Raw genomic sequence first — 60948 nt, 5'->3', positions numbered from 1 at the left:
TTCCATTCTTTGTACATATTTGTTAATTTAGTTAAGTGTTATGTGACTTGAGTATCTTGAGAAGGGTGGATAGACATCTGAAGAGTGCCTCAACTTTTATGAGAGTGTGTTGGGTGGATTAGGAAAGGGAAAAGTTCTTCAAATGCACAAACAACATCTCCCCCCCCCCCTGTGAATTATCAGAATACAAATCCCATTACTGTGGAAGCCAAAAAAATATACTATTTGCAGCAGTGTATGTCTGCAGGTTTATGTTCTAGGAAACAGATATTTTCCATAGTTATTTTCCTTATGAGTAAAATTGTCAACAAACTGTTTACAGTAGCTTGAATCAACTTTGGTAGGATTAGCAAAGACCAGATATAATTTATTTGCCGTCCAGACTGGGCCCCAGGTTGCCAGTTATCCACCTCCATCCTAAACTAACTCCTTCCTCTTTCCTGTACTTCGTCAGTTTAGGAAATCAGGCAGAACTATATTTACATTTCTTAGACATGAATGTGATGCCACTCAGTGGGTAAAAAGCAGTATTGCAAAGAGCACAGTGATGTGCTTTCACGCTTCCCATATGAGTATGTCAGATATTGTTATATATCTGACCTCGGTAAGCATTCTTCATATTAATTATGAATATTTTGGCACCATAAAGAGTAAAACAAATTATTGGAGCATAATAATGGGCATTTTCCCTAAATTTTAGAATTCAGTTTCTATAGCTATTAACTATTGTAAAGGTAAAGGACCCCTGACAGTTAAGTCCAGTCATGAACGACTGTGGGGTTGTGGCACTCATCTCACTTTCAGGCCGAGGAAGCCGGCGTTTGTCCACAGACAGCTTTCCGGGTCCTGTGGCCAGCATGACTAAACCACTTCCGGCACAACGGGACACTGTGACGGAAACCAGAGCGCACGGAAATGCCATTTACCTTCCTGCCACAGCAGTACCTATTTATCTACTTACACTGGTGTGCTTTCGAGCTGCTAGGTTGGCAGGAGCTGTACTCACACTGGACAAGTAGATGCCGCTGTAGGAAGCTCCCAAGCAGGAACTAAGCATAAGAGCACCTCTCCCCAGTTGCGATTCCCAGCAACTGGCACTCATAAAGCATCACTGGTGGCCATCATGGCAAGCAGCCTTATCCTCCATGAACTTGTCCAATCCTCTTTTAAAGTCACCCAAGCAGGGCTAGCCCAAGACAGGTGAACCGAGGTGAATCACAACATGGTGCCGCCACAGCTCCCCTCTGTGGAAGAGGGTGGCCGCCTGTCCTGTACAATATAGTCGTACCTCGAAAGTCAAACAGAATCCGTTCCGGAAGTCCATTTGACTTCTAAAGCGCAGCTTCTGATTGGCTACAGGAAGCTCCTGCAGCCAATGGAAAGCCGTGGAAGCCCCGCTGGACGTTTGGCTTCCAAAAGAATGTTCAAAAACCAGAACAATCACTTCTGGCTTTTGATCGTTTGGGAGCAGGCGGTTTGACTCCCAAGGCATTCAGGAGTCGAGGTACGCCTGTACAGGATTGTCCCGTATTTCAATGTAAAATGCTACATCCTGTATTGTGGTGTGTTTTTTTATGTTTATTAAAGTTTTCTTGGTTTACAAAGGTATGCGCAATCTCTCTTTTTTCAAGTTACATTTTCCATAGGTCAGTTTCATTTGTTGAGACAGGAAGAAAAGGGGGGGGAGAGGTGGAGGGGGGGTAAGGTGAGCGGGGGTGGGGTCGGGAGGTGATGTTTCTAATTTGCTTAATGTATGTATGGGGTTTTGCTATTCGCTTGTGTTCCTTTGGTGGTGAGAGAAATTGGGGTGGGCCTAGGGTGCGGCTGTTTGTTTGTGATTGGCTGTGGTGAACTTTGTTTTTTGTGTGTGAGTGGTTGATAAGAGTTTGTCCTGTATTTCAGGTCCCTCTCTCTCCCAAGTTAGGGATCTTTTCCAAATGCATGTGTTTGAAACAGTGTGTGAAACGTCATGTATTTAAGCTCTGGGTAGCCAAGCACAGACAGATTTACAAATTCTTGTGTATGGACAAATTCCAAAGGGGCCATCCTGTAAGGCTACAATAGATTGCAATGGATTGTTTGGAAGTCACTTCATATATATACAGTGGTACCTCTGGATGCGAATGGGATCCGTTCCTGAAGTGAATGCAACCCGTGTCTGTGTGTCGTGATTCGCCACTTCTGCGCATGACATCATTTTGAGCGTCTGCACATGCGCGAGCGACGAAACCCGGAAGCAATGTGTTCTGTTACTTTCGGGTTGCCACGGAGTGCAACCCGAAAACGCTCAACCTGAATCAACTTCAACCCGAGGTATGACTGTGGGTGTGTATATATCTCGCTTCTCTCTCATACATGTGTGTTGAATATATATATAAAATTAAATTTTCTCTTTTACAGTTTAACGTACTCATTTTACATCCTCAAAATCTCAATGACTTCTTCTCTTTCCAGACATATAATAAATCCCAGCATATTTTACAAAAACTATACCGTTCGGTATTCCATCCATCAGAACTTATTTACATTGTTGAATTTATCTTAATGCTGCCAGTGTTTTCAGCTGTACACAGCTGTCACTTCAGCACCAGATGAAAAAAAATATATTTGCACCCAACCTGTGCATAACTTGTCAGAACAAAGGTGGCAACCCTAGACTGAAGATCTACATCAGGTACAGAGGGGGGGGGGCAGAAATCAATAATTATCTGCATTAGGATTTGCCACCCCTGTTTCTTCTGCTGCCTGAGGCAGTTGCCTCACCTTCCCCAACGGGAGGACCGGCCACCCTTCTGTCCCCGCCCACCGCGCGGCAGCCCGGCCAATCGCCTTTCATTCCAGCGCAACGTTGGGGAGGGGAAAAAAAAGAGATAGAGGGGGCGGGGCCAAGCTCTGCCCCGCCCCCGCGGCGCGAGCGCTGTTCCCGCCCGACGGCGGTTTGTACGGGACAAAAAACTATGCGCGGGATTCGACTGGGACCGTTCGCGCCCCTTTTTGGCCTGAGGCGATGAAGAGAGAGCGGGCGGAGGGGCCCTTCTAAGCCCCGCCCCTCGCTCGTTTGGCTCTTCTCGCCCTCCCCCGCCCCCCCTCAGGTTCCCTCTTTAAATCCGTCGCCGGCGCATGCGCGGCGGAGTCCGCCGCGATGGAGGAGCTCCTGGGGCCGGTGGCGCTTCGCTTCTCCCGCCTGCCCATGTTCCCTTTCTTCGACCTGGCGCATTACGCGGCCTCCGTCCTGTCGCTGAAGGAGCAGCCGGGTGAGTGAGGGGGAAGGCGGGCGGGCGGGCAGCGGGGATGGCGGCGCCGGAGGAGCGAGCCCGCCCTCGCGTCTGGCCGTGCCTCTTGGGCATGTGCAGAGTGCCTTCCCTTCGCACTTGTGGACGAGCGCGGCTAGGTGCGAGGCGAGGGCTCGCTCAGCTCCACGCCGCCTTTCTCTTTCCATGGTTCATTTTGCATACCATAAATCCACGCATATTTTACATGAACTAAACTATTCCATTATTACGTCCATCAAAACTTGTTACTTTTGCCTGCTGCGTAGCTGCCTAGAGTGGCTGGGGAAACCCAGCCACATGGGTGAGGGATAAATAATTAAAAAAAATTATTATTATTAATTTATGAAATTTGAATCCATAGGATTTGGTGACAGACGCATGCATGGTTCGTTTGACGGCTTTGACAGGTAGCCGGATTAGGTAAATTCATGGAGGATATAAGTCTTATCATTGTATCCTGGAGAACTGCATCCAGTTCTGGGCACCACAGTTTAATAAGGGATGTTATGCAGAGGAAGGCAACTAAAGACATAGGAGCCGACTCCTAGGGGCAAAGGAGTCTTCAGTCCCCACATAAAATATTTGAGTTAATGGGCATTGCCATTCAAATGGTGTATGTTTGCAACACCATGAGATCAATTATGTGGGGTGGGGCTTACCTGGCTCACCCAATATTTCAATATTGGCACCCCTGGACCAAGATGATAGAGGGTCTGGAAACCAAGCCTTATGAGGAACGGTTCAGGTAGCTGGGCATGTTTAGCCTGGTAAAAAGGAGACATGATAGCCACCTCCAGATAGCTAAAGGGCTGTCACATGGAGGATAGTGTGGGCTTGTATTCTCCAGCTCTGGAGGGTAGGACCGGAACCAATAGATTTAAGTGACAAGGAAGAAGATTCCGACTAAATATTAGGAAGAACTTTCTGACAGTAAGAGTTGTTCGACAGTGGAATAGTCTCCCTTGGAAGTTGATGGACTTTCCTTCATTTGAGGTTTTTAAGCAGAGGTTGGTTTGGCCATCTGTCTTGGATGCTTTAGCTTCCAGCACTATAGGGGGTTGGGCTAGATGACCCTTGGGTCCCTTCCAGCTCTACAGTTCTATGATTCTGCCAGTGACCGTTAGCTGTGTTTGCTGTATGGAAGTCCATACTCAAAGCTAATACACAACAATGGCTGTTTCTGAAGAGCAACTGTTGCCTTCATCTCCTGCCTGTGTGCTTCCCATAGACGTCTGGTTGGTCACTGTGAGAAAGAGGATGCTGGACCTGATAGGCCTTTGGTGTGACCCAGCAGGACTTTTGTTCTAACTGGAAGTAACAACAGTGCCTCTGATCATGTGCAGAGTTACTTTTTCCCCTTGCACCAAGGGTGGGGAACCTGTGACCCTCCAGGTGTTGGAAGTTGGGGCTCCCAGCTTCCATCATCTGCAACTGTTGGTCATACCGGCTGCGGCTGGTGGGAGTTGTAGTCAAAGACCTAGAGGGCACCAGTTTGAGGAATGGTACCCTGCACTTTGAGACCAAAATCAGCTCATGTATCAAGAACAGCTGTTGCCAGAGGTTAAATTTGTAGCTAGGTTCAGACTGTCCTAAAAGCTTTTATTTATTTAGCATCAGCAGGTTCCCAGGGTGGCTTACAAAAGTTAAAAATAAAACCAATGGGAACAAGAACATTGAAATACCACAATTTAAAAGCAGCTGGCAGAATTAAAGCAAATGCCAAGCTGCACACACACAAAAAAACATTCAGGGTTTTTTAAAAGGCTGGCAAAAGCGTGTTGCTGAAATGACACAAATACGACTGGCTTAGTGCTTTGGCATAAAAGCAGTATGCAGAGTGGATTTGGAGTGTGTATGGAGAGATTTGACTAACATCACATATCAATGAATGGATTCAAGTGATGACTCTTATTTTGTTATGCTGTGCTTTCTTTAATGGAATTCCAGGTAGCACTTGTTGGGTGTCTGGTAATCTGTTCAGGTACTGACCAGTCCAGACCTGCTTGGCTTCAGCCAGGTTGTTGATGCATCATGTGGCTTTAGGGTCTGAACTGCTTCAGGGCACAAGTTGTGAAACTCTGTAGTGCAAGGATGGGGAATCTGTAGCTCTCCAGGTGCTGGGCTACAACTCCCACCATTTCTGGTTGGGGCTGATGGGAACTGGAGTCCCACAAGAGCTGGAAGCCTGCAGGTTCTCCAGCCATGCACTGTAGAGTCTCACGATGTCTGCCATGGACCATTTCAGAACCTTTAAGAGTGTTTGAAATCTCTCTTCAGAAATTAAAAACTGGGTCTATACTGGGGATAGCTGAGCATGTCACACACACCCCAGTCTTCTCCTTGGCCCATAGCCCTCACGATTATATACAATCATGGTTGTGTACTTGTATACAAAAATATCCCTTTCCACGACACTCTGTTCACCATGGTCTTGACTCTCAACAAGTACTATTGAGGCACCTCAGCCTCAAACAGGTGTGTTTAGGCAGACAAAAGGAAGTACTATGTGACTTTGCTTTGGTAGTGTTGAAAATGCACCTCATTTGCCTGCATTTTGCAGGAGTGGAACTGCTATAGGCAAATTCTGAATGGGGGAAACAGTGAAAGCGATATGCTTCTATGGTATAGGCACACTTACGTGCGGCTTCTCTGCTCAGAATCCTTCAGCTGCTTTCTCTCATTTTGAAGAAGACAGAGCTGTGTGCTGACATGAAGTTGGCCCCTTAGCAACCTTATCTTCACCACTTGGCCGGAGCACACACTGCATGCCTTCATGGTGTCTCATCATTAGTGGGGTAAACCCAACTGACAAGACCATGTTCAGATTGATGATACAAAACACTAAATTTAGTTCATCATTCTACCCACAATATAGCTATAAATGGCAACTTTAAATGGTAAGCCATTGAATTAGCATAACATTATAGTAACAACATGCCCATGCTATAATCATTAACTTGAATTTTTGGACCCACAAATAATGTGCAGTGTTCCTTTCCTCCAAAGAAAAACAAATTGATTCCTTTGACTCCAGGGACGTATTTGCAGCACAGTCTTACACTGGCTTTTACACGTTGCGGCTTCCTCATAGAATCCTGGGAATCAAAGCTGGAGTGTAAGGCTGGGAATCAAAGCTGGAGTGTAGCTCCAGAGTTCAGAGAGACCTGGGAATGGTGCTAATGACACCCCCCCCAAAACAACAACAACAACAACAACACACACACCAGGTCATGGCCCAGTCCTGATTGTGGTGAAAATGGCATAGTGGCTGTTGCACCACCGCTGCTTTGGTGGCAGTGCTGCTCTCCACCATGTGCCTGGACATGCTGCAGTGATGAATGGTGGTGGTGCTTTTGAATGGGAGCCAAGCTCAGTTCTCATCCATGGTGAACATCTGCCATCTTAAGTTACTCCAATGCAATGCTTGGCTCATAGATCTAGTTGGGCAAGGCTGGTATAAAGAAGGGACGTACCATAAGAGGAGGGATGCGGGTGGCGCTGTGTGTTAAACCACAGAGCCTAGGACTTGCCGATCAGAAGGTCGGCGGTTTGAATCCCCTCGACGGGGTGAGCTCCCATTACTTGGTCCCTGCTCCTGCCAACCTAGCAGTTCAAAAGCTCATCAAAGTGCAAGTAGATAAATAGGTACCGCTCCAGCGGGAAGATAAGCGGTGTTTGCGTGCGCTGCTCTGGTTCGCCAGAAGCGGCTTAGTCATGCTGGCCACATGACCCAGAAGCTGTATGCTGGCTCCCTCGGCCAATAAAGCGAGATGAGCGCCGCAACCCCAGAGTCGGCCACGACTGGACCTAACGGTCAGGGGTTTCTTTACCTTTACTTACCATAAGAGGCATAGGGGGCCAGGGAGGAACACCAAAAGCTGAAGGGGACTGGAGACTCAGGCCAGCTCGGCAAGACCTCCCAGCTGAAAGTGGCAGACCAGAGGACCAGATGCAGAAGGAGCTGGAAGCACAGGTGGTGGTGGTGCTCGCTTGACCCCTTTGGAACAGGATTGCCTATGGCTTAATGATGCAGCAGCATCACGACCATGAAGTGAGCATAGGAGTAGCAGGGAGAAGTTATCATTGCTTGCACCTGTATAATTTTGGACATTAAGGCATCATTCTGGAAGTCTGAGTTTCCTGGTCTCTCTGGGAAGGTGAAGTCTTCACTTGTTGCTGTTCTTGCTTGGAGAGAAAACCTGCAACTAATCCACTAGCCCCTGTTCCTCTGAATCTGGAGCATCTTTCTGATATATATAAAAACATCTTTCTCAATGCCAGATTTTATTTTATTTTTTGGGGGTAGTGGAAATTAGACTTAAGGAATATGTGCCTGTCTTCTGACCTCACAAATCCTTGTAAATATATACTTGTGAATAGGGCATTTGGACTTAATATCTTGTGCTCCAGACTTGTAATTAGGTAAATCTGATAGTTCATCCAGATAATTATCTCCCTTGTCAAGCACAATTAAGCTTAATTAACTGCAGCTTTAATGCTAGAAGGAATATTGATGGCTTCTCAGCACTAATATTCATTGTGACATGTAGTGCAGATATTAAAGCATGACAATTTATATTTGGATATTGCTGATACAAACTATGTTTAATTTGGCTTAACAAAAGTAATTCCAAAGAATTAAGTTGCATGTGCACCTACTAACTGGATCCTCATTTTTTGGTATGAATTAAAGGCAGTTTAAAGGAAAGGTAATTAGTGGCTACATCTAATTACTTGTGGATTACTGAAAGCAAATCACTTGATCATTTCTGTTTTCTCCCATTAAAATTGGCTTTTCTACATAATCGCAGTTTCTTAACTTGCCTGCTTTCTTGTGCTCATACTATTGTAAAGAAAGCAAGTTTTTTAAAAAAATTGAAATAGAATTGCATTTGCAGTAGTAGAATGTTTTGTAGAGAGTTGGAGCTGGGTTGGTCCTTTTGAATGAAGCCTTGCACCTGTTCTGGTGCTATGATGGTTGCATTCAGTGCTGTTATTACTTGGACCATTGTAAACCATCTTCTTTTTTGACATTCACGAAGTAGCTGATTGTTGAGGGGTCTGTATGCTTTGCACAGTATTTCATCATGCTCGATAAGTACATATTGAATAGTTACAGGTAGGTAGCCGTGTTGGTCTGCCGTAGTCAAAACAAAATAAAACAATTCTTTAATATAAAAGAAGTGTGCATGCACACGAAAGCTCATACCAATAACAAACTTAGTTGATCTCTAAGATGCTACTGGAAGGATTTTTTTTTTATTTTACATATTGAATGTGGACCAATCTTGGAACAACCTTGCAAACAAAGTTCATAACAGCAAAGACCCCCTGCACCGGCCATTTGTGGCCTAAAAGAAGGCAGGGGGTGGAAAACCTTTTTTGCCTTGTGGCCTGGAGTTGGTCCTTGCCGCAAACAAATCAAACAAAAGTCTTCCTATAAGGTTGGCTTAGAACCCAACAGAGGGCCAGTTAAGGAGAAATCTTAAATGACATCAATGGGGTTGACAATGTGATTTTAAGTATGTTTACTCAGAAGTAAGCTCTATGTTCAGTGGGATTTGCTCTCTTAAAGTGTTCTTGGGATTTTGACCATAGACAGTTTATTCTGTATGCTTTAGCTCTGGGTGGGCAATGAGTTTATTGGCTTGGATCCAAAGGTGAATGGTCAGGCCCTTTTGCTTTTGCAAGGCATCCCCAACCAAATTCTTCTCATTTCCTTATCCTGCCCCAGAGACCCCTGTGCTCCAACTCTTGTTCTTTCAAAGAGTCACTTGATCCTTAGGGTCATCTTTAGGAAGTTTTCAGGGTGTTATATCAGGAAAGACACAATGACGGGTCACACTCGTGATGCCATTTCAAATACTTTGGGCAGCACCCAACTTTATTCACTTTATTCAGTAATAAGAAACACACTGAACTAAATAAAAGTCCATTTATTTCAATGGGTTTGCTCAGAGTACGGCTAACGTTGGAGTTCACGCTTTATATACTGTTTTCATAAATAATGCTTAAACCCATTTTGGTATTTCTTGGGCGTGTGAAGCAAATTAATGAATTACATTGATAGGAACAGTGGTCCCCAAACTTGCACCCCACTGGATGACCTGAAAATTATTGAGGGTGGTGGTTGGTGCTGACCTGTGATCAGGTTTTTGCTCTTTCTGTAGGTGAGACGTTTGAACTACTTATACTTTGTCTTTTCTACTGTTCCAGGAGCAGTTGACGTATCATACCGCAGCCCAATTGCATGCTGGTTTAGCGCAATGCTTTACTGTTTTGGTGGCTCCATCTTATCTTCTCTGATGCTTGCAGAACCTCCAGTTGGATTTCTTGCCAACACCACAAATGTCTTACTTGCCTCGTCAGTCTGGTAAGCAGCTTTTACGATGAAGGATGCTGCCTAAAACTTAAATCTGTGCTCAAAGTCATGGAATGCAGCTTCAGAGTTTTAGAGCTGCCATCCGAGTCAAAGAATCTAGGTCAGTTGATTGTGTGAGTTTTAATAGATTAAATCTGCATAGTTTTGCATATGAATGAATAAATAAAAATATTCAGGGCCCAAGAGAATTGGGTGTCTGCAATTGGGTGGTTTTAAAATATGCTTTTTGATACAAGTTGTTGTCTGGGCACCTCGTTGAAAAAGGTTTTTATTCAGTTTAATCAATTAGTTAACACAGTGTTGCACCTGTAATTAGAAACTATTCAAATGCTAAAAATTGGGTGTTTATATAGACGTGCATAAAAAGAGCAATTGGTGCACTTGACACAATATGTACATATAGTTATTTTGGTTCATGGTGTAGCTTGGGGAAGGTGAATAATCTGCAGGTTTTCCTATATAGTGTGCTGTTCACAGTCCTGTGAAGTCAGGAACCCTCTTCTCTTGTGTGTCTCCCTGCCCCCATGCTGTTTTACATGGTTTTTATTTTTAACCAAAGAGCACTGGGTGTATGTTAGATTGACTAAAATAAAACGCTGCACTAAAGAAAAAAGAAAAACTTTTAAAGGCAATAATACATCCTGTCTCAATTGTGGGGTTAGACCTGTTACTTCAGAACACTGGCAGGTACGTCTGTCTTTCAAGTGGAAATGGGGCTTGCCCTGCTCAGAGTAAAAGTGAGCAGTTACTGTTTTCATGTTCATTTTCAATGCTGTCATTGACGCCTTTCTCACAAAGGCTGCAGTCTTAGTTACTTACCTGAAACTCGGCTTCTAGTAAGTATAGGTCAGATTGGGCTGCTTACCTTGGTAAATGGAAGTCAGTCATTCAGTTTACCGCATTAAGATTTGCATTTTTGTGCGTATTAGAGCCACCTTTCCTCCAAGGAGCTCAAGGTGACATATATGGTTCTCCTCCTACCCCTTTTATCCTCGCAACAACCCTGTGAAGTAGGTTCAGCTGGGGAATTGACCCCTGGTCTTCCAAGTCCTAGTCCAGTACTCTGAACACTACACTTCTAGTCTTCCAGAACATTGGAGTTAGGAGAAAGGCAGAAAATTGGTACGTGCAAACTAGTAATTACTGTGAGCTAGATTTGTCCTCCATGTGAATTTCCAACTAGCTGTGAGGCCCAGTAATAGGACTTAGCAGTGTTCATAACTGGCACAGAACAGTATCTTTTTATGCGTGCATAAAGTACATGTTGTTCCTTTTCGTACTTTTGCCTAATTAGTGAAGCTCATTAACAGTTTTGAGTTGGGGTTGAATTTATGAATCTTAGCCCTTCTTTAGCTGCTGTGACACTAGCTTTGGAATGGATGCAACTCTCTTCCACTGTCTCTTAACCCACATTTGGGTGGGGTGGGGTGAATGCTTGTGAGGTCTTTTTTTTCTTTTTTGGTTGGGAGTTTTTCCTTCACACTAGTAGTTTCTCAGTTTAAGCAGTACTAACATCATCTTATTAGAAGTTCATCGGTATGAGAATGTGCTTTGATTTAGGTCGCCATTAATCAGAATAATTGGGTCTCCTGGCCTGAAAAACAAAGCATGCATTTTCTGGCTCTGACCCTAACTTTTATTCCGTAAACAGAACAGAGTTGGTGTTCATGGAATGGCCTTTTGCTTCACTCTGCAGCCTGCTGCACCCTGCCGCCCCCAAACCCCTGTCCCTATAAGTTGGGGGGTCCTGTTGACGCATCAGGTAGTTGGGTGACAATGTAACCCCTCCTCAGGATTCAAGTCCATGTGTTTACCGTCGTCCTATACTCGTCCTAGAATCCAAAAATCTCATTATGAGATGCCGTTCTAAGCCGTGTCCATTGCTTGGCATAGGAAGAAGCTATACGGAGGTATAGTCGAAGCTGCTATTCAATAACCACAGACTTAAACGATGCCTTATTAAAATTAACTGATTGATTGATAAAACACTCCAGTTATTCAGGCAAATTAAGGCCAAGGAAAAAATAACTTCATTGCCTTGTTTCTTGCTATCACACTTAAAGGATGCCACCATCCTTAATAGGATAGCTTGAATGTATATTCATTCACCATCATCTCTACTTTAAGGTGCATCTATTAGGATAAGAAGCAGTTTTCCTAAAGCATTTAGGGAAGGTGAGTCCCCCCCCCCCCAGCAAAAAAAACCCAGCCCGCCTTGCTGGTGTATTTGGGATGTACAACATACTGATTTTGTGCTATATACATCATGAGGAACTCCTGTTTTTTCTTACATATAGATTGTGCCCATGCAGAAAAACAGTGGGGTTTTGTGGCTCCCCAGCAGTTGTTTCTGGGGCCCCATCAGGACCCCAAGCTGAGTGCTAGCCACCTCTGCTGCAAGGGATTCTTTATGACCTTGGTTAATGACACTGCTATCATTATTAAAAGTAAGCATGGCAAATGCACTATCAGGGTCCTGTTTTCTGCAGTTGAATCTTTTAATATATCTGAGAAGTAGGTGTTTAAACCTTTCCCCTCTCATCCTCTGAAAATGTTTCACAAGGAATTGGATTGGAGAAGGTGCAGCCCCTTGATGTGTGAAGTGGTGTGTGGATGCTTCCATCAAAACAGAAGGAAAGTTCTGAAGATTGCTGTCAGATGCATCACAGAACAAACCCAAGAACCCAAGTGACAAGTGTGAAATGCTTTGTTTTCACTCAAGCCTTGTTTACATTTACATGTTGAAGTATGAGCCCTATTGACTTCAGCAGCTGACCATTTAGGAATGTTGTTATTGCATATAAAAAATACAGCCGACTTTAGAATTGTGTAGAGTGCTGCCTCCGTATTGCATAAAATCTGAAATGAAACTTTCCCCCTTCACTGGGAGAAAAAAATTCCATCAGTAAGAGAGTGGCAAATTAAATTTTGTGAATATATAGTTCTGGCAAGACTTACGGCAGCGATAAGAGGACAATCAGATAAAAAACTGATAGAAGAGTGGGATTGTGTAAAGGAGTACATGAAAAAACATTGTTCTGGCATAAACATATTGATATGCAATGAATGAAGTTTACAGGGTAAAGACAAGGAGAAGTTGGGTATAAAAGGTATAAAGGCAAAATATTATTGATAACACAACAATTAAAAGAGAAAGAAGGAAGTCATACACAGGTGGAGGGAAGTCAAGATTTGTGTACTTTTGTTTGGTTTTTTTGTATTTCAGGTTGATATCTTTTTTCGTTTGCTGTTTCTCTTATTTTTTTATTTTACTTTGACGTTGTCTATTCTGTTTCGTGTTTTCTGTTATTGTAACTATCAATAAAAAATAAAAATAAAAGAAAATTTTTCCCTTCTCTGAACAAGCCAAGCTAATAGAGATTCTGTTATGGCTGTCAACTAGTGACATCTACTGGCACCTATTGGAAACATCTCTCGCATTCTACAAGAGCCAGTCTTATTTATTATAAATGCCTGATTTGAATACTATATACTATTTCCCCCTTTGACTAGGACATAATGAGGAATCTGCTGTTCTTCCTATACAGCAGAGACAATTATGCACATGCATTGCTATGACTTTGCATGAAAGGAATGTGCCTCTAGAGTTGTGAAGGCCCAGAAGAAAACTGGAAAAACAAAAGCTGGCTGTTCCCCTCCAATTCTTCTTCTTGTGTCCCCTCTCCCTTGAAAAATAAATGGGATTTCACAGGTGTACGGTAATGAGCAAATATTGTGTAATACCACTTCTCTAATGAGATCAAAATCACCACTGAGCAGTCTCCTAATTTATTATAGATCCCTGGCCAGCGACTAGTTTTACAGGCAAAATTGAGAGAGGGTGGAGAGCGGCGGTTCAGACTACCCTGTGTGGTTCGCCAGACTGTGCTGTCAAACAGACCCACAGAGAAACAACTTTTTCCACCTGCTCCTGTCAGAGTTAAACACTCAGATACAGTGGCGTAGCGTGGGGGGGTGCAGGGGGGGCCGGCTGCACCGGGCGCAACATCTGGGGGTTAGGGTTAGGGGGCGCAAATCCACGGGTTAGGGGGCGCAAATTACTTGCCTTGCCCCGGGTGCTGACAACCCACGCTACGCCACTGCTCAGATATGTGAGCCTAGGTGCCAAATGGCTCCTTAAATGTCAAGTTGCCGTTTTTCAATACAACTTTTTGCTTCCTGAAATCCATTCTGATTGTGCAGATAAAATATAATGGACAAAATTCTGCAGGATGTGTTGCTTGTGTGTAGAAACGGGCAAGATCCAAGGATCTTCAGGCAGGTGGTGGAGACATCAGGCGGCAGGCATCCTGGCACCCGGGCATCTTCACCTGGTTGCAAATGGCCAATAGTCAGGTGCAAGGTGCAGAATTTCAAACGCGGGCTCCTATTGCTCCTGGGTGGGCAGCTGGATCCACTGGTGTTTCCTAGGAGGTCAGGTCTGGCATTGCAAATTCCTGTTGAAGACTTTTGCACTAGGGTGCTAGGGAAAGATCTGATTCATAAGCAAAGATAATTTCACCTGTCTGGGGAAAAAAATGATTAGGAGGAAGCGAGTAAAATGCTGCCCACCAGGCCTTTATTTATAATTGTTCAACCTTTGTGCTGGGGTGGAACAGTGAGGGAATATATATCTTTCAATAAGTGAATGGGAGGGAAAGATTGTTCAGAGCTAGACAAAATGCTCATGTAATTGTCCCTGCTCCTATAGGTATATGGAGAGAGTTACTCATGCAATTGCAGCATTGGTGAATGCATGTTTCGGGCTCCTAGCCTATTTTCCCCAAATTTGGGGGCTTTAGGAAAATGCTGCATTTGTACATTAGAAGTGTAATATTAAGGGGATACGTGTGGACTAGACACAATGGATGTGACTTATTTTTAATGCTATATACTTCTTTAAAATGCCAGATCTTGATATACCACAAAGAATGAGGTGTTGGTTTTTTTGGTTTTTTTAAAGGAATTGTGTGTGTTTGTTTTTAACCAAAGAGCAGGGAAGGAGCCACGTGCCCACAATTTCAGCAGCACGCTGCATGTTCACATTTAAACCATAGTTTAGTTTAACTATGGTTTAAAGTGACTGATAGCCATAATACTACAGCGATGACTTCTTAACATCTAGCTTTTTTAAAAAAGGCCTTTATCAGTTTGTTTCATTTTGTCAGCATGCTTCCATTGCAAACATTGCGAAGTAGCTAAGGTTCAAACTTTTTCCCCAATTCTTTAGGTATCTTGTATTTTATTGTCCGCGTGATCTAGCCTACCGCTGTTTCTGTTTTCTACCTATACGACTGCTGCTTGCAGGGATGAAGGAAGTGACTAGAACGTGGAAAATAACTGGCGGGATTGCACATGCACATCAGCACTACAAAAATGTCTGGTTAATCATGATAGTAGTTGGCTGGGCCAGAGGTAATGTATAAAAAATAATATATATATATTAAAAAACATTTCAAATTTTAAGGGGGAATCTCAAGGACAGTGGTTGCTAATCTTTTGAGGGGGCCATGGGCTGCACTGACACATAGTGAACCCTCTGTAAAATAAATCAGTATGGCCAATTATTATTATTTTAAAGGACACTGGGGTGGCTCACAAAAATCATGGGCATTTCGGGTGACATTTTGGGGGGCACAAAAATAGGTGTGCACGGACTGTACATGGCTTGTGTGGATTAGGCACCACTGTTCTATGAAATGGTATTGCATCCGGGGCCACTCTTAGAAGAAAAACCAATTTAAATCCATCCTGTTAATGTGTTCTTCTCCCTCCCTCCCACCCACCACTGCCACCCCCTTCGTGGCTGCTTCTTAGAGCCATGAAGCCCAATCCTGCTCAAGTTTAGTTCCATCCTCCAGAGGAAAAGAACTTGTGTCTAAGGTTTCAGCCTTCGTCACATGTTGCTGTTTATGTGGCCTCTGAATAAAATGTCCCTAGTTTAGCTTTCAGTTTTACTGGCAAATGCTGTTCTTGGATGAGAGCCGCTTATAGGTTCTCTCATTTTATTACGGAATTCCACCTCTGCCAGGTATAACACTAGCAGGGGCATTTATATTTCTACGTCAGCTCTGACAGGTTTGTTTAAAGCTCAAATTATAAGGCAGCAATCCATAGGTAGGAGATCGGGAGGTCAGCACGGTGGACGTGGGGGCAGGGGAGTGTTTTTGTGCTTTTTCATCCTTTTTTAAAAAATGTAAACATTGGAAATGGTGGAAAGGGAATATACTACAGTAGCTCCAGTTTGGTTTAGTTACATATAACTAAACTGCTAGCTTTCACATCCTCTTCCATATGTGTGCTGCAAAAGACTCTTTTGGTGAGAGCTGACAAGTGATGGGTGTTTCAAAAAAGGTTCAAGAGTTGCAGTCATGGTGTTTAAAAACAGAACACTGGTTTGTCCCTCCTCTGCCAGGTCCCAGTAGGCTAGTCAAATGTTTTTTGTAGACTAATAACTTTTGTGAGACTTTTATAGGGCTGGACTACTACTTCCATGAGTTTGGTGTCTTTCTTCTGGAGTAGTCACAGGGAAGAGTGGAAGTCATTCTATGAGCCCTTAATGGGTGCATAATCTCTGTGTTGCTATTGCTTTGTAAGCAAGAAGAGATTTTGTGCTTAACTTCAGTAAGATATAGGAATCTCTCTCTCTTGAAGCTTTTTTTTTACTAAATGGACAATCACAAATTCTAAGCTCCAGCATACCAGGCGATGTTGGCTGCTGCCTCCATTATTATTATTATTAATTATTACTAAGCTTTGACAAAATTTAAGATCCTTGTTGAATTAATTCCCCCCCTGAAATATTAGGTGCTTGCCCCTGACAATAGGATGCTTTCAAATGAGTCTCAAATTGAGGACCCAATTTCAAAAATTGTGAAGTAGGTCATTCCATTTGTGCCTATAACTTGAGGGCCATATCCTGCTCCTTTTAGAAAGGGACGTGAGCAGCTTTGCAGTTGTCGTGACTGGAAGCAGAATTGAGTGTCGTCAGATCTTCTGGAACCAATTTTATGCATGTAATAATTTCTTGTTGAATTGCAGGAGCTGGGGGCAGCCTAATATCTAACTTTGAGCAGTTAGTGAGAGGTGTGTGGAAGCCAGAAACTAATGAACTGCTGAAGATGTCCTAGTAAGTCAATGAAAAGCACGTAACAATTGGCACAGTCCTGGGAATGTTCTTTCTTTGTATTGAAAGTAGCACTGTATGAGTAGCTCTTCAGTAACATGACTCTTCTATAATAAATTGGTGCGCTTCAAACTTTCTGCCTGGAGGGAGAACTGTCCGTGCCAGTTTGCTGCTGAGGAACCCCAAAATATCTGCTACCAAACTGTCACATGTTGTAGTATTGGTTTCTAGAAAACCTATTAGTTTTGCTCTATATGAATTGGGTAAAAAGATAAAGGTAAAGGATCCCTGACAGTTAAGTCCAGTCGCAAACGACTCTGGGGTTGCGGCGCTTATCTTGCTTTACTGGCTGAGGGAACCGATATTTGTCCGCAGACAGTTTTTCCGGGTCATGTGGCCAGCATGACTAAACCACTTTTGGCAAAACCAGGGCAGAGCACGGAAACGCTGTTTACCTTCCCGCCAGAGTGGTACCTATTTATCTACTTGGACTTTGACGTGCTTTCGAGCTACTAGGTTGGCAGGAGCTGGGACCGAACAACGGGAGCTAACCCCGTTGCGGGGATTCAAACCACCGACCTTCCAATCAGCAAGCCGTGGGCTCAGTGGTTTAGACCACAGTGCCATCTGCATCCCTGGGTAGGACTGGGCAAATACAGAGCGCTAGAGTGCTCTGTATTCTTGTGGTTTATCACATGGGAAAGTGAGCAAAGCAGTGCACATATAACCACATAAAGATGATGAAGAGTGTATGGCTGCAAGCCACAGCTCCTCAGAAGTAAGTACTATTGACTTCATATGGAGTTCATCTTAAATTACCTGTCTGCACTACTGCCCACAGGGAAGGGGAGCTGAGGAACAAGGCAGCAGAGAGCTTCATTGAAGAGCCCTATGGGGCCTCTCAAGTAAAGACGCTGGCAGTGACTTCCGCTGGGGATCACCGTGGCTGTTGACTTGTCCTGCGACCTGCTGGGTTTTATGCCCCATTCCTCTTATCATTTAAAATGAAGCTGCTAAAAGCACTCATTCAGAGTTTGACGACACCCAGCTAGGTCATATGATCATAGAATTGTAGAGCTGGAAGGGACCACAAGGGTTATTTTGTCCCATCCCCTGCAGTGCAGGAATTTTTTTCCCCCAACCCATGACCCTAAGATTAAGAATCTCATGCTCTACTGACTGAGCTATCCCAGACTTCTTTCCCCTTCTTCCATTCCCAGCGAGGTGATGAAACCCTTGAACGGTTGCCTGGAAGAGGTGATGGGTTGCATGCTGGCTAATAAATAGAAGCTCAGCCTATTCTCTCTCCCTCTCTCTCTCTCTCTCTCTCCCTCCCCCCCCCCCCCCCGTTTATGGTTTCATATCCTGCTTAGTAAACTGAGATTGACAGCTCTTCCATATACATGCCTACTTGGGGCATAAAGTCAATATAACTTATTCCTTGGCGAGGAAGTATAGAATTGCAGCCTTAAACCACAGTTTCTGAATTCAGATGTACCTGGAAAACCAGGCTTATAACAAACCACGATTGAAACGCTAAAGCTGCCATCTTGAGTGCAGGATTGGACAACAGCATGGGTCTAACTCTCATTCTGTGCTTTGAAAACCAAGATAGATGAAGCAAATATAGCTTCATCGGAAGTGGTCCTTACCAAACTGTAAGAGTATAGTGCAGGGTTTCCCAAACTTAGCTGTTTTTGGACTCTAATTCCCATCATCCCTAGCTAGCAGGACCAGTGGTCAGGCATGATGGGTATTGTAGTCCAAAAACAGCTGGAGATCCCAATTTGGGAAACTCTGGTCTAGTGTTAGGCAGATCAAGTGGGATATAAATCAAAAATAGTCTTTCTTTGACTTTCATTGGCAAGTGTGTTGGCAACAGGAGTCTGGGGAATAGCTACAGTTGCAGTCCAAATTATTCAGCTCCTATTGCAAATCAGGTTTATTATCAAACTTTACAGACATTCAACTGTTCGCAATGCAGGGGGTTGAATAATAGTGAGACTGGAGAAGCGAGCATAAGTTACAATTTCAGCTGAATTGGGGGAACTACTCGAAGCATCCGTTTGTGTTCAGCTATTTCAATTGCTTTTGTTTGATTTGCGCGTTGCAAACAGCTGAAAGTCTGTAAATTTTTATTATAAACCTGATTTGCAAATGGGGGTGGTGGTGGTTTCGATTGCAACTGTAAATCCTTTTCCTGTCCCACCTACTGATGCAAAGGATTACCGGGTTTGTGGGAATAGGGCAGGCAAACTGAACCTTAACAGCAGGGATAACCTCGTGTGATTTGTTAGATAAGGGAAATACTATCAGCCACTCATCTGGTTGAAAAATAAAAGTTAAAACTCTGCTCTTAAGGACTAAACTCTGCCGAGAGCTAAACCTGTTTACCACCCCAATCCTGACACTGACACTGACACTGTACATCACGGGTAGGGAACCTGTGACCCTTGTTGGACTTCAGTCTCCCACCAGCATCACTCAGCGTGGCTAGCGATCAGTGATGATGGGAATAGTAGCTGTAGACCACCCAGATTTGCGCATTCCTTATCCCTAGTCTTGCGCAGGAGGGAAATCTTGTCAGGGGTCCTTGCAATGTGTGCCACCAGCCCTGCCTTTTGCTGAACGCATCCCCAAAGCACCCTGCCAGTCATAGTGATGGGCGCTTCACCAGTGTCTTGACAAAACGTCAGCTTCAAAGCAGTAACTGAAATTAATCGGGAACGAAAAGTTCAGGTTTTGTGGGGATGCGAGAGCCTGCTCAAGAAGGCGAGCCGCATTAGTATGCTGTTCAGAGTGTGCCTCTGGCGCACGGGGGAATACTGCTTGAGTTACAGCTTTCAGCTCAGGTTTGCAGAAGCTAAATTGGGAATGTTAAATCACTCCCAATTTAACTTCTGCCATGGGAAGTACAAAAAGAGCTGGAGCAGGCTGTCAGGCCCCAGCTGCTCCTCCAGAGGGGGAAACGAACTCATGGTGGGCATTTTAAAGCCCCCTTGCCCTTCCTCTCTGACTTCCTGGCAGGGTTTCCTTTGCGGAAGTGGTTATTTTGAAAAGACTGCTGCCACTACTAGTGTGATAAAAGCAGCAGGAGTGCCAAAGCACTTAGGCATCCTGCTTCCAGCCACTATCCTAGGTAATAAAGAATGACAGGAGAGAAACACAGCAACGCAAGCAGAGCTGTTGCCAAAAGTCGGCGTTGTCTTTTCTCCCCCTTGACTCACCCGCTTAGCTTTGTGTGTGTGTGTTTGTGGTATGAGCTGCCTTTTGTTGTTGTTGGGCGTGTGTAGGTGACCTAAATCCTTCAGCTGTGAAGAGAAATGCAATTTTTGTCATTTTAACATGCCGCAGATGTATTTTTTCCTCTCTTAAAGCTATATGCTGGTCAATGCAAGGCAGAGCATTGCATGTTTTTAAGAGAGGAAACTTGAAGCTCATGAAAGGAGAAATGTTTCTCAGGAGCTCCTCTTGCGACAATATCACTGAGTTGAGAACTTCAGGATTTTAAAACGGGCTGTACATGGATTGATATTTTCTATTACTGCACAGTGCAATTTAGTTCTGGATTATACATTGCTCCTAAAGAGAATTTAGGAACTCCTAAGGTACCAGCTGCTGCCCACCTAGCAGTTCAAAACCACGTCAAGTGCAAGTAGATAAATAAGTACTGCTCTGGTGGGAAGGTAAATGGCGTTTCTGTGCGCTGCTCTGGTTCACCAGAAGCAGCTTAGTCATACTGGCCACATGACCCGGAAGCTGTCTGCGGACAAACTCCTGCTCCCTTGGCCTTTAGAGAAAGATCAGTGCGCAACCCCAGAATCGTCTGCGACTGGACCTAATGGTCAGGGGTACCTTTATCTTTAAGGTTCCTAAGGTGGGGAACTTGTTTTTCAGCCAGAGTGTGGCATTCCTTCATGTGAAACCTCCCCGGCGGACTGCCTGCAAATGCTGAGCAGGGGCAGAGGCAAATGTGGCTAGACTAGAGCAACAGATGTGCCTCTTTTGTATGTTTCGGCAACCCAAAAGTCAGAGGTTTTGGCACACATCTCCCACTCCATCCAGGCGAGCAAGAGGCAGTGCCAAAGTTCAGAGACAAATTCCAGCTAGGCAAAGCACTTGAGGACATGGAGGATAGGCAGTGCAGGGTGTGTCCTGGAAAGAAGAGGCCAGGGAGACCGTAGAAAGGACTAGATAAGATGGGTCGGGGGGATTTCTGTCTCACACCCCGGCCGCGCAGAGCATGTGTGCGGCTCTTGCTGGCTTTTCCCCGAGGAGGGAGAAGGGCAGCCCGTCAGTCCCTTCTCTCACCTCGCGGAAAAGCCCCCATGAGCTGCACACATGCTCCACACGGCTCTTTAAAGGGAGCGCTGAGCAGAGCCTCCCACCTGCATTTGCTCCATAAGACGCACACACATTTCCCCTTACTTTTTAGGAGGGAAAAAATGCGCCTTATGGAGCGAAAAATACAGTAGCCCCTTTTATGTTCTGCAGAGGACAGGAGCTTTGTTCTTTTACAATCTCCAGCCATCAATTCACTGGTTGACTTGGGCAAGCTTTTATTCAGTAAGTTTGTCAACATGGCATGCCTGTCTGCAATGTTGCCATGCTACTTTACAGAGATGGTGTAAGGATTAGCGGGACGAATGTTTGTGAAGTGTTTTGAGCAAAGCGCTCTTATAAAATGTCAAGTGGAAGTAGTAGTAAAGATTTGAGAAAGACAGGTGCATCGCGGTAGAAAAGAGAGGAATTCTCATTTCTGTTGTATAAAATCCAGATCTATTTCTTAGCAAGACTAGCAATGTGTTGTTGCAGCGCTTTCAACCCGATTATGGATTTTTTGGCTGGTTAATCATTTGCCCTTTTTCTGCTCAACAAGTCTCATTGAGCTGTGTTACATGTTAAATAAACCTGTGGGTGGAATCCAGCATTGCATTATCTGCTTATAAAGACCTTTGAATTCTGGGTCTTGGGATTCTTATCAAGTGCTTTCTCCCATATGAAGCTCTCTGAGGCTTAAGAGGTGTTTTCAAGCCCTGTTTTCAAATTCTTGCATGCTTTCAAGTCAGGCTTTCATAAAAAGCTGAAGCTGCCTTTCTGTTACAGCTCCAGAGGTTTGGATCACCTGCCTGCAGTCTATTATAGAAACCAGGAAGCTTAGTTGGGTCAGAATTGAATGTACACTTCCAGAGTTAATGATAAATACATGCTACTGGTAAATAAGCCACCATAGCCATTAGAGGGCCATGGTAATTCATGTTCCGGGCTTTTTCGACTCTTCTACCCATGTACAGTACTATCTGAAACCAAAGAGCCACATTGGTTGCCCGATGTGAAATTATTTTCAACTTTCCTATCCCACTAAGACAACTAGGTTTTGTTGTCTTTGGGGGAGTTTGCCTTTATTTTTCTGCTGCTTGGTTTTCCAGTTTTCATTTTAATTGTTATGTTTGATTTTACATACATTACTTGATGAGAGGGATAGAAACCACACCAGTAATGTATATATACTACCTAAACAGGTGATTATAAAAAAGTTACTGAGTTAAAAAGTTAAAACAATGACTTAATAAAGGGAGTCACATGTTCTGAGAAGGGGTGGTCATCTTTAATATTTTCCTTTTGTTCTTTGTTCACCAAAGCCAAATGAGCTTTGGAGATTGACCACCCGTGCCCCTAACTTCCAGCCGGTCAATTGACGTTCCTCTTCGCCTGCCAGCTTGCTAAAGCTTCAGCTGTTTCGTTTACTGATTAGAAGTTTTGCAGCCCTATTGGAGAACCCAAGTGCCTCTGGGCCGCTGATGGTGGGAGATCTTGACAAATTAATGAAAACTAACAGCAGTGTTGAGAGATTTACAAACTCTTCTTTGAGGGTGGAGAGGGGAATTGAGAAATGATGCCTGACATGTTTTGTGTCTTTCCCCCCCAGCCCTGTGAAAATAAGCTTGATAGGGGCCGTACTCTTCACAATGCAGCACATCTCTTTTCTTCCAGTAGCAAAGCCCAATCTCATGCTGTATTACACCTCCTTCTTGGTAATCACAAAGGTAAGAATTTTGGGGCTTCTTGGTGCTTGATGTTGTGCTGACATGAGTCACTTACAGGCACTCTAAATAAACTTGTGCATGTTTTTGTACTGATGGTTCCAGTAATGCATCTAATGCTTCATATATTAGATTTGTTTTATAATTACATAAAATCGGCACCCTGATCTTAGTCTTCTTTTTTAAAAAAGTTCATTCCTGCACCAACTCTTCTTTCTCCAATAACTAGAAGTTTGAATACCAAATTGTGTGGTAGCAGTTAAAACAGGGGTGGTGAACTACTGGCCTGTGAGTCTGGTCCAGCTTCCCCAATGCTTGTTGTGACCTCAAGAACCCACAATTTTTGTCAGCGGCAGTGGCGAAAGGCAGCATGTGATGAATGAATGTAGGAACTACCTTCAGGAAAGAGAGAGAGAAAGCGCTACTGTGAACCAAAGAGGCAGTATCAGCAAAACTGCCAGGACAGATCCAAACAGGAAGGAGCTTTCTGATCTGCTATGGTGTTTCCTGGGTACTCGGGAAACTTTGGAGCAGATCAGAGTGCTCTTTCTGTATCCAGCGTGGTCTGATCCGCTCCGGTTCCTCTTCTCCCAGCAGTTCACTTACTTTCCCTTCCTAGAAAGCAGTTCTCGGATTGAGAGCTGCACTAGCACCAAGAAGACTGTTGGAGCACTGCTTTCCTTCCTAGCTATCTTTGGTACTGGCAGTATTGAGTCCCATGTGGAGGGATTGCAGCAGGGCACCTCGCAGTAGGAGGGAGGGGGGGGGAGGCAGTAAATCAGGAGGGGGGGGGAGCAAACAGGACTGCAATTTGTGGAGGTCCTGGCACACGGTGCTTGCATTGTGGTCTGTGTGGGGTGGCCACATCCACTTTTGCCTTGGCCACGCCCTTTGATGGATGACCAAGAGGAAACGTGTCCCTTGGGCTGTAGAAGGACAACCGTCCCCTCCTGTTTAAAGCATTTTTTTGGGGGGGGGGAATCATTGGTGAAAATTTTGGATGGTGGCGGTAACTAATTAGTCGTACCTTGGTTGCCAAACACTCTTGGAACTCGTACATTTTGGCTCCCAAACGATCGCAAACCGGAAGTGAGTGTTCCAGTTTTTGATTTTCGGAAGCCAAACGTCCGGCACAGCTTCCGCGGAAGCCGTTTCTTGGTTTTCGAACAGTTCTGGAAGTCGAATGGAGTCCCGGAACACATTCTGTTCGAGAACCAAGGTACGACTATAATCTGCACCTGTCTTCTAGAAAGGCCAGAAGAACAGAAAGGAGGCCTCTAGGAATGTTTGGGGGAACTTCCCTTTTGAAAACCCGATGAGATACTTACTTAATTTCAAGGACCAGTTCACATGACTACTGCTACCCTCTGCCAACCCTGACTGTGGTTTCTCATGTTGAGGAACAGTGCAGTGCTCATATCCTGTCGAGGTGTGCTATTTACTAGCCATCTTAGGATTCCAGTGGCAAGGTCTACTGAGGATTCACTTAAGCTCACGATATTTAGAAATATGCTAGTTTTTCCTATGCCTTCAAAAGCTGCTCTTGGGGGTTACAGGACCCCCAGGTAGATTTTGGAAGCACGCAGGAGGCTGGAAGAGGGAGAAGAGAACCTGAAAGTCGCACCACGCAAGCGGGTAGGCATCCCTTAGATGCCACCCTGGGGTTGTATTATTTATCACTCTGCATTTGTTTGCTTGCTTTTAACTAATGCAAACTACCTTGAGCCTGCCAGGTAAAGCAGCAATTTTAAACTTGCAAATGGTCACATTAATTGTTCTGTGTACAGAAGATACCTGCTTAGTTTTAGTTCCATAGAATTGTAGAGTTGGAAGGGACCCCAAGAGGCATCTAGACCAACCCCCCTGCAATTCAGGAATATGCAGGTTGCCCATATGGGGATTGAACCCATGACCTTAGGTCTGTGAAATCGATAGGAACTTTGCCTTCGCTTCAGCCACGTCAGAATTGCATGCTAGGTGATTCTGAGAGAGAGAGAGAGTATTTACTAGTGAAGATATGAATTGAATTACAGTATTAATGTCAGTTTTAAAAAGTATAACTGTGCAATTTTGAGAAGTAGTGTTTGCTTGCATGATCTAGCGAGAAATATGTATTGTGTTTGATACTCTTCCCTTTAACTTGGGTCCTGGTTTGTATCTAAAAATGGGAAAATTATTGGGGAATTAGATTAATTCTTATTTATGGGTCATGACATCGTGATGTAACGTGTATAAATGCAAGGAATAGCACATCAGATAGCCCATAACCATTCCTTCTAATTGCGAGCTTGGGTGATCACATGATGGTCTGTTTGGAAGGAAAACAGGACCGCCCAAAAGTAAGCGAGTGGTTTCTACCTGGGTATTCCCTAGGTATGCAGAAGTACGCACACCTGTAAATCTTGTTGGAGAGCTGATGCCCCTTGCTGTACTTCTTGTTTCAGGTAATCATGATGCTGACGGATAATGCTTTCACTCCCTTGGCTCCGTTTGAGAAGGTGCTAGTTGGCCTCCTCTTTGGTCTTCACCCGCCTTGCCCTGAAGCTTGTAACAGCGAGGCCAAAGTCCCTTACAATGGCGCCTCCTCAGACTACGACCGCACGGCAGCTGGAGAGACGAGCGACAGTGTTAAGAGAAGACAGGCCAAGAAAACAGAATAAAAAGCTTAGAATGTGATGTGGGGTGGCCAAACGTGGCTTCTTTGTACATGCCTATAAAAACACGCCATGTTTTTCTTTTTCCTAATAATGTGAAAGGACAATTGTGTATAAGGAAATTCACGTAGCAAATGGCTTCCAGAAGCATAGTGCAAAGTTTCCTGTGCAAACCCCCATTTCAGTGAAGCTCGCTCAGGCTACATTGCCCACGCACTTTCTGCACTATTGACAACTACTACTGCAACTGCCACATGGCTCTATGTAGCCTCTAAAAATGTATTTTTTTTTTGTAAGCTAGAATTCATACTTGGACAAGATGCATCATGTTGGGTTTCTTTCTATCTAATGTGACTTGATAAAAGAAGAGATTATATTGTGATTTTACTTGTATGAAGAATTTTTATTGTGGTCTTAAAATAGTTTTTCTACTTCAGAAAACAAAATACTAACTTTTAAAAAGCTTGATGAAATATTTTCTGGCACCAGTGAAATGTGATTGTCAGAAATGACTATTTATGTTGATTATAACTTATTCGGGAGATGATCCAGCAGACCTGAGCACCTTGAAATCTGATGGGTGAGCTTTAAGCATGAGCATTTAGGACTTGAAAGTTCTTGATTTTTTGGCTGAATTGTGTCCTGGTGTTTTCATTCTTTAATACCGGGGGTTAGTCTCCCAATATTTTAATACATGATTTTAATCTAGTTGAGAAATGTGAACATATTTGTGAAAATGTAATATATTCAGTGACTGAAAGAAGCAGTGATCAAATTTAAACCAGTTTAATATTCTAACGATTTTATATATATAACAGTGCTTGAGGGCCAATTTTGTAAGTTTTCACACTTGGCTTGAGTCACAAGCAATCTTGTAGCTTTTTTCACAAAATTTCCATACAGGGTTTTCAAATCTTTGTACGTTTACTCACTGGAACCACTTAGATATTAAATTATTTGTAAGCATGAGCTTCCTTCTTCCTTGATGGGTTTATGAGACAAAGAAACTCAAGTGCTGTGGATTTTCGTTTTGGATTTTTCAAACAATTCCACTTAATCAGTCAGAGACTCAGTGTGGTAAGAACAGACCCCTCTTCAGTACACATACACTCTTTTATTTATTGAAACAGATATTGTATACTAGACAGGTTTTCCCTATATAATTTGGTATATCAGCCTATCTAATGCTAGCTAGCTGTAGACACAAACATGCACATTGAACCACGATTCAGATGTTTGCCTGGTACCAAAACACCTGTGTGGTGTTGCCAATCACCTGGCAGGAAATAAAAATAGAAAGGGGCCAACTTCCGGGAGGTCTCCATCCTTTTCCCCAAATCACCTGCCCGGCCAGAATACATGGTTTATGGTCTGTATTTGCTGTCAGAAGCTGTATCGCCCTGTTGTAGGATTTAACCTCTACTGGATGATAGCCAACTAGGGGCAAATCCACAATATACCTTTAAAGCATATTCAGCGGACATTTAAAACACTTTTCCCAAAGGCTCATGGGAACTGTAGTTCCCCCCAATAGAGCTACCATTTCCAGCATCCTTAACAAACTACGGTTCCCGGGATTCTTTGGGGGAAGCCATGTGCTTTACATGTGTATTGGATGTGCTATAAAGTTATCATGTGGATCTGCCTCAGATCATAGAGTAGGCCTACATAAATCAATGGACTTCAGTAACTTTAGGGAAATATTTCATGACATAAACATAGGATTTTACAAGTAACTTTACATTGAAAAATAAATTCAGGAAGGGTTTTTTAAAAGGTTTAATTTCCCCGCCCTTTAAAAATCTAAAGCTAAATTTCTCTCTTAAAGTGGTTTTGTTCTGGGAGAGTGTAATTCATTGCCATATAAAGAACGGGTACTGTTGTCTCAAGTGCCCATCTACCATTATACTGAAATTCATTAGGGGGTAGGGCAGCTGAAAAGTACTTGAGACAAACACCAGCAGGCAAGTGCGCTTCCAACCTTTTTGTGCCAGTAAAATCTCTGAAATGTTTTGTATTACTGGGCTGAGCAAGTCCCTCTTTGCTACTAGATCTTTGTGGTGCTGTTGACGATGACGACGACCTCACGCTAGTAATTTCACTGTAGTTCTTTTACACAAACGAATGTGAAAATGTATTTGAAATTACTGTTAAGATATTTACAGTTGTTAGCCAGAAAATGGTCTGCTTTGTATTTGGGTGCAGTGTGCATTTTCAATCCCTGCTATTAAAACGAAATGGAAAAGGAAACCGTTTGTCTCAGCGCCTTTAGCAGTGTGATGGGCAAATATTGAGCCGCGCAAATATGTTTTCTTGCTCCATGGGGCGTGTTCCTGTCATTAATGTACTTAAAATTGGTCTTTAAAATTGCCTTGTGACGTGATTCTGCTAGTCCTGGCTATGAGGTCTGGGGTGGTCCAGGCCATGACGTTTGCCGCCCCGGGAAGGTGGGATATAAATCGAATGAAGAATAACATAAATAGTGTGATTGAATCCGTTCCGTTCTCTGATGAATGCATTCAACCCTGAGGGAATGGTAGAAATGCCACTGCTACCGTTCCACACACAATTAAGCTTTTTTAAAAAAGAAAACTGGGTCTGGTTATGGGTCATAACATCTGTTTGAGGGGATTTCTAAATATTGAGATTTTAAGCATAGCCCCCTCCTAGTCAAAAGCATTGTAGGAGTAGTCTAATAACAGAGGTCAAACAGACTCCAGGTGCACTTGACTTCCCCTTTAATGTCAGAATATGTGTCGTATTACAAAACAGTAAATTTCATGTTACCTGGAGTCTGCAAGACCTCCATTGAGAATTCTGAGGAAAAATACAATCTTTGAACATTCTACCCAACAATACTATACTAGCCACTATGGATGTGGAATCCTTGTATACCAACATCCCATACAATGATGGTTTACAAGCTATAAGGAACATCATTTCAGATAAAATCACAGTGGACTTTGCTACCAAACTCTGCCATTTTGTCCTCACTCACAACGACTTCCAATTTGGAGATGACCTGTTCCTCCAGATCAGTGGCACAGCTATGGACACCCGCATGGCCCCACAGTATGCCAACATCTTCATGGCAGATTTGGAACAACGCTTCCTAAACTCCTATCCACTCAAACCTCTCTTGTACCTGCAATACATTGACAATATTCTTATTATCTGGACACATGGTCAGCAGACCCTAGACACCTTCCACCAGACATTCAATGACTTTCACCCCGCCATCAACCTAACAATGAACCAATCTATGCAAGAAATACATTTTCTGGACACCACTATAAAAATACAGGATGGGCACATTGACACCACCTTATACTGAAAACCAACTGACCGGCAAACGTAGCTACATGCTTCCAGCTACCATCCCAAATCAATTGTATATGGCCAGGCTCTATGTTACAGCCGCATCTGTTCCAACTCTACAGAAAGGGATTCTCACCTAAGAGATCTACAGCAAACCTTTTTGGAACTAAAATATCCACCTGATGAAGTTAAACAATAGATCAACAATGCCAGACTGATACCCAGTGAGAACCTGCTGCAAGACAGACCCAAAAGAGAAAATAACAGAACACCACTAGTAATCACATATAGCTCCCAAGTTAAAGCAGTTCAACGCATCATCAGACATTTACAACCTCTCCTAGACAATGACAGTTCTCTTTTTCAAGCTCTGGGAGGAAGACCTTTCATCGCCTACAGACAGCCACCCAATCTTAACTCCTCACCCACAATAATACAACAACCAGACTTAACATGGACACTGGTACCAGAGCCTGCAATAAACCCAGATGCCAACTTTGCTGCCATATACACCCAGACAACACCATCACTGGCCCCAACAACATCAAAGGTACCATCTCAGGGCTATTTAATTGCTCATCTTCTAACATGGTGTATGCCATCAAATGCCAGCAGTGCTCTTCAGCAAAGATGTTTGGCTCTTAGCTGGGGTTATATGCTACATTTGGCTCTTAGCTGGGGCTATATGCTCTGACACCATAGCCTGTATTGGGCTTCATCTTTTAGCAGGATCTGTCCTTTCTATGCTACTGCAGGACAGTGTCAGAAACTCAGGTATATAAGCTAGATGCCAAATGGCTCCTTAAACCAGGGTTACAGCCGCCAAAACGGAATGCCTAGTTGCCATTTGGGGGCCAGATGGCTCAAAAGTCGTATTTTCCAATACTTTTTGTTTCCTGACATTGGTTCTGATTGTGCAGACAAAATGTAAAGGACAAAAATGCTACAGGATACGTTGCTAGAGTGCGAAAACAAGTCAAGATCCAAGGATCCCCAGGCGTGGACCTCCAGATGGTGGAGATGTCAGGGGCATCCTGGCACCTGGACATCTTCACTTGGTCGCAAGCAGCCAATGGACAAGTGCAAAATGTGCCTGGCACCTGGCAAATTTTGAATGCTGCTGTAGGATGGATGCTCGTAAGTCAATGTTTTTGATGTATTTTAAATGTTTGCATTATGTCCTGCTTTCATCACTGTAAGCCTCATTGAGACATTTTATATAGTAAGCCCATGTTAGGTGGTCCGTCCCTTTCTTCCGCAGGGCCTGTAAGACAGAGCTATTCTGCCTGGCTTTCGATTTGAACTTAGCCTGATCTTTTATTCCCCTTCCTTCCCTCCCCCCCCCTCCCGCTCTGGGATCCCACAGCTCATTCTCCCCTGGTCTCCTCGCTGGCCCAAATAGGACTAATTTAGCCAGCTAGCCCTGGTGATCATCTAATGTTTGTTGGATGGATTTCCCCCCCTAAATTGATTTTTGAATTCTGAATTTATTGTCATTCACGTTTTAGACTGCATTTTATGCTGTTTTTTTATTGCATCAATTAAGTGTTTTAAATTTGTTGTTAGCCGCCCTGAGCCCGGTTTTCAGAACCGGGAAGGGCGGGGTATAAATAAAAATGTATTATATTTATTTATTTTCTGTCCCCCTGCCCAGGGGCAGGGATGGAGGAAGGGGGGGATGCGGTGGGTGTGGTCCGCCCCGGGTATCACCACTGAAGGGGGTGACAAAATGGCGGGCGACACTCACCGCAGGGCCTGGGAGAGATGCAGTAGCTTGGGCACACGCAGGCTCCATGCTGCCCAAAAGGTCTGCCTCCCCCCCCAGCTATAGGGCGGCTGAGTGGGAAGAGGCAGACAGACTCCAGAGGCGCTGTGGTGTGTCCTGCCCCTATGGGCGGCTTGCCACGCCCCTGGGCATGCTGCACAAGGCGCCCAAGCAACTTCCTCCACTGTTGCCCAGGAGTGGGGTAGCTCTCTCACCAGAGAAATGAGCAAACTGCTTGCAGGCAGCATTTGAAATTGGGGTCAGGGTCCCCCCGTCACTTACCTTTTAAAAACGTTTGTGGGGCAGCTTTGCCATGAGTGTGATGTGCTAAACCCTCTGAGAGAAGACAGCCAGACTGAGGAAGACAGCTCAAGCCATTCATTTCTTGTCTGAAAAGGCCTTGCGTTCGACTTAAAGCCTGGCTGTTTTCGACAGCGTTGCCCCCTCGCCCTTGCAGTGCATTCCTGCTTGGAGGCTATTGCATTTCCCCCCCTCCAGTGAATCGCAGCTGGTACGAGAGACCGTGTTCCTGGGAGTGAGAAGTGGTTGCTTTGATTGGTAGAGCCAATCTCATGGAGAGCTTTGAACATCAGGGCAGAACTTTTGAGCTTGCGCTCTTGTGTTCTGAGCTGAGAGGAAAAGAGAAGAATTCTGAAGGGTTACGTTCGTGCCGGCCTGTCACACGGAGCAGCAGAGTTGCTGTGTTTTTGTACTTGAGCTGTTTCAGGCTGTGTGGCTTCGCTCCTAGTAGCAGTATATTTTACAGCTGCCTTCTTCAGTTCTATCTGGCGATGGCGCAGCCATAACTTGGGAACTGAAGCTCACACGTTCTGCCCTCCTAATGATCCCTTGCTCTTTTTAGACCACCCGCTAGCATTCCACCCCTCTGAAGGTGTTTTCAGCGAGCGACGTGGAAGATGCTTTTTATAGTTTTCCTGCTGAACGTTAACAGGATACAGAAAGCAGAAAAGAGCCATGTTCAAAGATGGGATTGTGCAGTCCAAAAGATCAGCCAGTCTCACTCTTTTCATTGACATGGAGGCCCAAACCATGCCCTGAGGACAGACCCTGCAAAGTGTCCCTATTTTCCAGGGACAGGCCTGGATTTACTCTCAGCTCACCCAAGAAAGTCTCACAACAAGAAGAGTTCCTGGAAATTGTAGACATCACCCTAGTCTCTCACTTGCTTTTATGGGTAGACCCAAGATGGATGGCCCTTCCTCTGGCTGCCCATAGCTGTGTCCTGTTCACCTGCGATCTCCACACCCTGTTCCAGGTGCAGCACGTTTGTTGAGTTTCCCTGAGAGTCCAAAGAATGGGAAAACGTCAAATCTGGGTTTTGATGCCACTTGTGAAAATGCCCGTAGTTTAAGAAGATAGCTAAAGCAGAGATATATCAAAACTAAATGAAACTGTTATGTACTGAGTTGAATAGGACCTGATTGGTCCTAGAACAATAGGATCCAAAATCAGACTAAGTCTGATTAGTCCTAGAACAAGGCAGCAGTATGATTGGTCTGCAAGAGCCACCCAATCCAGCTACAGATGGAAGTGAATCCACAACCTGATTGGCCTACAGGAGAATTCCGGAATTAGCCAATCACGTGCAGCCCATTGTGTAAACAATGTATATAAAGCAGATACTTTGGGGGAACTTTCATTCCTCATCACCACTATGAGCTGAATAAAGAGCATGAAATCCACTCTCGACTCCGAGTATATTTCAGAAATGAATGCACCAGGTCTTAGAAACACTTTGCACGACAAAGGGAAACATCTAATGACTTAAATATATGTACATAACTTGAAACTGACCCTTTTGTTTGAACACTTGTACAGCTGCTGCATGACTAGAAACGCTACCAGTTGTTCAACTGGATAACCTTTCCTCCCTCTGCCTCACCTCATGTATCCCGTGGCTTAGCACTAAGTGGATGAGCAGGCAGGAGATGCCATAAGCCTCAGGCCTGCCTGAGAGATCCTGGCATCAGCAGAGAGTCGCTGATGCAAACCTTGGGCTCACACACTCTCCTGCTCCCCTGCAGCAGAGAGGAAGTCTTCAGCAGCGTTTAGTTTCGCTTTCCATAAAACCTGGCTTGCTGCTAAACGAAGTGAAGGTAGCTGATGGGTCTCAAAACCCCAGTGAATTAGGGACTTCCCCTGCATGCAAAGACAGTCTCCGGAAGATTGAGTGGATGAGACCAATAGTGAGTCCCAGAGACACTGGGTAGCCTCTTTGGGCATGGGTAGTCTACGAGGGCATGGAACAGCCCCCTTGTGCTAAAATTGCTTCAACAGGGGTGGGGTTTAAACTTGGGTGGGTGCTGTTTTATTGGGGGAGTGGGGCTGCTTTAAATTGTTTTTAAATGTTGTATGTCAATTTGGATTTTTGGATTTTATTTTGACATCCAATGCCCTTTAAAAATTTGTTGGGGAGAGGGGTGTTATTGGGCTGTTTTATTTATTTTTCTTATGTATTTTGTGTTTTTATATTGTGATTTTATGTTGTAACCACCCTGAGACTTGCATGCACAGTGGTACCTCAGGTTACATACGCTTCAGGTTACAGACTCCGCTAACCCAGAAATAGTGCTTCAGGTTAAGAACTTTGCTTCAGGATGAGAACAGAAATCGTGCTCCGGCTGCGCGGCAGCAACAGGAGGCCCCCATTAGCTAAAGTGGTGCTTCAGGTTAAGAACAGTTTCAGGTTAAGTATGGACCTCAGGAACGAATTATGTACTTAACCCGAGGTACCACTGTATAGGGCAGTGTACCAACAACAGCAGCAGCAGCAACAACAACAACGGGTTGGAGTGTTCTTTAGAGTCTTTTGTTGGGTAGTGTATTTTTTATTAGTGTGCATACATTACTATTGTTATTTCTTTTACTTATTTTTGTTATGTATTTCGTGCTTTTCTTGTTGCAACTTTGTGTTGTGGGCTGCCCCGTGACCTTACTGGTATAGGGTGGTATGCAAATCCAATAATTTAATAACGACAACAACAACCTTGCCCTGTTTAAACAGATTTGAGGTTTGCCACGATGGTTAATTCCACCTGCGTTCCCTGCCAGGTAGCGAGGAAGTGGCACTGGCACCGAAAAGGAGATGAGTGCAAACACTATTCAGTTTTTCAGCTGAGCTGACACCAGCCTCTTATGTAAGCCCCACTGTGCCCAGACAGAAACAATGGCTGCTTGGGAGGGCGTGAGTGTTCTGGAGCTGCCAGACTGATTTGGAATCTTTTTCTTAGCCGTTCCGACACAAACGAGGACTGGGCACCCAAATCCCTTTGGCAAGACTCGAGCCTCTTGGGCTGGAGGCCAGAGAAGGAAACCTGAGTGTTCCCCACACAACCACCACCACCACTGGCTCCCACCCCAAGTCACGCCTCCGAGGCGCTGAGCCTGGTGCTAATCTGCTGCACCCACCCCCTCGCCGATAACTGCGAGGGCCTGGCAATTCCCAGAGCTGGGCTCTGCCATTTGTCAGCAAGCCTGGCTCTAAAAGGTGAGGGCGGGTGGGGATAGAGGGCAGCCTGAGAATTCCTTTACAGCCCATTGTGTACAAATGCAGGTCTTAAGGCCTTTCATTTCCCCATTCGCCAGGCTGCCTTTGAGCTCTTGTGTTTAGTCTCATAAGCAAACTGTTTAGAGCTTTTTTCCAGCATGTATTTATAAGCCCATATGGGCATGCTGAGGATCCAGCTGGAGGGATGGCCTTGCCTGCTGGAGTGGCTCCTGGCTCGTTCCTGCACTCGATTATCTCACTGGGAAGCCTTTTGGAGCAGCAGAAGAATTTGGGTGGCAGGGATTTTTTTGAGCGAATTCTCCCAGGCTTGAACGCGCTTCCCGAAATAGCAAGCTGCGTGTCGAATTTATACGCTCCCTAATGTCATTTGCTTAGGCTGCTGCTGGATTTAGGGTTTAAGGAAGCAAGCAAACAAATGTCCTGGTTCGTGGGCAAGATTGAGCATCAGTATGTTTTACAGCAGGGACGCGGGTGGCGCTGTGGGTTAAACCACAGAGCCTAGGGCTTGCCGATCAGAAGGTCGGCGGTTCGAATCCCTGCAACAAGAGGTGTGGGATATAGCTATTAATGATAAATTAACATGTGCCGTTAAGGTAAGACAGAGAATATGCAGGAGATATGATTTTGAGGAGATATGGAAGGTGTTTATAGAATTTGTACTGTTAAAACGGAAAGGGGTCAAACCATCGCAAGAGGTGTTGGAATTTTGGGAGTTTGAATAGTTACAATGGAATGGTCTCAGTGGTGGGATGCACATTTTTTATTCTTATATATGATTATTGCTTTGCCAATATATAATAGTTGTAATAATAATAATAATAATAATAATAATAATAATAATAGAACAAAGAATATCCACAGTAAGAAAGGAGGGGAGGAAAGTCATTATATCAGTTTCATAGTTTTTGACAGGGAAATATATCACAAATTAAGATGTTTGTGTGTGTGCTACGCAAAAATCGCAATGTGGGGAAAACCATGAAGCCAGCCAATCCCTAATAATAATAATAATAATAATAATAATAATAATAATAATAATAATTTATTATTTATACCCCACCCATCTGGTTGGGCTGCCCCAGCCACTCTGGGCGGCTTCCAAAAAAAATATTAAAATACTGTAATACATCAAACATTAAAAGCTTCCCTAAACAGAGCTGCCTTCATAGCTCCATCCTTATTTCAGACATTGTGATATATCAGCATATCACGATGTTTAGCTGGGGGTATATCACAAAGCTGAAAACCAGGCAAGCGCCTTGCCCAAACTAGTCACAATGACCAAGAGACATGATTTTGGCCCATAGTAGCTGCAGGGTGGGTGGTTTTACTCCAGATTTCTTTGGGAGGGGGAGAGGAAGGGAGAAGGGAAGCTAACCCTTCCCCTCCCATGCTATTTTCCTGGTGTACGCCCTTTCCCCACCAGCCTACAGTTTGCCATGCCATGGAGAAAACAAAGAAACATACACAGGGACACGTAAATGCCATGTTCTGCCCAACCTTCTCTTGCTATCCACAATGGGGATAAAAAAATATTAAAACACCCTTTGCCTGGTTCATGCAATGGCATATGGGAGGTGGAATAGGCAGCTATGTTAGGGTGGTGGTGGTGGTGATATAGAAAGCCCCAGGACAACAAAAGGAGCTCCAGTTGCGCCGAGTATTAAATGTCGTAAGGGGGCTAGGTAACACAGCACACAGTGCAAAAGTGTTTGGCTTGACTGCAGAAATGGACCAATGGACTCAGGCAGACACATATTAGAGCAGGCATCCCCAAACTCTGCCCTCCAGATGTTTTGGGACTACAACTCCCATCATCCCAAGCTAACAGGACCAGTGGTCAGGGATGATGGGAGTTGTAGTCCCAAAACATCTGGAGGGCCGGGTTTGGGGATGCCTGTATTAGAGCATGGAATGAAGGCTTTGAATGCCTTGATTGCCCTGTCGGAACTTTGTTGCCTAAGCAATACAAACACACATAACACAGACAAACAATTGGTTTGGGGTTTTCTTTTCCCCCCTCTCCCTGACCCTGCCCGTGTTCTAGCAGGGTTTATCTAGAGTATAAAGGGCTCCTGTCAGATGGAAATCTCATTTCAGCGGCAACTTGGCCAGCTCTGTGTGGGCATTAAAACAGCAAACTGCATACTTACCGGCTTTTCTCATTTAGGAGAAACCCATTCTTATTTCAACAGCAATATATTGCAGTAGTTTCTTGCCTCCCATGTGGGACTGCCAACAAGTTTTCCTTTCCAGATTTCCCAAACTGGGTCTCTTGCTGGTTTTGGGCTACAACTCCCATCCTCCCTATCTAGCAGGACCAAGTGGCCAGGGATGATGGGAATTGTAGTCCAAAAACAGCTGGAGACCCAAGTTTGGGAAACCCTGGTGTATGCCAAGGGTATCCAAATGTTGTACCCTCCAGATGTTGGTGGACTACAACCCCCATTGTCCATGACTGCTGGCCAAGCAGAGTCCTAACACCTTCTGTGCAAATGAGCTACAGCCCTTTCTATTTTGAAGTGAGTCAACACATGTTGCCATCTAAACTGTGTTGGGTTGAGGTCTACATCCAGAATTGCTTTGCAACCTCAACTGGCTCAGATGCAAGTTATATACAAAAGTCAGCAATGGGCAGTGGATAGTTGAACAAGATCTGGAAAACAGATTTTTGTGTGTGTGGTGGTCTCTCTCTCTCTCCAAAATTTTTATTAAACAATTTCAACAAAACAAATTATCAATCCAAATAGTCGATTACCTCTCCCTCTCCCAGCTCCCTTCTCTGATTTGTTTACGCTTGTTATTCTCTGCATATCAAAAATGGTACATATCATTACCTTATCTGTCATATATTCTATTAATAATTTTGTGGATGTTTATTCAAAACCTGCCACAGAGTCCAAGTCATTTTGTTTTTTTAAAAAATAATTTGTAAAACGTTCCCAATCTTTTTTGAAGTCATGATTGTCCTTCTCACGTAGTTTATGTGTCAATCTGGCCAATTCTGCATAGCTCATCAGTTTTTCTTGCCACTGTTCTTTCGTGGGGTTTTCCTCGTTTTTCCATCCTTGTGCTAACAAGACTCTTGCCGCTTTTGTAGCATACATAAATAAATTCTTTGTTTTTCTTGGCAGGTCTTGTCGTGTGTGGTGGTCTCTTAACTTTAATCCTGACAATGGAACCAGGTACAGTGGTACCTCGGGTTAAGAACTTAATTCGTTCCGGAGGTCCGTTCTTAACCTGAAACTGTTCTTAACCTGAAGCATCACTTTAGCTAATGGGGCCTCCTGCTGCCGCTGCGCTGCCGGAGCCCAATTTCTGTTCTCCTCCTGAAACAAAGTTCTTAATCCAAGGTACTATTTCTGGGTTAGTGGAGTCTGTAACCTGAAGCATCTGTAACCCGAGGTACCACTGTACTTAGTAATTGGAAGCTCTTTCCCCAAGTGCTTGTAAGCATTTTCTGCCACTCACTGCCAATTCTTTGCCACCTTCAGATTCATTTGATTACATTCCCCCAATCTTTTAAAATCAAAACTCAGCTGGTTAGAGTGTGGTGCTGATTATGCCAAGGTTGCAGGTTCGATTCCTGAATTGCAGGGGGGTTGGACTAGATGATCCTCAGGGTCCCTTCCAACTCTACAGTTCTATGAAAATATCATTGGTCAGAAAGACAATGCATACTTAAAAAAAATAAAAATAAAACAGAAATATGCCTCTCTTTCAAAACTCTTTAGTCATGGTTAATAATCTCTAGCTTCCCTGCTGCAAAATCAGTCCTGAAACTTGAAACTCATCATTTCTGCGTCAACTGTCACTCCCTCTCAATCTGTTCCTTCATTTACCCCTTTATTCCATCTCTTCCAGGCCCACCCATTCCTTTCCTAAATCAGATCCATCTGTATCTAATCTACTTTGAAAACACTCCAGGCTTCTATAAAGTTAAGCTTCCAAGTTGCCCGGCCAGCAACCCTTGCGCCCTGAATACGAAGTTATCTCTCTTTTAAAGAGACAGGGAGTTGTTGTTGTTTAGTTGTGTCCGACTCTTTGTGACCCCAGGCACGCCAGGCACTCCTGTCTTCCACTGCCTCCCGCAGTTTGGTCAAACTCATGCTGGTAGCTTCGAGAACACTGTCCAACCATCTCGTCCTCTGTCGTCCCCTTCTCCATGTGCCCTCAATCTTTCCCAACATCCTTGCCGTGGCGAAGGGGCTTGAATAACTCAGAGAAGCTATGAGCTATGCTGTGCAGGGCCACCCAAGATGGACAGGTCATAGTGGAGAGTTTTGACCAAACATGATCCACCTGGAGCAGGAACCGGCAAGCCACTCCAATATCCCTGCCAAGAAAACTCCATGGACAAAGACGACAGGGAGTTACTCCTAAGTAAAGCGTGCAGAGCAAAGCAGGAACTGCAGATTGTTTGTATCCCTTGGCAGGCCGATGCAATGGCCCAGACGCCCCTTTGAAGATGCAGAAAAGGCAGTGGAGTGTCTGAAATTAGGAGACTCTCCTTAAATCAAGACTGCTACAATATTTATTTTGTAGGGTGGTGACTTGGGAAAAATAGTAGGAACAGAATGTTTGTCTGTCATATTAACCCTTAGCGAAGAGGGCACTGTACCCCAGACATGCTTTTTTGCAACCGCAAGCAAATTCTCCAGGATTTGCATTGTTTTGGGTTTTTTTTTGTTTTTTAAGAAACCCCTAGTCAGGCAAAAACCTACTGTAAATGGCTGCCACATGGGGGATGGAGCAAACTTATCTCCTCCCGCTCCAGAAAGTAGGACCTGATCCAATGCATTCAAGCGACGAGAAAGGAGAAATGGACTCAACCTCAAGAAGAACTTTCTGACAGTGGGAGCAGTTCCACAGTAAAACAGACTTCATGGGTATAGCCGGGGTGTTATGTGTGTGCAGCTGCCCCCCCCCCCCAAATCAAGTGAATGAATGAAAATACTTAACTAAAAGTAGAAACTGCAGAAAGATTCCGACAGTTTCTCCTGAGCACTTGGGGTCCAAAGAAAGAATTTTAAAATAACGGTTGAGACATTTCATTCAGAATTCGCTACGGAGGAGAATGACAGGTGGATGGCCTGCCTCCCCTCGCCCCCCCCCCCAGCAACAAAAATCCAGTCTATGCTCATAAACAGACTTCTTCCAAGAGGGGACCCCTCTCCTTCCTTGGAGGTTTCCAAGCAGAGGAGGTGCCGATGGCCACCTGTCACGAGATTCCCCCATTGCAAAAGGGGATGGGGGCTAGAACCTGGGGGGAGGGGGGGTTCCTTCCAACTTCTGCGATTCTACGAACTAACCCTTTTCACCCGTGGGGGGGGGGGACGGGACGGGACGTGCGCACAGCAGCGATGCCGCGATCGCCATGCAACTCGCTCCAGCTTTTGCAGCCCGGGGCGCCTCCTCCGCCGGCGCCACGTGGTGCTGGGGGGGGGGGGTCTTCCCCTTTCCCCGCGGGGGAGGAGGAGGGTCCCGCCTCCCCCGCGAGCAACTCCCATCTCCCTCTTGCCAGCAGGTGGCTCCTGCCGACCGCCTCTCCTCCACCAGATCCGGAGCGCGCGCGCGCGCGCTTCGGCTGCAAATGCAAACGACTCCCCTACTTGCATTCTTATTTTATTTTAATTTTTTCTTTTAAAAAGCAAGTATGTAAATATGCAATGCAATCGAGAGCAACCCCCCAAACACACCCCCGGCTTTTTTTTTTTGCTTTAGCAAACCGGTTTGGCTGCGGCGGAAAGCGCTCCTCCGGGAGTCCCTGGGCTCGTTTTTGCTCCCTTCGTGGCGGCGGCGGCAGCTGCAGCTCAGCCGGGTTGCAACAGGCGACGACCCCTTTGTTCTCCCCCTTGCTGCCCTCTTGCGCCGAAGTGTCCCCGGCGCAGCAGCAGCCGCAGCGCCCTCTGCAGGGACTTGGGAGGCGCGGAGCGGAGCGGGGATGTCCTGCAATGCTTCCTTGCGCACGCTGGGAAAAACCGTGTCGCTGCCTCGGAGAGATTTGTTGCAAGACCGGGGGCTGCCAGCTAACACGTTGCAACAGCGGAAGCAAACGGAGTAGGGCGGGGAGGGGGGCAGGCAGCTGAATGACCCCCAAAACAGCAGGGTTAGGTTGCCACGTGGTGCAAAAAAGTGAAGGAAGGAAGGAATGCGCGGGACTGGCCCTGTCAATGTTTTCATTCAAATGAATCCCCAAGCGGCTTACAAATAATAAACGACAGTAAAGTGGTGGAACATAATTAGAACATCACAAATGCAGCACGAATAATTAAATATTTGATTCGATTTTCCATAGTTGCACCCGCCCTGTGTAATGCCCTCCTGGCAGGTGTAAAAATAATAATAATACACATATTCGGTTTTTTTTGTTTTTTATAAAATTTTTATTGGTTTTTCAAAGTTTTTATAAACACAAACAATACACAAAACAAACACACAAACAAACAAACATGTATAATTTCATATCCTTTTTTCTTAAACCTTACAGTACTTCGCCGACTTCCCCATACCTCCCCTTTCTACATCCCAATTTCCAAAATTATTTCAGCAAATCCTAACACTTGATTTTATCAAAATTTTCCCTTATTCTTTTCTTTTACTTAATCTTTTACAGCTGTAATCCCCATTTTCCCCTGAAATCTCGACATTTTAACATTCATTAATTTTGCAATGTTTCTTAAGATAAATTTTAAATTTCTTCCAATCTTCTTCCGCCGTCTCTTTCCCCTGGTCACAGATTCTGCCGGTCATTTCAGCCAGTCCCATATAGTCTATCACCTTCATCTGCCATTCTTCCATATTCGTAGGCATATGAAGGCAGCTCTGTTTCAGGAAGTTTTTAATGCTTGATTTATTTTTGATGGCGGGTGCCCAGAGTGACTGGGGCAACCCAGTCAGTTTGGCAGGGTATACAAAATAAATTATTATAGTTGTTGTTGTTGCTGTGGAACATAATGAACATGACAGATACAGAAGAAATCATATAGGATAATCAAATATTTGATTTGATATATTTCTTTGCCGCTTTTCATTTAAATAAATCCCCAAACGGCTTACAAACAATAAATAACAATAACAGGATGCAATATAATAGAACATCAGAAATAAAGCATGAAACATACAGAATAATTAAACCATCAGCAAAAAAATTGCGACCTTATAACACACTGTTAACAAAGCAACAACTAAAAAAATAAGCTAAGCATCACAAAGCAAAAAGCATATCACGTGATTCACAAATTAATACAGCGGCTTGATAAAGGGTGGCGTATAAATCATATTATCATCATCGCCATCATCTAGAAAACAACATTAACAAAATAGCCACCAAAAGATAAACTAAGCGCTGCTAAGATTGTAAAAACTATCTCCACACCCCCATGACACATACAGTGGTACAACGAGCTGCAATTTGAAGTAGCACAGAACTGACAACAAGCATTTTAGCATGTTCATGAGTAGCCGCATCTCCTGTATTATGTACAACTGAAATCCCTTTTTCTTTCCATTGATGGGAGGGAAAAAACCACATTTTTCTGCCATGGAGGCTTTCCCTCCAGAGTCTCTTAATGAAGTGTGATGCAATACATTTGGGGGGTTGTTCTTGAATTGCTATTGGTTTTATTATGTGTTTGTTTTTACACAGTGGAACCTCAGGTTATAGATGCTTCAGGTTACAGACACTTCAGGTTACGGACTCCACTAACCCAGAAATAGTGCTTCAGGTTAAGAACTTTGCTTCAGGATGAGAACAGAAATCGTGCTCCGGTGGCGCGGCGGCAGCGGGAGGCCCCATTAGCTAAAGTGGTGCTTCAGGTTAAGAACAGTTTCAGGTTAAGAACGGTCCTCCGGAACGAATTAAGTTCTTAACCAGAGGTACCACTGTACTGGTATTCTTTCACTCTGTTCAGTTTATTAACATACACAGAATGTCATTAGGGAAGAGCATTGCATCTAGAGGTCAAAAGTTGCCTACCTTCTCCCATGGTTTAAAAGCTAACAAAATTATGATGGTCCATAAAAGTTATTATAGTCCACAAAGACATATTACTTTATAAATGTGCTAATCTTTTTGCAGATCTGGCATCCCACTAATGATTCTGGTCTCCATCATCCCTGACCACTGGTTTTGCTGGCTGGAGCTGTCAAGACTCCGACAAGGTCTGGAGTGCTCTGCGTTGACTACCCCTCTTCATTTTGTGTGTGTGTGTTTTGCAATATATATATATATGATACAAACATTTTCACAACAGTCTTCATAACAAATAGTTACATTGTTTCATTATTTGACTTCCCATCCCCATTTCCACAGTGGTTTTACTCAAACCTTTTCTTCTGCATTATATCTTTATTTATTACACAAATTCTCTCTATTACAATAGTAATAGTATACAGTCATACCTCGTGTTTTGTTTGCTTCAGGTTGTGCGTCTCCAGGTTGTGTCCCGCGGTGACCTGGAAGTACCGGAAAGGGTTACTTCTGGGTTTTGCCACTCGTGCATGCGCAGACACTCAAAATGGCGTCATGCGCATGCGCAGAAGCGGCGAATTGCAACCCGCGCACACGCAGACACGGTTTGCGTTCTGCTCATGTTGTGAACGGGGCTTCAGAACGGATCCCATAGAACGGATACTGCAGAGGTACCACTGCAGTATTTTTTTAAAAAATAATCCAGGAAAGGCCTCCATTCTTCTATGAAAAATTCATCATTTTGATGTCTTAATTTCGCTGTCAGCTTTGCCATTTCTGCATAGTCCTTTACTTTTGAAAGCCTCCACTGGAACCTGCTCTTCTTTCCATTTCTGCACATATAATAATATTCTGTCACGTACATAAATAGTTTAGTCATCTTCTTTGGAACCTCTGTCCCTATTATACCTATCTATTTTCGTGTTTTCAGACTTTTGGAGAGACAACACAACGTCGATTTCTTTGCCATTGTCAATATAAGGGGGTTTGGAGAGGGATTCAAGTTACAAGAAAGGAGATTCCGGCTGAACATCAGGAAAAACTTTCTGGCAGTAAGAGCTATCAAAGTAATATTCAATAGTAAATAATAATAATAATAATAATAATAATAATAATAATAATAATAATAATTTATTTATACCCCGCCCATCTGGCTGGGTTTCCCCAGCCACTCTGGGCAGCTTCCAAAAGAATGTTAAAATACTGTGATACATCAAACATTAAAAGCTTCCCTAAACAGGGCTGCCTTCAGATGTCTTCATTAGAATTTAATAGTACACAATAAAGTTAAATATCAGCAAATAATAAACAAAGTTTTTTAACAATTACAAATAAATAATTTCTAAACTATAATCATTAAAATTAAAAGCAAGTCACAGTGCATAAAATAACTATACAAATTGAAGAGGAAAGACACACAACTTATATATTTTTTTTTAAAAAAAAATATCCCTGAACTCTCTTCCCAACTCCTCCTCCTGTTCCTAAAGTCATGGTTTGAAAATGGCTCCTAGGCTTGGAGGCTGCTGGACAGTGACTCTGATGTCTTTTCAGCACCAAAGGAAGAAATTTTTTAATTCTCCCAGGCATTTTAACTGTGGGGTTTTTATCTCTAGTGATGTGCTTTTATGCTGCTCTGCCAGCTGCTGTTGTTCCTTGTTTTGTTTGTTTTTAAACTAGACTGCTTTTCGTTTTTAAAACCATCCCACAGCGGTTTACAACAGCAGGTTTACATAATCGTGGCAAAACTTACCAAGACAATAAAACATCACCAAGACAGTGTTGTAAGACTCACATCAATAGCTGGGCAATAACTAGGCAAAAATACAAAATTCTGATAAACAATGGGAAAAGACCCCTGTTGTTATCTGCACATGGGGGGCATGTACCACAAAATACCGGTAAGTGCCACTGCGTAGAATTCTTCACCAGTGCAATTTCACAGGTTGTGGCAGCAAGCACCCTCCAAAAATCAGCGTGATCTAACAGGCCTGCATGGGGAAGGTGTTCTTCCAGGTGACTGTGCCCTGAAGTTGTTTAGGGCTTTCTATCTTGATAACAGCACCTTAAACCTGGCAAATTAGCAGGCCTTTCTGCACAGGTGTTATGTGTGAATGGCCAGATGTCTCTCTTAGCAGCCTAGCTGAGTGTTCTGCACCAGTTTGTGGTTTTATTGCTGTTTTTATTTTTTAAATTAGGGATGCAAGACCATGTTGCTGCAGCGCTCTGACGCTTAAATACCGACAGCGGCAGAAATGGTAAGATTGTAAGTCATAGAGGGCAAACCATACAGAGGTTTGGGGGATGGGTTGGGAGAGTGATTGCGGATGGCCTTGTCCATTACTTAATCCAGGATGAGGAACTGCAGCGCTCCAGATGTTGCAGAACTACAGTTCCCATCGCACCTGGCTGTTGATGTCGTTGAAATTCTACTCAACATTGATCCAGAGTAGATTCCAATGTATAGTAGCAGAGTAAAAACTTAAACACGTTGCAGGATCCCCCCCAAAATAGACCAGAGGTAATTGTATTTCATCCAACAAAGCCATAGCTGTCAACTTACAGATTTGAAAATAAGGGACCAGCAGCCTCGAAAATAAGGGATCAGCAGCCAAAATAAGGGATTTTAGTCAACCAGCAGCCAAAGGAAGCCTCAAGCGGTGGTTCCCACAGCGCAGCAACCCGGCAAAGGGGATGCAGCAAGTAAAACCACAGTCACCTCTCCGCTGGGAAGCGCTGAGCAAAGGCGAGTCCCCAGGCAACGTGGCCGATTTGATCGGCAGAAAGCATGCAAGCTCCACCCCCAGTCGTTCTTAGACTCCTTATTGGGTGAGCAAAGCAGCCAAGCAACACAGTTGGAGCCTCCCTCCTCCCGGGCCGGCAGGTAGGGAGGGAGAGGAGCTGCTTCCTTTGAAACCCAGGAAATTTAAGGGACATCATCAATAAGGGACAGCAGTGGGACACGGTGCTGGGGTAAGGGACTTTCCCACCAAATAAGGGACGGTTGACAGCTATGAACAGAGCTTTACTACTACTGAGGGCAAATGAGTGTAATAATCACAAATCCAATACATTCAGGACTGGCACTGTCCATAAGAAATCTAGGTGCAGTAGACTTAACCTAAACTTACAATCTTATAATAAGACCAAACCTTAACACTAAGCATACTATGTACCACACCAGAAGGAAAAGAGATAGAAAATGAAACCCAGGGTTCTTCTGGCCCTACTTTCATAGTCAGCATGACCTTGACAGAAAGAGATAAGAGAACCAGTTTAAACCAGTTGTACTCAGCTTCTCTGAAGGAATAACCCAAACACCATGAACCTTCTGCTTGTTTCTTTCACACAGAGAAGCTTCCAGAACCCTCTTGAATTAATTAGAATAGGAAAGATCTCTACACATCAGATCAATACTTTCTGCACCAAGAAATGCAAACTGACAGTTGACCATACTGACTGGGACAATTTGGAGAGGCAACAATTGCCATGAGGCTGCAATTTCCTTTATCTCTACTCTTAATGATACTGGAGAGCCAAAGAAGCCTTTACTTCAGAGTTATAGGTCATGTTGTCACACCTTCAAGGATGTAACCCTCACTTACTTACTTGGGAGTAAACACCATTGAATTCAATAGGAGTTCCTTCTGAGTAGATATGCTTAAGATCACACTGTTAGAATCCTCTTACTGATTTTACTACTGTTGCTGCCTATATATTTTTTAATAATTTTTGCTCTCATTGTTGTATTTTATTATAAATCCATCCTAGGGAAGTTTATTTGAAAGGTGGGGGGGGGGGTATAAATACCTAAAACAAACATACAGGCATATAGAATAAACCATGCACGGTTGTCAGCCAACCACGAAAAAAAGCCTTGTCTATTCTTGTGGCTTGATGTTCAGAATTTGGCAGGCAAAACTTTTCATGGCGTGGAAATAAATCATTTAACGGCTGCTCATTGAGAAATTTGCGGAGAGCTGTGCTCATTGTTCCTACAGATCAAGCCGCTGTTAAACACACAGCTGCCACAACTGGTTAAAATGTTGGCAGCCCTAACTTCACATGACCCGATAACCAAATTTCCAGTTGTTGCACCAGTTCTTTTCCAACATGAGAGCATCAAAGCTTGTCTCGTGATCAGATTCCAATCCCGCTCTCCAAATGACTAAGAAGGCTCAGTGATATTGCCAGCTGGCTGAATAACAATGGTCTGGCCTGCTCCATCCTGTGTTATGCAGGAATCTTACTTGCTACTGTCTGCAAACGCAGCAGCTGTTGGGCGCAGGAACCAGGACAGCAAAAATAATCTTTAAGAAGAGGAGACTTAAGGGACATAAAGTTGAATTTTTGGACACTGCTCTCCTTTTCCTTGATGAACTAATGTCAGTTAGAGCCAGTGTGGTGTAGTGGTTAAGAGCGGTGGACTCGTAATCTGGTGAACCAGGTTTGCTTCCCCTCTCCTCCACATGCAGCTGCTGGGTGACCTTGGGCCGGTCACACTTCTCTGAGGTCTCTCAGCCCCACTCACCTCACAGAGTGTTTGTTGTGGGAGAGGAAGGGAAAGGAGAATGTTAGCCGCTTTGAGACTCCTTAAAGAGAGTGAAAGGCGGGATATCAAATCCAAACTACTACTACTACTACTACTACTACTACTACTACTACTATTCTTCTTCTTCTTCTTCTTCTTCTTCTTCTTCTTCTTCTTCTTCTTCTTCTTCTTCTTCTTCAATACTCAGCCCCACCCCCATCAAACTAAAATTCCAAAGATATTTTACCAATGGTAATTAAACAGATACAAAGACAATATCAGTTAATACTCTTCAAAGTTCTGTATTCCAGAAAGCACAGCACTACTTAGCAGAGCAATCAAGTGCTGCTTCAGAAGGAAAAATCTCAAACTGGAATCAAGCTGCTACTGGTGAACTACAAAGTAAGCTGTTGTGTATTAATTGATTTTAGATACCTGCTTGTTGATTATGTGTAAAGCTTGATTATTTCGTTTGAGTGGGCAAGGCTGGGAGTTGGGGCAAGAGAAACGGGAAGTCTTTCATTGCGGCGCTAATGATCTGCCGTACGATATTTTCTCAACTGTAGAGGCTCATTAATTTGTTTCTGGTAAGGAAATATTTTCTCCCTTTCACTGCTGCGATAAAAATGTTTTGGTTGCGCACACTTTGCAACAGAGCTTTAAACGAACCACCGCCGTCCACTAATGTATGGATTACGTGCGTAGTTAGGTAGGAGAAAGCTGACGTTGCAAGAGGAAGAGTTCAGAAGGAGAACAAAGTCAGGACCAGGCTGCCATCCAGGTGTGCGATGGAGATTTCATGCAAGCGATTATCTAATATTTAACTTTGCTCTACGTTATGATAAACCGTTTAATCCCTTGGCTTGGTCTGCAATGGACAAGGTCAGAATTTCAGTCTTGTCGTATCCTCTAGGTGTGTATATCTTATTCTTTCTGCCTGTAGCATGCCCCAGTGCTTTGCCTCCGTTCCTCTGCACTGCAGATGGAACTTGTCACGGGGTCAAGGAGCACAAATGTAGCAGGAGAGGTGTTTTCCTAGCCTACCGGCACTCTGCTGCATCATTCCTACTCCAGGAGGGATGATTTCTTTGGCGCTTTTATTCCAAGAGGACCCTCATATTTTTTACAGCTTTATGGGCACAAGCAAAACAACAACAAACCTATGGTTACGTGAAACATACTCAATAAACACACAAGACGTAACCGGTTGTACTTTTGAATAAATAAGGTATACTATTCATTGTATCAAATTGTAGATTTCAACGGAAGTCTCATAAAGTTCAACAAAAAAAGCAGAAGCCCCAGTGGATCAGTTCATTCTATATTCCGTTCATGCATAAGGTCCATACATGTATAAATGTCTATTCCACCTGTCTGTTCATAGAGGCCAATACAGTGGTGCCTCGCAAGACGAAATTAATTCGTTCTGCGAGTTTTTTCGTCTTGCGAGGCACCTCTTCAAGCAATGCACCCTGGGTATTAATGGTTTTAAGAAAAAGGAAACAAACTTGCAAGACGTTTTCGTCTTGCGAAGCAAGCCCATAGGGAAATTCGTCTTGCGAAGCAACTCAAAAAACGAAAAACTCTTTCGTCTTGCGAGTTTTTCGTCTTGCGAGGCATTCGTCTTGCGGGGCACCACTGTAATTCACATGAAGGGTTGTTACAGTTCCACAGAATCCTTTCACAGAGTCTAAGACAAGGATTTCCGGAATATTAGCCTTGTTTCGCCATCCTAGGCTTCATCAGTACAATGAATACAGGTAAAGGGACCCCTGACCATTAGGTCCAGTTGTGACTGACTCTGGGGTTGCGGCGCTCATCTCGCTTTATTGGCCGAGGGAGCCGGTGTACAGCTTCCGGGTCATGTGGCCAGCATGACTAAGCCGCTTCTGGTGAACCAGAGCAGCACACGGAAATGCCGTTTACCTTCCCACCGGAGCGGTACCTATTTATCTACTTGCACTTTGATGTGCTGTCGAACTGCTAGGTTGGCAGGAGCAGGGACCGAGCAACGGGAGCTCACCCTGTCGCGGGGATTTGAACCGCCGACCTTCTGATCGGCAAGTTGAAGGCTCTGTGGTTTAACCCACAGCGCCACCCATGTCCCTCACAATGAATAGTATACCTTATTTATTCAAAAGTACAGCTGGTTACGTCTTTTATTGCTTTATGGACACAGCACAGAGTTCAGCTCATCATTGTTGTTGTTAAATAAACGGGCAAAACAACCTGTAATCTTCTATCCATGCACATGCATTTAAGTGTATAAATCTTAATTTTCTGATAAGTGCACATGCAAAGGACTTTAAAAATTGCAAAGATGTATAGAGGTTGTTGGGTGAAGTTGTTGCAGAGGTGCGCAGCAGCACTGGGACAATGTACAACGAGGTTCACAAGGGCATTCATTTCCAGTATGCCTTTAAGGACCAAAACTCCTCCATGAACTTTCTTAATCTTTTAAAGCTATCCAAGTTGGTGGCTATCACTCTCGTTACTGAGCTACAACTCTTGGCATCCCTTGCCATTGGCCATGTTTGCTGGGGATGATGGGAGATGTAGTCCTGGATAGCTCCGTTGGATAGAGTGCGGGGCTGATAATACTAAGGTTGTAAGTTAGATCCCCATATGAGACAACTGCATATTCCTGCATTGCAGGGAGTTGGACTGAATGATCTTAGGTTCCCTTCCAACTCTGCAATTCTATGAGATCCTATGAACATCTGGAGGACCAAAGTTTCCCCACACCTGTCCTACAGCAACAAATTCCATGGTTTAATGCTGCTCAGTGTGAAGAAATAGTTTATATTCTCTGTCCTGAATGTCCCCTCATCCAGCTTCATTGTATTATGAGAGGGGGCAACTTTTCCCCATCCAATTTATTCACCCCATGCATCGTCTCATGCATCTGTATCATGTGCCACCTTCTCACCTTTGTTTCTAAGCTAGAAAGCCTAAGAACTCTTCACGTTTCCTCCTAGGGAAGTTGGTCTACCCCGCTCAATCATTTTGGTTGCAAGTTCAGCCACAACATAGATTTGTATGATGCGTTATATTTCTAGTCTGCTTCCTAGTGACCCCTTAGCATGGAATCTGCCCTTTTCACAATGCAGATGTACTGGCTTGGGTCCACAACCTCATCAAACTCTATCCACTATGACCCCAAGGTCTCATTCCTGGTCATTCGCTGCCAGCTCAGACTCTGTGTGTGTGTGTGTCCCATATATATATATATATATATATATATATATATATATATATATATGCTTTCGTAGATTTTCACGGGTACAGGAATGCAGGTTTTGGTGTCTTCGGGTGTCTTCCTCGGGTGTCTTACACGGGAAGACACCCGAAGACACCAAAACCTGCATTCCTGTACCCGTGAAAATCTACGAAAGCAAATATCTCACCTCTACGGGGAGGAAACCTTCCCTCTTACACGGGAAGACACCCGAAGACACCAAAACCTGCATATATATATATATATATATATATATATATATATATATATATATATGCTTTCGTAGATTTTCACGGGTACAGGAATGTAGGTTTTGGTGTCTTCGGGTGTCTTCCCGTGTAAGAGTCGGGGTGTCTGGGCGACGTTTCGACGAGGTCTCACTCGTCATCTTCAGGCTGGTGCTTTCGGCTTCTTGTTACTGGAACAGAGCAGTATCTGGTGTTTGAGTTCCTATAAATACTGTTGAGGGGTGTGGTGTATAGCCTCCAACGTTCTGGGCAGAGAGGAAGTTCCTAGATTAGTGTGCCTTTTCTTCTTTTGTTCCTTAATTACTTGAGGGATATCTTGAGTGATTTCATGAGTGATATTCTGAATACCACTGGGTGGGTCATTAAGTGTAGATTAGTTGCTAAAGCTTTCGTGTCTTGACCTCTTGAGCTTGTGAAGAGTTTTTCTGAGAAGATGGCTGTGCTGCATTTAGTTGTGCTCTGGCTTGGCTTCGTGTATAGGGGCGAGCTGTAATTTTGTGCCTTGTGCCAGCCAGATCTGTGTAGGGATTGCAGGGGGGTGCAGCATCCGGAGGTGCCACTATAGTTTGGCTACTGGATGGAGTCTGTAGTATGTCTGTGGAGAGGGTCTGGGTTTGGGTCTGGTGTGGTTGATTGGTGACGGCGTTCTGTGTGCCTCTGGTTCTGGTGTCGGTTTTTGTGGGGAGGGCTAATTTCCAGATGTCAGGCAGGCGGGACGTGTCGTCACGCTTGTTCATGTTGTGAGGGTGTTTCTCTATCTCGATGGCTTCCATGATTATTCTCTTGTGGTGATGTTCCATGTTAAAGAGCAATTTGGAATCTGCAAAATTAATTTCGTGTCCTGTTTCTTTCATGTGTTGGAAAAGAGAGGAAGTTTTTTCTTCTTTTTTGACGGCATTCTTGTGTTCTGCGATACGTGCATTTATTCGTCTGTTTGTTTGTCCAATGTACGTGGCTGGGCAGACTTTGCAGGGTATTTCATAGACCCCTTGGTTTTCGAGCTGGATTTTGTCTTTTGGGTTTCTGAGGATATTGGCTATTTTTTGGTTGGTGCAGAAGGCTGTTTTGATATTGTGTTTATGGAGGATTTTGCTAATTTTGTCTGTAGTGCCCTTGATATAAGGAAGGAGGGCCATGCCATTGTTTTCTTCTGTGTCTTGGTTTTTGGGGGGTGTTTCTTTTTGGATTAGCTTCGTAACCTTGTTTTTCTGGTATCCATTGGCGATTAACACATTTGAGAGATTCTGTAACTCAGTTGTCAAGTGGTCTTTGTCAGCCAGGCGTTTGGTTCTGGAGATGAGAGTCTTGGCTACGGAGTTTATTTGTGCAGGGTGGTGGTGTGATTGTGCATGTAAGTAGCGGTTGGTGTGTGTTTTTTTCCGGTAGATAGTGTGTCCTAGGGAGCCATCAGGTTTTTTGTAGATTAGGACGTCAAGAAAGGGGAGTTGGTTGTTGTCTTCTATTTCCATAGTGAATTGTATTTTGGGGTGTAGGCTGTTGAGATGTGTGAGGAAGCTATCTAGTTTTTCTTTCCCGTGTGGCCAAATTACAAAGGTGTCGTCAACATATCTGAGCCAAAGTTTGTGTTTGTGTTCTGACTTGTCTAAAGCATTGGTTTCAAAGTGTTCCATGTACAAATTTGCGATGACCGGTGAGAGGGGTGATCCCATAGGTGCTCCTTCTATCTGTTTGTATCTTTGTCCATTGTGGATGAAGTACGTGTTGGTTAGGCAGTGGTTGGTCAGGTCCAGAATGTATTTGGGGGGATTGTATTTGTTTTGAATGGCTGTCAAGGCTTCATTAATGGGCACTTGAGTGACATATGACATTTATTTATGGGCACTTGAGTGACATATGACATATTTATCCCTTAATGGCACCCATTTAGTCATTCACTGAAGGCATTTTGACTCCTGGAAAGACTTCCAGATCAATAATGAGCAAGATAAATGATATAACACACAAGGAATAGGGATGAGGAGGGATGAGGAAAGCAAGGAAACTCAGGTGCTGGTTGCAAAGTTGTTATTAAATTTGATCCCCATATGGGACAGCTGCATATTCCTGCACTGCAGAGGTTTGGACTAGATGATCCCCAGGCTCCCTTCCAACTCTACAATTCTGTAATCCAGCTAAGATTCTATGATTCTGCGATTCTAAGGATCAGCTGAGAAGGAAACCGTTTGGAGGGTGCAGTTGCCGAATGGAAATGTTCTCTCAGCAGAGCTGATTGGAGCAGCCCAACTTCCTGTCTCTCTTTCGGCTGCCGCTAGCTGACAGCTGGGGCAGCAGAAGAGCCCAAGGCAGCTGGTAAATCACGATCTGGGCATGACAACTCCAGCGTGCTGCTCTAGCCTCACTGCCACCTGCCTCCTCTGCTAAGATATGCCCTCCAGCAACAGCGAGAGTCCCTTTCTGCTCCTTGTTCACCACTCAGCAGCTCTGGCTGAGCAGTGCGATCAACATCATGCCTTCTATACCTCCTGCCACTGTTCCAGGTTCTTAATACCCGCTGATGACTTGTAGGAACGCAACTGACAATTGCAAAGTGGGTGATAACAGAATGGAACCTTTTCAGCCTTGCAATGCATTCCTAAAGCTTTCTCCTCTACCAGTACTTCTCTCCCCCCCCCCCCATTTTCTCTGAGCATCAGGGAGAGAGCATAGTAGGAACGAAAGCCTAATGCCTTTTTGCACATAGACGTTCACAAATGTTACAGCCATCCTTGACACCGGTGACCCACTCTTACCTTAGCTGAACCGCTTGAGAAGCCTGTAAGTAATATTTGGAAAGCCTCATTTGATGTAGTTGCTTGTAATGGCCGTCCGGCAAAGTCGGCCTTGAAACAAAAGCTGCCGGCATTCTCATGCCAAGCCCAGTCTCAGGAACAGGTTTCTGGGTAAATGAAAGTTGCATTGCCTTCCATTAGAGGCGACTTGAAAGTAAAGTGCTTTGACTGTAATACTGCAGATGTCTGCAGGAAACCTGGGGTGGGGGGGTGGGGGGAAGAGCGAGCGAGAGCCTTGAACACTGTAGTTAGATAGCTGTGCAAAAAAGTACACGAAGGGAAGAGCTAATGTGCAGGACTTCTATTTAAGATAGGGGGGAAGGAAATAGAAATTGTGATAGCATGCTATTTCAGGTAATAATAGAAAGTACTTGATGTTTACATGGTGAATGGATCGATACTAATTCTGTAGTCCGGGCACATATACAGTAGTTTGGATTATACAAGTGATAGATGCGCTCTGTACAGCAGAAATTTCCACCCGACAACATTTTATTTCTCACTGAGTGCCGAGATGGAATTTTTTCCACCCAACTATCTGGGAAGGATTTGCATAAGAATGGCGATAGAGCAGTATTCTTTAATGATGTGCTTTTCTTTGTTAAACTTCAAAAAAATAAAAAATGTCTACGGTGCATGATGAAGTTCGGATGAATTGCCGAGCTAATGCTTTTATATTTTCTTCTAAAGAGCTTATCTTCCTGGTGTTGTGGAAGTTGCTTTATACTGTTGTCATAAAGGTTCAGGCAGCAACGCTGACCTGGGTGCAGCCTCTGAGGGTGTCCCCATCTCTTTCCATACTTCCAGGGCCTCTTGAGGAGATGGAAGAGGAAACCCTTAAATTACTAGGGATAGGAGGTCTCCAGAGTAGATTTGTTGGTTATGCAGCTGAGCTGCATTTTCTTGAACCAAGGCACAGGCAAAAGACTTTTAAAACCCTCTCTCCTCACACAGAATCATGGAGTTGGAAGAAACTCCGAGTATTGTCTAGATTCAACCCCCCTTGCAATGAAGAAATATGCAGCTGTACCTTACGGGGATCAAACCTGCAACCTTGGCGTTCTCAGCACCATGCTCTAACCAACTGAGCTATCTACTCAGCATGAAAAGCAACAGAGCCTCTGCCAGAGTTCTCCTCCTTATCCACCCTAAGTGGACTCTGACAAATAGAACTGAGCAGCTGTGGTGTAGATGATGATGATGATGATTAATATTATTTATACCCCAGGGATGCGGGTGGCGCTGTGGTCTAAACTGCAGAGCGTAGGGCTTGCTGATCAGAAAATTGGTGGTTCAAATCCCCGTGACGGGGTGAGCTCCCGTTGCTTGGTCCCTGCTCCTGCCAACCTAGAAGTTCAAAAGCACGAAGTGCAAGTAGATAAATAGATACCACTCCAGCAGGAAGGTAAACGGCATTTCCGTGTGCTGCTCTGGTTTGCCAGAAGCGGCTTAGTCATGCTGGCCACATGACCCGGAAGCTGTACGCCAGCTCCCTTGGCCAATAAAGCGAGATGAGCGCCGCAACCCCAGAGTCGGCCACGACTGGACCTAACGGTCAGGGGTCCCTTTACCTTTACCTATTTATACCCCACCCACCTGGCTGGGCCTCCCCAGCCACTCTGGGCGGCTTCCAACAGGATATTAAAAACACAATAAAACATCAAACATTAAAAACTTCCCTAAACAGGGCTGCCTTCAGATGTCTTCTAAAAGTCAGATACAGTGGACCCTCGGGTTATGTACCTCTCTGGATACGTAATCTTCGGATTGCGAAAGCAGCAAAGCCGAAAGTATTTTTCCAGGTTACGCCGCTTGCGCATGTGCAGAAGAGCTCTATCGCGCTGCAGGTGTGCGCAGAAGTGACGCCTCTGGTTACGGATTTTTCGGGCTGCGCACGGACCCCTGGAATGAATTAAATCTGTATCCAGAGGGTCCACTGTAGTTTTTTATTTCCTTGACATCTGGTGGGAGGGTGTTCCACAGGGCAGGAGCCACTACTGAGAAGGCCCTCTGCCTGGGGAGACACCTGCAAAAACCTCTGTTGCCGGGCACTTTTGGGAGGTTTGGGCAGATTAATGACTCCTTTGCACACACTTTAGCTTTCACTAGCACCAGCGAGCAGAGGTGGCAATGCCGATCTTTGAGTTCTAGTACAATTCACAATATTGCCTCTTTTTCAAAAACGAAGAGCTCTTATTAAGCGGGACCTGTCTTGCTCTGCTGTTTGGCCATCCTTGCAGCTTTCATTACTGACTCATTATTATACAAGGTTATCTATTTTTTATTTTTTTACATTTATAAAGCAGTGACCTCTTATGGTATTTTAACCCAAATCGTTACAGGATATGGTAACGTGTTTCCCCCCCCCTCTGAAAGTGGGTCAGATTCACATTCTTTGCAGAATGACATTCTTGAATTAAGAGAGAAGCAAAGGATTAGGCTGAATTTGAAATGATCCTGGCTGGCTAAAGTTATTGGAAAGATGGTTATGAAATTTTAGAGGAGCATCAGGAACCCACAAATTTTGGCTGGCTTTGATGGTCCAGCCAAAACCCAGGACCCCACCAGTCCCATTTGGCATGCTTTTGTACACTCCCTTCTCTAACTTCCAAGTTGGTTCCTGGCAGTGCTGGATTTACATATAAGCTAAACAAGCTATAGCTTAGGGCCTCACTCTCTTGGGGGCCCAAAAAAAATTTAAAGGAAAAAAAAATACCCTACATACAGCAACAGTGTTTTGTGTTGTGTAGGCTCCTATGATGTAAGTAATGGGCCCCGCCTGCTAGCCTGCTCCCTAAAATATCACTGGTTTGCTCATTTCTATATATAGGGTGCATACATTCAGCATGGACTGGTAACATGGCAACATGTAGCACAGGCATAGGCAAATTCGGCTCTCCAGATGTTTTGGGACTACAACTCCCATCATCCCTGACCACTGGTCCTGTTAGCATTGCAGTTGCGGACTGGAGTACAGCACAGTTGAATGTAGGTCAAGCTGTTGTAAAGGTAAAGGGACTCCTGACCATTAGGTCCAGTCGTGGCCGACTCTGGGGTTGCGGTGCTCATCTCGCTTTATTGGCTGAGGGAGACAGCGTACAGCCTCTGGGTCATGTGGCCAGCATGACTAAGCCACTTCTGGCGAACCAGAGCAGCGCACGGAAACACAGTTTACCTTCCCGCTGGAGCAGTACCTATTTATCTATTTGCACTTTGACGTGCTTTCGAACTTCTACGTTGGCAGGAGCAGGGACCGAGCAATGGGAGCTCACCCTGTCCCAGGGATTCAAACCACCGACCTTCTGATCGGCAAGTCCTAGGCTCTGTGGTTTAACCCACAGCGCCACCCACGTCCCCAAGCTGTTGTCCCTGTTATCTAATATTAAAGCGTGCTTTTAGGCTGATGATCAGGCAGCATAGACTAAGGGTATGAGTCTTATGCTTGATTGATTTCATATATTCAACACAAAAAACAGTGACCATTTGTTGTTGACAAAGGACAGCTGGACATATAAAAGCCCCATTACCTTCAGTAGCTTAGGGCCTCGTCAAACCTAAATCCAGCCCTGGTTGCTGGAAAGGAGCTGTGAATTTTCCCTGTGCAAGTGCAAGAAAAATCCTTGCATAGACAACAGTTTTTTCATGGAGCTGAACAAAGATTTAAATAGGTTCCGTTTTTACAGTTTGTGCCCTCTTTTCCCATTTGCCTCTAATAACCAATTTTTACAGGCTTTTGTGTTGTTTCAAAAAATTGCTTGGCTGGAGTTGACAATACGGATGGGATAAGTCTTCCTGCTTGTGGTCTGTGCCACTTTGAGATTGTTTTTGTTAAAAATATTCATAATTCCATTACTTTTCTGCATTAAACTGGAATTTTAAAAAAAGATCCTCTTAAACTATGTATTTAAATGTGGATTGTCTCTCAGAACATGCATTTCAATGCGTTTTCCACTATGCTTGGAGTAGGGCAAAATCTCTTGGATAATTAAGTTCTGATCTGCACATTACTCCAAGTGGTGAAGTTTGGGACATTTTGTATTGGAATTTGCAAATACTGAGTTCCCTGTGCAGTTGAGAGTGGGGCAACAGAATTGTGCATGCACCATGGAAAGCCATGCTTCTTTTAAGGATGCCTGCCTGCCTATCAAGCCTAAGTCGGCGAAAAGCATCTGTACGTAGCCTTATTCACATTTTAATTTAGTGCCTCGCTCCAGCCTCTGTTGCTATGATTCAACAAGACTGTAATAACCACCCAGCCAGATGGGTAGGAGAGGGGGAACTCTCTTTGCAGGCCAAGGATGTGAATTACAGCAAATATTTGAAAACTATATATTTAAAAAGTTATTATTCCAATGTGCTTTCCCCACCACAATCAATTTCTCTCACTAAATTTCAAGCTTTTTGTTCTGGGTTGCTTTAGTAAATGTCGAGTAATTTTCATGTGGCACATTTGCTATTGAGTTTTCCCTCCAGCACTATGAAGGTGTAAAGAGTCATTTTTCAAAAAGCTGATTATCACCCGCCCTTTTAAAAAATGCAACTAAATAGTTGATTGCATTTTGTATTGCAGGTCTCCACACACACACACACACACACACACACACACACACACACAAGCTGCTGAATGGAGTGTAGGATAACTTACAATTTAAAAAACAAGATACCAACCATGGTTCAAAGGGAACATTTGTGTGTGTGTGTGTCCCTGTCTCTCCATTCCCTCTTATGGAACCAAAATAGCTTCCAGATGGTGCATTCTTAACTTGAGAGTCCTCACAAATTAAAACTTGCTGTCTTCACCAATAACTAATCAGTGGTCAGCCTCGTGGTCTCAGATTTTAGTAGCGCCTTGTGAGATGCCCCCTGCCCCTCACCTTCCACTCGACACCACGTTGTGGTGTCCCAGAGACCCCCCACACAGTGTGACCAAACCAGTCGCACTCCCCTAAAATCGCCTCTGAACTAATGAAATATTTAGTTAGCTAATAGGATGGTTAAATCTTGTAGCCTCTCAGGTATTTCTTAAAATGGCTACAGAATTAAGACTATAATCCTATGGTGACATTACAGTGGCACCTCTGGTTACGTACTTAATTCGTTCCGGAGGTCCGTTCTTAACCTGAAACTGTTCTTAACCTGAAGCACCACTTTAGCTAATGGGGCCTCCTGCTGCTGCTGCTGCTGCTGCGCTGCCGGAGCACGATTTCTGTTCTCATCCTGAAGCAAAGTTCTTAACCCGAGGTACTATTTCTGGGTTAGCGGAGTCTGTAACCTGAAGGGTCTGTAACCTGAGGTACCACTGTATTGGGAATAAACCTGAGCTCCAAGGGCCTTCTGGCAGTTCCCTCATTGGGAGTTTACAGGGAACCAGGCAGAGGGCCTTTTCGGTAGTTTTGCTCGTCCTGTGGAAGACCCTTCCATTAGATGCCAAGGAAATAAAGAACTATTTGACTTTTAGAAGACATCTGAAGGCAGCCCTGTATAGGAAAGGTTTTAATGTTTGATGTTTTACTGTGTTTTAATTTCTTCTTCTTCTTCTTCTTCTTCTTCTTCTTCTTCTTCTTCTTCTTCTTCTTCTTTTAATGGGACTTCTTGGAGAATCCGTAGAGGCTGGATTCTCAATGAATTCTAGGCTGGGTTCTTTATTGATCTGCAAGTCTGAACCCATCGCATCTAGTTCTCTCCCCAATAACATTTTATTAAAGCTTTTTCATAATGCAATACGATAAAAGAAACGACGTAATCTAAATAGAAACACAAACAGAGAAAGAAAGAGAAACAGAGTCCTCTCTCAAAGGTAGTTCTTGTCTCACACAGAATCCCCCATCTAGTTATTGACCCTTGTTGATACTCCTTATTTTCAAGATTGTTCTGTAATATCAACGGGGCCACTTGATGCATATCTCTCCAGGTAGACAATTAGCAGGTATCAGGGGATGATTAGCTGCTTGTGCTTAAAATAGTGCCCCTTCAGAGTTTGTGCGACCCCACAAACCTCTGTCTGTGACAGAGCTCCTCAGACATGTCTGCTCTAGTCACTTGTAGAGTCCGACAGTGGCTGTCTGCGGAAGCGCTTCCAGCAAAGAAGTTCCTTAACGGAAACGCGTCTCCTGGACTCACGACGTGACAGCTTCCGGCGAAGCATAGGTCTCCCTGCAGTTGCTTCTGACACCTCCCCGCTATTTTCGCTCGAAGTGTCTCTCACCCCTTTCTCTCCCCTTCTGCTTCCTGCCTGGGCTGCTGCGTTTCTCTCAGCATTACTGAGATCCTCCTCCAGAGACCCCGCGCTCCCCCTACTGGTCCCTGCTTTAGCTGTTGAGTCTCTCCCAGTCTCTGGGAGCCCTACCACTTCCCTTTCCTCCGATGTCAGTTCCCTGACATCCACCTCCCCTCCAGGGCCCCCCTCTTCCCCGCCCCTTCTCTCTCCTCTGGGCGGTGAGGAGCTGAAACCCCTAAAAGAATCCTCCTCATCTTCCGACGTCTCGAACATTTCCCTCCATCGGTCTTCGTTCCGACTCGCTGAATCCTCCTCCACCTCGGAATCAGCGAACCCCTCCAACTCTTCTTCTTCGTCGGTGGTGGCGAAGTATTCCCTCCGGAACCTCGCCACTGGCTGGGGTTTCCGAGGGAATCTCTGATGAAAAGTTTCAATCAAAACCTCGTCATCTACATCCTCTGCCCTGACCCAGGTATTTTCCGACTCCGGCTCCCCTTCCCACATTACCAAATACTCTACTTGCTCTCCCCTCCACCTGGAATCGAGAATCTCCGCTACATGGTAGCTGTGTTCTTTTTCCTCCATAGCTGGTCCCCTATTGACCCTCCCCTCTCTGTCCCCTATATACGGTGACAGCAATGATCTGTGGAACACTGGGTGCAACTTCATGTGGTTAGGTAACCGGAGTCTGAAAGCCACTGGGTTGACCTGTTGCGTGACTTCAAATGGGCCCAGTCTTTTGGGTCTTAACTTCTTACAACCTCCTTTAAATGGTAACCCTTGGGTGGACAACCACACCTGATCCCCCACCCTAATGCTTTCTCCTTCCCTTCTGGTTTTGTCTGCCTGCCTCTTATATTCCTCCTTCGCCCTGTTTAAATTAAGTTGGAGCTGGCGATGGATCGCTTCCATTTCTTCAACGAACTGTTCTGCGGCTGGAACGCTCCAGTTCTCCCCCTCCCCCCCTGGGAAGGCTCGGGGATGACACCCGTGATTGGCCAAAAAAGGGCTCATTCCCGTGGACACGTTCTCCGCATTGTTATAGGCAAATTCTGCCAACGCCAGCTTCTCCACCCAATCATTCTCTCTGTCATTCACATAACACCTCAAATATTGCTGGAGGACACCATTAGCTCTTTCCGCCTGCCCGTTGGTTTCTGGATGACGGGCAGTAGAGAAATTCACCTCTACATGCAATAAGCTCATGAGCTTCCTCCAGAACCTGGAAGTAAATTGTTTCCCTCGGTCCGAAACCACCCTCAAGGGGGCACCATGCAATCTAAACACATTTTCCACAAACAATTTAGCGGTTTCTTCTGCTGTGACCGCATGTGAGCAGGCTATAAAGTGGGCCATCTTGGTTAACAGGTCTACCACAACCATAATGGCTGTCTTCCCTTTGGACCTGGGCAGATCAGTCATAAAATCTATTGCCACTGCCTCCCATGGTCTTTCCGGCGTGGGGAGTGGTTCTAATAAACCTGCCGGTGCCCGCCTCTCCCCCTTGGCTCGTTGACATCGGTCACACCCTCTCACATACTCCCGCACATCTTCCCTGACCTTGGGCCACCAGAATTCCCTGGTAACCAGCCACATGGTTTTGTGTTGCCCAAAATGCCCTGCTGTGGGGCTATCGTGCAGTTGCTTGAGTACCTTTTCCCTCAATTCTCCTTCAGGTACGTATAACGCTCCCTTGTAGTACAACGCCCCGTTTCTCTCCTCAAAACCCCCGGGTTTGTCTCCCTCCCTCCTGAGACCCCTGAGTTTGTCCTGGGCATATTCATCCTGCACCGTTTCCTCTATCAGTTCCCTTAGCCCCACCAGTGCCGCCCCACACACCCAGCGATCCTCGGGAATGACATG

At 44.5% G+C, this 60948-nt stretch overlaps 1 protein-coding gene and 1 long non-coding RNA gene across 3 annotated transcripts; both read left to right on the top strand.

Annotated features, from left to right (window-relative positions):
- Positions 1–2856: 2856 nt before the first annotated feature.
- On the top strand, positions 2857–27728 carry TMEM38B (transmembrane protein 38B). 2 transcript variants are annotated; one of them, XM_082205186.1, is made up of 6 exons: positions 2866–3254; positions 9489–9645; positions 14885–15069; positions 16696–16783; positions 22710–22827; positions 25269–27728. In XM_082205186.1, exons 1-6 carry the CDS (start codon positions 3143–3145, stop codon positions 25482–25484), a joined length of 876 nt encoding a protein of 291 aa, XP_082061312.1. In that variant the 5' UTR covers positions 2866–3142; the 3' UTR covers positions 25485–27728. The 2 variants fall into 2 exon arrangements, with proteins under 2 accessions (XP_082061313.1, XP_082061312.1); XM_082205187.1 differs by lacking the exon at positions 9489–9645 and having other exon boundaries at positions 2857–3254.
- LOC309522202 lies at positions 13764–14183 on the top strand. The gene is made up of 2 exons (XR_014214974.1): positions 13764–14054; positions 14086–14183. It is a non-coding gene; the product is annotated as an uncharacterized lncRNA (long non-coding RNA).
- Positions 27729–60948: the final 33220 nt, after the last annotated feature.

The sequence above is a fragment of the Podarcis vaucheri genome, assembly GCF_965113315.1.
Source record: "Podarcis vaucheri genome assembly, chromosome: 17".
Classification (NCBI taxonomy): Eukaryota; Metazoa; Chordata; class Lepidosauria; order Squamata; family Lacertidae; genus Podarcis; species Podarcis vaucheri.
Note: the sequence above shows the minus strand (reverse complement) of the source record. Positions and strands in the feature narration are given on the sequence as shown.

What these genes read in the sequence shown, in the direction of transcription:
- TMEM38B (XM_082205186.1), top strand. Translation starts at nt 3,143, where the DNA reads ATGGAGGAGCTCCTGGGGCCGGTGGCGCTTCGCTTCTCCCGCCTGCCC. An exon ending in GAACTGCTGAAGATGTCCTA is followed by an intron (nt 16,784 to 22,709) that starts GTAAGTCAATGA and finishes TTTCCCCCCCAG; the next exon opens with CCCTGTGAAAATAAGCTTGA. An exon ending in CCTTCTTGGTAATCACAAAG is followed by an intron (nt 22,828 to 25,268) that starts GTAAGAATTTTG and finishes TTCTTGTTTCAG; the next exon opens with GTAATCATGATGCTGACGGA.